The 51,814-nt window shown below is 42.4% G+C and overlaps 1 protein-coding gene and 1 non-coding gene across 3 annotated transcripts; both read left to right on the top strand.

Moving 5' to 3' along the window:
* The first annotated feature begins 7,998 nt into the window (after nucleotides 1-7,998).
* LOC113619320 (U6 spliceosomal RNA) lies at nucleotides 7,999-8,104 on the top strand. Its single transcript, XR_003432353.1, has one exon. It is a non-coding gene; the product is annotated as a U6 spliceosomal RNA (small nuclear RNA).
* A 6,478-nt stretch (nucleotides 8,105-14,582) lies between these two features.
* Nucleotides 14,583-32,269, top strand: ETNPPL (ethanolamine-phosphate phospho-lyase). Of its 2 annotated transcripts, none has more exons than XM_027102822.1 (13): nucleotides 14,583-14,754; nucleotides 17,444-17,562; nucleotides 17,829-17,988; nucleotides 19,197-19,271; nucleotides 23,078-23,168; nucleotides 24,098-24,214; nucleotides 25,763-25,845; nucleotides 26,668-26,893; nucleotides 27,799-27,953; nucleotides 28,635-28,724; nucleotides 28,934-29,064; nucleotides 30,324-30,391; nucleotides 31,716-32,269. In XM_027102822.1, the coding sequence occupies exons 1-13, from the start codon at nucleotides 14,699-14,701 to the stop codon at nucleotides 31,842-31,844; spliced, it is 1,500 nt and encodes a 499-aa protein (XP_026958623.1). In that variant the 5' UTR covers nucleotides 14,583-14,698; the 3' UTR covers nucleotides 31,845-32,269. The 2 variants fall into 2 exon arrangements, with proteins under 2 accessions (XP_026958623.1, XP_026958624.1); XM_027102823.1 differs by having other exon boundaries at nucleotides 14,699-14,754; nucleotides 17,847-17,988; nucleotides 31,716-32,262.
* Nucleotides 32,270-51,814: the final 19,545 nt, after the last annotated feature.

Raw genomic sequence — 51,814 nt, 5'->3', positions numbered from 1 at the left:
ACCCTGAGAAAACCATAATTCAAAAAGAGTCATGTACCACAATGTTCGTTGCAGCACTATTTACAATAGCCAGGACATGGAAGCAACCTAAGTGTCCATCAACAGAGGAATGGATAAAGAAGATGTGGCACATATATATAATGGAATATTACTCAGCCATAAAAAGAAACGAAATTGAGTTATTTGTAGTGTGGTGGTTGGACCTAGAGACTGTCATACAGAGTGAGTTCAGAAAGAGGAAAACAAATACTGTATACTAACACATATATATGGGATCTAAAGGAAAAAAATAAGGTTCTGAAGAACGTAGGGGCAGGACAGGAATGAAGACGCAGACATAGAGAATGGACTTGAGGACACAGGGAGGGGGAAGGGTAAGCTGGAACGAAGTGAGAGAGTGGCATGGACATATATACACTACCATATGTAAAATAGATAGCTAGTGGGAAGCAGCCACATAGCACAGGGAGGTCAGCTCGGTGCTTTGTGACCACCTAGAGGGGTGGAATAGGGAGGGTGGGAGGGAGGGAGACGCAAGAGGGAGGGGATATGGGGATATATGTATGCATATAGCTGATTCACTTTGCTATACAGCATAAACTAACACACCGTTGTAAAGCAATTATACACCAATAAAGATGTTAAAAAAAAAAACTACCTTGACTGATGTGATAGCAAGTTCTAAAAATTTAATTAATGTAAAATCATTCAATTTATGTTCAAAAAGTGAAAATTGTTTAATATTTTTCTCTTTCAATCTTTCTCAAGCTACCTTCCCCACCCCACACTTTATTCAAGTCAAAAACACTTTAGGGCTTCCCTGGTGGCGCAGTGGTTGGGGGTCCGCCTGCCGATACAGGGGACACGGGTTCGTGTCCTGGTCTGGGAGGATCCCACATGCCGCGGAGCGGCTGGGCCCGTGAGCCATGGCCACTGAGCCTGCGCGTCCGGAGCCTGTGCTCCGCAACGGGAGAGGCCACAACAGTGAGAGGCCCGCGTACCGCAAAAAAAATAAATAAATAAAAATAAAACACTTTAGCACACAACACAGACAAAGCCCCAGAATAAGACGAGCAAAAGAAGGCCCCTGCCCTCAAGGTATCTGCTATCTCTACAGACAAAATCAACCCCCTGGAAGGCCCCGGGGAAACATATAGTAAATTCGATAATGGTAGCACAAAGAAAGTGTTGTAAGGGAAACCAAGAGAAATATTAAATAGATCTTGAACTCATAGTTCTTAGAAGAAAAGTGCTTTTATATGTTGGTCATGGTTTTTAAGCCCTGATTCAGGTTTTTCTTAGCAAATGAGGACATTTTGACTGGAGTGGAACAGAGGTCCTGGTACACTTGCAAATGAGTTTGTGTCTGCGTATGGGCCTTTTATATAAAAATCTCTTCTGTATGTAAGGGTAGAAGCACTCCCATTACTGCTGGACACTGCACAGGCAGAGCAGAATCCTGTCCGGGAGGGCACCAGAGTCCTGGGGGCTGGGGTGGCTTTGGGCTGTGGTGACCCTCAAAGTCAGAGGAATTGGAAATGGGGTTTCTCAGCAAATAGAGCAGCTGGTAGTCCTGCCCAAACTTATAAACATTTCAGTAAAGAGCACAGTTAGACTAAGGTGGACAGTGTGTACTTTCTCCTTCAACCTCTACTAAAGACTAGGTGTGTTTACTAAGGGACAAATGAGAAAGTAGATTGAGGATTCCAAAAAGAACAGCCATTTGGAAATAAAGGAAAGTGCATTTCCATTCATTTCTGAGCTTGAAATCGACAATCTATAACATAATGCCTCAAAATAAGCCCCTTCTACACTCTCCAAAGTTATCCAAATTTAAAGCACATGAGGATGGTTTAACTCCACTCAGTAATCCCCCCAAAATCTCTGTCTTCCTCCTTCAAATCATATACTGTGGCTAATAATTAGCAAAATCTGACTAACATGCATTTCACAACCTTTCTCGGATATAGAACCTTGCTCAACACTACCACCACTGCAAAAGGAGATCCCCAGCATTATGACTAAAAGAAGAAAAAAACAAGCTTCAGAAAAGCCTGGGTATTTATTACAATAACCATTATTATCAACTTATTACAAAATAACATATTTTTCTAACATTTCCCAATTTAAAAATCATTTCACACTGATTTTATCATCTGAATCTTACAGAATCTATAAAAACCAGCTGGGGAAAGTGAAATGGCCTGGCTGGTAAGTCACCCAGAGAAGCTGAGGTGAGTGAATCCCACCCCAGGCAGGACAGGGTGCGCTGGTCTAAGAAGATCTCTCGAGTGGGGAGGCTGCCATAGGTAATGAGAAGGCAGGGTGCTACCTCAGGAGACTCAGAACCATTACATTCAAGATTACGATAGCGTGCAGGGCTGGGGAATACGACCAACCACCAACACCAAACCCTTCCTGGCATTTCAGCACTACTAGATTTCATTACTTGCTGAGCGGGGATGGGAAAGAGTCTGGTCTGGGGCCTGAAATAATTTACTAAAGTATCCTAACCATTAACAGTAAGAACCAGCACTTGTGGAGCATTAACCGTATCTCAGGACTATATAGATAATTTATTTCCTCTCCCTCCCTCCAGAGTCAGCTATCCTATTTTACCTGAGGAAACTAAAGAAGAGAAAACGTAAATGATTTGACCAAGATCACATACCTAAGCTCAGAGCCAGGCCCTGAACTCAGGCCCTCTATCCACCAAGCTATGCTTATCCCAGGAGGGACCATCACAACCAGAGCACTAAACAGTATTGTTCCACAGTGACAGGGCCTGGAAAGCTTCCCTTTCCAGAACTTGCTTTTGAAAATCCTTTATTTAGAACGGCTTTCACAACCTTGGCATGTAGATGCTGCAAATACAATGGAAAGTTGGTAACAATCAACCTAAAGCAATAACAGGAATTTAAATGTAAGAAAGTAGAAGAGCATCAAAGGCAGAGCAGACTCTCCACAGTGAGAGCATGAGGCCTGGTGATTCAAATTACAAGGAGATTGTTGAAGGGCAAAGAAAAACATAGGGTATATTTCTTAGAACTGACAGCATTTTTTTTTCCAAATAAAAATATTTCTGTATCAACAACATTTTAAACCCCTTAGCCAGAGGTCTTTATAAAGGATAAAGTGAGGAGAGAAATGACTAAAGCTTCTATGCACCTTCATAACTGATATATGTGATCGGTTGGTTCTCTTTTAGTTAATTCCTCTGGGAAAAAGAGCTGTCAGTAGCATGGGAGTTCTCAGATCTTGTATTCCTATAAAATTAAAGAGCAAAAGTCATTAATCAATGAACTATCAAGACCAGACATTTTACATATATAATAATGGTAACAACAACAATGATGGCTAACACTTATTAAACGCTAGCTGTAATGCCAGGCACTGTTCTAAGCGCTTTACTGTATTATCTCATTTGATCTTCCCAACAACCTAATTTTTGCCTTATTTTTCATAAAAGGAAGTTGAATAGCTTGCTGAGAAATTATACAGCCGGCCAACGGTGGACCCAGGATTTGAATTAAGCCGTCTGACTCCAAGACCTAAACTCTTAACCCATGTATGATATGTCATTTAATTTAAACCTCCTCGTAATCCTTTCCTGTGAGATGCTTTTTTTTTTTTTTTGAAATCAGTAAAAAATTTATTATGTTAGAAGGTGATAAGTTCTACAGAGAAAAGTAAAGCAGGGAAGAGGCATAGGGAGTGCCTGCGGGGATTTTTTGAGTTGCTTTTTATAGCTAACAAAATTGTCGTTCAACTGGGTTAAACAGTTGAAACAGAGCTCAGTTTCAAATTCAGGTCAGTCTGTCTCCAAAACTCCTGTTCCTTGTACCACGGTTTCCCTATAAAAGAAAAAGAGATGCCAAAGATGAAGTTGAGAGACAAGTATGGGAAGGGAACTCTCTACAGACGCAAACCAGATGTCAGCTGGGGTCTCCCTGCCCCTGGAAATCTAGGAAACAGTGTCTGCAAACTCCTTTGTACATTTTGGGTGAAGTCCCAGGAGGGGTCAAGGTGCTGTTTGTTCTCGTCCAGCTCTGCCTCCAGGTTCCGCCTCTGCTGCATCATGGTTCCCACTCTGCACTGTGGACCCCTTTATAGAATTCAACCCCGGTCCCTTGATTTCCACAGCAGGCCCCAAGGGTATGTACTGGACAACCCTGCTCTTTAAAACGTAGTTTCCTTGACCATTTCCTTCCACACACAAGCTCCAGCTTCCCCCTTATAACCCTCCTCTCTCTCTCCTTCCCCCTCCTCTCTTGAGCCCGCATCTCCGGAACAAGAATTTCTCCCACTTTCCCAGGCACAGCAGTTCAGGCTCATGACCGCTCTGCAACAAGACCCTCCCTGCTGCCTGCGATTTCCCATCCAGAAAGCTCCTCAAGGCATTTTACTTTCCATGGTAGGTCTCGCTCCCAGAGGAGGCATGACTCTGGCTTTTACAGGAGCAAATGGCCACCACAAAACCTACCACAGGTCTTTCTGTCAGGCAAACTGTGGGCTGGGGAGGAAATTCAAGGAACAAAAACTGAATGCCGGACTTCCCTGGTGTCGCAATGGTTAAGAATCTGCCTGGCGATGCAGGAGACACGGGTTGAGCTGTGGTCCGGGAAGATCCCACATGCTGTGGAGCAGCTAAGTCCGTGCACCACAACTACTGTGCCCGTGCGCCACAACTACTGACGCCTGTGCGCCTAGAGCCCGTGCTCCGCAACAAGAGAAGCCACCGCAACGAGAAGCCCGCGCACTGCAACAGAGTAGCCCCCGCTCACCACAACTAGAGAAAGCCCGCGCGCAGCAACGAAGACCCAATGCAGCCAAAAGTAAATAAATAAATAAATAAATTTTATTTAAAAAAAAAAAAACTGAACGCCATGAAAACCTCAGCATACATATTTTTAAAAAAACTTTACAGTATCAAACTAGACAACACTTTACTTCCATTTTAAAAAATAGAACATACATGTTATATAACCTTGGCTGCCCCGGGCCTGCCTCTCTTCATCCTTCAGCCTCAGTGGCAAGCAGGGGAGAAAGGAATCTTGTTGGCCAAGTCCCTTCGGCAGCCACGCGGCTCCTAAGACCTGCCAGTTCCCAGGAGGCTGCTTGCTGGCAGCCGGCCTGGGGGCCCTGGCACTCCCATGTCCCCTGTGTATTCTTGCAGTGTCATCTGTTAGTTCTGTACTTAGTCACCTAAAGAGACTTACATTTCGGAACTTTTTCACTTTAAAGAACACTAAGGCACCTGCCTAATGCTGCTGCATTGATAGCTTTTTTTTTTTTTTTCCATTTGACTGTAAGCCTCAAACAGACTTTCTCCTGGAAAAGCAGCTATCTGTTTCAGCCAAACCCGCAAGAAGCCGTCTCTGTTAGCAGAGACTAGCTTGGCAATGTCAAGAAGAGAATAAACAGGAAATTCCTAAGAGAGGAGTTTTAAGAAGGCAGGTAACGATAGTGTACCAGGAAGCACCTCAGCAGTCAGGCAGAATGGAAGGGGCATGGACTTTAGATATTGTCCTAGCTTGACCCCAGAGCAGCTCTGTGACCTGGAGGAAAGCATGCAGCCTTCTGAGTCTCAATTCCCTTCTCTGAAAATGGAGACAATAACAACCACATGCTGGTATGAGGACTGGAGAGATAGAAGTCAAAGCACCCAGCATATGCCAACCACGTGGGCGGAAGTAGCTATGACTGTTATTATACTGGTTACCAAATTTGATGTTTACTTTTAGAACATTTTTGAGTACCTACTACGTGCCGGGCCATGGACCAGACACTGGGGAAACAGTGGGAAAATGTCAGACCCAATTTCTGGCCCAGGGAACTTTAATTCTTGAGAGGAAAAACTAGGCTTTAAACACAGCTAAGTTATTGATTAATAACAGCGGTGCCAAGTGCTACCAGTGTGGGATGCTATGAAAATACTGAAAAAAGACAGGTTGGTTGGCGTTGGCTTCCTAAGTGGGGAGCGGGGAGGGTGATGGGGGTTGAAGCCACCAGGAGCAAGCATGGTGGATGCTGAGACCTGAGTCGAGTGGGGAGAGGTGTGTGTAGGGCGAGTGCCAGGAGGGCAGCTCCGAGGAGGGCCAGTGCACCTGGTCATGAGCCTAAAAGAGGGAGAGAGCAAGAGGCAAGGCTGGGGGACACAGGGCTAGCAGGCCTTGCTCGGGATTGGGGGCTGTATTCCGAAGTAGAGTGGGAAATCATGAAGAAATATTTGCAGGGATGTGGAATGATCCAGCTTTCGTGTTAAATGTGTCACTCTGGCTGCTCTGAGGACAAGGCACTGGAGGGGACCCACGATGAAACCTGGAGATGTAATAAGAGGATGTTGGTATAATCCAGGAAAGAGATAGTGAGATCTTAGACTGGGAATAACAGAGATGTGTCAAAATGGCTTCGTGGCTCTAGCCTCTCTCCTATTAAAATGTTTCTCAAACTTGCCTGATGATAAAAATCTATGACGTCTGGTAAAAATACAGGTTCCCAGAGTCCCATGCTGGGATGGGGCAGGGGTCTGGGAATCTGTTCTTTAAACAAAATTCCTGGGCTTCCCTGGTGGCTCAGTGGTTAAGAATCCGCCTGCCAGTGCAGGAGACACAGGTTCGAGCCCTGGTCCAGGAAGATCCCACATGCTGCGGAGCAACTAAGCCCGCAAGCCACAACTACCGAGCCTGTGCTCTAGAGCCCACGAGCCACAACTACTGAGCCTGCACTCTAGAGCCCGCAAGCCACAGTGCTGAAGCCCCTGCGCCCTGGAGCCCATGCTCCACAACAAGAGAAACCACCGCAATGAGAAGCCCACGTAACACAGCGAAGAGCAGCCCCCTGCTCACCGCAACTAGAGAAAGCCCGTGCACAGCAACAAAGACCCAACGCAACCAAAAATTAATTAATTTAAAAAAAAAAAAACTTCCTGAGGGATTCCTTTCACTAGGCAAGTTTGTCCCGTGTTAGCCCGCAGTGTACACTGAGAAACAGACCTTCCTTTCCCATGTAAAATAATTCAGTCTTTCTAGAGCTTATGCTTTTCATGACCCCAACCAGTGGAGGATCCAGGTGTAAACTCACAGGTCACAGAATGCTTTCCCTACTTAGAACTAAAAGCACTTCAGCTGTAACAGCTCCAACGTTTAGATTATCTACATCCATGTTTTTTAAGTGTGTTCCTTGATATATGAGGGGTTTTTGTTTGTTTTGTTTGTTTGCAGTATTAATAGATGTACAGCTGTCAAGAGAGGCCAGAAGGAGGTACTCCAGCAAGATCTGCTGGGAACAACAGGAGTGCAGAGCAATGTATGGAGCAAGAGTCTAGCTCGATCTACATTCTATAAACGTCCTGCGGAGCTCAGCGCACCTCCCCAGCCCATCAGTTGCTGACCCGGGGACTTTATTACTTGCCCCCAACCTCTGCCAGCTCCTGCAGAGGAAAACATCAAGACCTTATATGGATTACGTCCTTGGAAAATACATTTCAATAATTGGCCTAATTGTGTGTGATCCAGTTGGAGCAAGAAGGAAACTTTTTTGCCCTCTATCCAGTTATCTTCTTTATCAATTCATCCACACAGAGAGCATGCACAATAGGTAGGAGAACAAGTCTAGGTATCAGTTTACCAACGTTCAAATCCTGGCTCTTTCATTTATTAATTGGAGAAGTTACTTAATCTCTTTGCTCTTCAGTTTTCTCATCTGAAAAATACAACAATTATGGTGTACTAGTTTGCTAGGGCTGTCATAGCAAAGTACTACAGATCGAATTGAGACAGGAAGGAAGGGGGCATGGCACAACCTTTTCTTTTTTTTTTTTTTTTTGCCATACTGGGTGGCATGTGGAATCTCAGCTCCCCAACCAGGGATGAAACCCTCGCCCCCTGCATTGGCAGCTCAGAGTCTTAACCACTGGACCGCCAGGGAAGTCCCAAGGGCACAACCTTTAAAAGAATGACAGCCTTTGAGGAGATGACAAAAACTGGTTACCGCCATGTGCTTGCTTCCGCAGCACATATACGAAAATTGGAACGACAGGAGAAGATTAGCACGTTCCCTGTGCAAGGATGACACACAAATTTGTAAAGCGTTCCATAGTTTTGTTTAAAAAAAATTCTGGTTACAACCAATTAGGCCCAAGATGGAGGAAGATTCAGTTTCCAGTAGACTTTGAGCCTCCCTATACACTCATTGTAATATATTAGCATATGCTAAATGACTCACCCACAGGTGCCATGACAGTTCCCAGGCTGACCATAAAAGGCCAAAAAGTGGGTGATGGCCCAATTCCTGGAAATTCCTGCCCCTTCTTCAACATAGTTAGAATATTCTTCCCACTTGTTAGCATATGAAATTACCCAGCCAATAAAAACTAACCACCCCACAACCCAGGGCCACTCTCATGTTCTGAGACAGACTACATTCTGACTATAGGATGTGTATCTCTTTAAATAAACTTGCTTTCCCTTTACTATGGCTCACGCTTGAATGCTTCCCTGGGCAAAGTCAAGGACCCTCACTTGGTGGCCTGTCCCAAGGAGTTGGCTGAGACCTGAGATGTGACCATTTTCTTGTGCCCCATTCTCCTGCAATAGAATAGCTTAGACAACAGAAATTTATTGTCTCACAATTCTGGAGGCTAGGAGTCTGAGATCAAGCTGTCAGCAGGGTTGGTTTGTTCTGAGGCCTCTCTCCTTGGCTTGCAGATGGCCATCTTCTCCCTATGTCTTTACATGGTCTTCCCTCTGTGTATGCCTATGCCCTCATCTTGAAACAAAGCACGACTCTGTGAGGGCCTCCCAGGTACAAATCGTTTCTCTGCATTGCTCCCTCCTCCCCCAATTTCTTGTTTGTAAGAAACAGAGTTCATTCAGCCTCCTTAATTTTCCCTGAATTCCAAAGGGCAGATTCAAACAGTTGCTAATCAGGGAAGAGAGGGAATGTAGAAATAGGGGAGGAGCAGTCAAGAAATGAGGTGGGGCAGGGTCCTGCTTCCTCCCCAGGGAATATCCATAACAATGTATCTTTGAGTTCTTCCTCAGGAACTAAGGCCCCCCCACCCAGGTGGAAGATGGTAACTTCAGGCTGAGCCTAAGATTCCTGGACCACTCCCCTGTTACCTCACCACCAACCAATCATTAGAAAGTCACACACACTGCAGCCCCCACCCCAAATTTTGCCTATAAAAACTCTTCCCTGAAAACCATCAGGGATTTAGGGTTTTCTGAGCACCAACCACCCGTTATCCTTGCTTGGCCCTGCAATAAACATTTCCCTGCTCCAAACTCTGACATTTCAATTTTCTTTGCCTCACTGTGTGTTGGGCACATAAACTTGGGTTTGGCAACAGCTGGAAAACCTCTGTTGCTGGGGACATATGCTGCATTCGCCTTTGCATGTTTCTCACTGACTTAAAAATTAAAACCTGCCATTCAGACCCTTCTCACATCAGTCTATTGAGTGGAATTCTTTAAGTCCCAAACTCATGTGAGCTGTGCTTTCTCATTTCAGTCATGCACCAGTATGGTTTGTTTGACAAAGCCTAGATAGTTGAGAAATCTGTGACGTTCAGGTCAGAACCCACTCAACAGGGTGAGCCAATCAATAGGGTCAGGACCCAAACTGAGGAAACATCAACTTCGGGGAGGAAAGGCACTCCAGCACCCACTCCTACCAAATAGTCATAGGATGGAGAAGCACATGAGAAAATATATCAAGAATACCTTTGTTTTTTGACAACGTATTTCATAGGGTGATCTGTTGACTTTATCCATCTTTATTTTGGTGCTATTATGTGTCTGTCTTTTATTTAAAGACCATTCGTGGTACTTAGTTAATATTATATATTCCACATTGTGAAATAAGTTAAACAATGGGGAAATGATCTTTTATGTAACAGTTAACTTGCTTTCCCATAAAAGATAATGAGTCTAAATATCTCTCACCTAAAGAAATAGTTAAAAATGTAAGTTGGCAGTCAACACACAAGGGCTAAATGGCTGTAAGAACTTTCATCTTCAAAACAAGGTACTAAGTCTTTAAATGGATTTTCCCTTTCAGTCAGTCCGTCAACAAATATTTATCAGTCTACCATATGCCAAGGGCTGTGCTAGTGCTGGGGTACAATGATGAACAAGATAGATAAAGAGGAAATTAAGACAGAGGAACAGGGGAGAGATTAGTTTTTTTAATTCATTAAGAACTATTTGAGACAGAATAGTCAAGAATGACCTCTCTGAGGCTGACTGTTTAAACTGATGTTTAAACTGAAACTGAAGCAAATGCAGTCTTTGAAGTGATGAAGGACAAGGGAGACGGGTGTGTTGTGTGTGTTCGGTGGTGGAGGGTGTCCAAAATGAGCCTGGAGAAGAGCGCTAGAAGACATTGATGGGTTTTAAGGAGGGAAGGAACATGATCTCGCTGCATAGGGTGGGAAGGGGAAGCAAGGAAATGAGTTAACAGAGCATATTTGCATAGTCTTGCAAGATGCAGAAGGCTTACACAGGGTGGTAGTTGATAGGGTGATAGCACATAGATTTACGATGTATTTTGAAGTGGAGGCAACAGGACTTAAAAATAATTTGACATGGGGATGGAGTTGAGAAAAAGATTATCCAGGACTCCCAGGCTTCTGGCTGAGGATCATGTCCCTCAGTTTATTTCCTTCAAGTCACTTACCACAATTAAAGCAACTTAAGCCATTATCTTGTTATTTTATTTGTTTAGTTGTTTACTCTGTCCATCAGAATAATGCTGTCCAATTGAAAAGTAATGCATGATCCAGTAATCCCACTCCTGGGCATATATTCAAAGAAAACCATAATTCAAGAAGATACATGCACCCCAGTGTTTACAGCAACACTATTTACAATAGCCAAGACATGGAAGCAACCTAAATGTCCACTGACAGATGAAAGGATAAAGAAGATGTGGTACATATATACAATGGAATATTACTCAGCCTTAAAAAAAATGAAATAATGCCATTTGCAGCAAGAGGGATGGACATAGATATCATCATATTAAATGAAATAAGCGGGAAAGAAAAAGACAAATATCATATGATATCGCTTATATGTTAAAAAAAGATGCAAATGAAATTATACACAAAACAGAAATAAATAGACCCACAGACATAGAAAACAAACTTATGGTTACCAAAGGGGAAAGGGAGGGGAGGGATAAATTAGGAGTTTCAGATTAACATATACACACTACTATATATAAAAGAGATAACCAACAAGGACCAACTGTATAGCACAGGGAACTATACTCAATATTTTGTAATAACCTATAATGGAAAAGAATCTGAAAAAGAATATATAGATATATATATAAAGAATATATATATGTATAACTGAATCACTTTGCTGTACAACTGAAATTAACACAGAATTGTAAATCAACTCTACTTCCACTTAAAATTTTTTTTAAAAGTAATGCAAAACACATAGGTAATTTAAAATTTGCTAGTAGTCACATTAAAAAAGATGTGAAATTAGTTTTCATGATATATTTTACTTAAACCGATATATCCATAATATTATTTCAATAAGCAAATAAAATAAGAAATAATGGGAGGGGCTTCCCTGGTAGCACACTGGTTAAGAATCCGCCTGCCAATGCATGGGACATGGGTTCGAGTCCTGGTCCAGGAAGATCCCACATGCTGCAGAGCAAACTAAGTCCGTGTACCACAACTACTGAGCCTGCGCTTTAGAGCCCGTGCTCTAGAGCCCACGAGCCACAACTACTGAAGCCCATGAACCTACAGCCCATGCTCTGCAACAAGAGAAGCCATCGCAATGAGAAGCCCACACACTGCATTGAAGAGTAGCCCCCGCTCGCCGCAACTAGAGAAAGCCCGGGCGCAGCAACGAAGACACAGCGCAGCCAAAAATAAATAAGTAAAGTAAATTTGTAAAAAAAATAGTGAGAGATCTTACTGTTCTTTTTGTACTGAGTCTTCAAAATACAGTGTGTGTTTTACACTGACAGTGCACCTCAGTTCCGACTAGCCACATTTCAAGTCCTTAATAATCGCCTGTGGCTAGTGGCTATGTACTGGACAGTGCAGATCTGGAGCAAGAGCCACTGAAGGCAGGCACATTCAGTCTAGTTCACTGTTTCTCTCCAGCAACCGAAACGTTCAGTGGCACACTGAGAATTTGATATGTTTTGAATGAATGAATAAATGCCTGGCGATGGGGGGTTTATTGGAAGCTGTAGTTTTGGGAGTGGGTTCAAAGCTTCCATTTTGGACTCATTAGGTATGAGGTGTCTACAAAAACTCACAGTGGAGATGTCAAGAAAGGAAGTGGAGATGAGAATCTGGGACTGAGAAGAGAAATCTAGGTAGAGGTGTAATTTTGGCATCTTGATGGGTTCTGAATCCAAGAGCATTATTTCTGGGGTGCCTTGGGAAAGAGTACAAGAGAAAAGGAAAAGCCCAGGATCCTACTCGCAGAGATACCAAGTTAAATGTTGAGAATGTTGAGTGAGAGAAAAAGAAAATCAAGGAAGTGTGGTCATGGCAAGAAATCAAAAGGGGAAGCATTTCAAGGAGAAAGGAGTAGTCAACCCTACTGAAAGGTCTGGTTAAAAAATAATAAAAGAACAAAGAAGACAAGAGCAATGAGATCTTAATAATCCTGACACTCATTCCACAGTCGTGGTCTCTTTTTAGCCTTCCTTATAATGTTGTTAGTCAGAGAATGATTGGGGTTTCTTTTTAACACAAAATTTGAACATTTTAAAGAAGTTTGGCCTCCAAAAGATCAAGAAACCCAGCTAGTTTATGGAAGAACCAGCTCAAGAATCCAAGACCCTTAGTCCAGCATTATTTAAAGAATATACTTTAAAGCACTGGAAATAACAAGGGACCATGGAGTTTACGGAGGGAGCATGACTGTCTGTGACTTCACCAGGTCTAGGTGGTTTGAGAGCGGGTGTACACTTCTTTCAAGTATGGAACTAGACCAAGGTTACATGATTGGGATTTGTTGCAAGTTTCCTAAGTGCCTTCTGCCCTTCACTGATAACAGTTAGAATTCTTAACACACCGTTCGTCATAGAACTCCATTTCTCAACCTGTCTTAGGCAATGTTATTCTACTACTCCTGCAGGGCATTAATATTAATTAAAAACAACTTTATTCAAGAAAAAGGTCAGTTACAAACATTTAGCAAGTGTGTTCTTATGGGTAAATCAGGCTTTCTCTGCTGTCTTTCAAAACCCAAGGAATGAAATGATCTCATCTAAACTCTGTGGCTAAGTAGTTGCGTGACCCTGAGCGAGATTTTACCTTTCCTGTACCTAGCTGTTCTTATCTACAAAACAGAGGGGTTAAACCAGATGATCTCTACTTCGTCAAATAATTTATGATTTAACGTTATAGTTAATTAGGTTTCCTTCAGTCCACATGTTTAACTTCAAATTTGATCAGTGTGAAAAGATCATCCTAAAGGAGTCAAGAAACCTAGGAATGAATTCCAAGTTCACCATCAGGTAGATCCGCAATCACTGTCCCCGTGTGTTAAAGGGGATGGTGACTCTCAGGCTCATCTCCCACGCGGCTGTTTTGAGGACTGAACCAGATAAGTCAAGTGAATGTTTTGTAATCTGTATAGTTTCAGAGAAATTAGAAGTGCAATTATTGTTAAAGCAGGTGTCTGAAACACGGTATATATTATCCCTCCCAACAAATAACAGGCTGAGTCCCTGTTATTTATCCTTAGGGCATAAGGCTTGTTACTTTTGTTGAGTAGATTATGGTATTGGAATATGCTCAAAACGAGAATGGAGATGAACCTCCTGATGTCTCCAGAGAGCGCCTCCCTTTGAATGTTTACAAGAAAATAATGGGAGAAAGAAAGAGGGAAGGAAGAAAGGGAGGGAGGGAGGGAGGAAGGAAAGAAGAAAGAAAGAAAGAAGAAAGGGAGAGAGAAAGGAAGGAAGGAAGGAAGGAAGGAAGAGAGAGAGAAAGAAAGGAAAGGAAGGAAGGAAGAAAGAAAGAAGAAAGAAAGGGAGAGAAAGAAAGAAAGGAAGGAAGGAAGGAAGGAAGGAAGGAAGGAAGAGAGAGAGAAAGAAAGAAAGGAAAGGAAGGAAGGAAGGAAGAAAGAAAGAAAGAAAGAAAGGGAGAGAAAGAAAGAAAGGAAGGAAGGAATGAAGGAAGGGAGAGAAAGAAAGGAAGGAAGGAAGGAAGGAAGAAAGAAAGAGAAAGAAAGAAAAAAAAAGAAAGGGAGAGAGAAAGTGGGAAGGAGGGAATTCACAGGCAGAGGAGGAAGAAAGGCCATGGCAAGGCAAATTTAAGGAAATAAAAGGCGAGTTAGGAGAAGTAGCAGGGGTGGGGAGGCGAAGTGGGCAGCAGGGCAGGAACAGGAGCCAGTTAGCCCGGGGGCGGGGGGCTGGGGTGGGTGGCGACTCAGTGGCTAGTCCAGCCACTTGCCAGGCAGGCACCAGGCGGAGGAGGAGGGTGAGGGTGGGGCTTGGCGAAGGGCAAAGGCTGGGCAAGACTTAAAAGGGAGATGACCCTGGCTAGTTGGTGCCGCCTTTGACCTCCGACGCCCGGGGCAAGGGGACCCAACGGGGGAAAACGAGAGAAAAGGGCCACCGCTGAGACAGTCCCGCGGGCTCGCGAGGGAGGCGAACGGACCGGAGAGGGGAGACCCCTGGGAGCGCCCGGCACCCCGCCAGCATGTGCGAGCTATACAGCAAGCAAGACACCCTGGCGCTGAGGAGGAAGCACATCGCGTGAGCGCTCCCCAGCCCCGAGGAAAGGCGCAGAGAGGGGGAATCACCGGCGCGGGGGTGCGGAGAGCCGCAGCCGGGCAGGGAGCGGGCCAGCGGGCTGCTGCCGGCGGGGTGCGGGACCGCCACCCGCCCGCCGCACCTGCGCACGCGCGCCGCCGCCCGCCCGGAGCGCCCCGCCTCGCCTCCGCCCGAGGGGGCTGCCGACCAGCCGGCTCCAGAGCGGTCCCCGCGCTCTGCAGCCCGCCGAGGGGGTGAGGGCTGCTGGCCGGCCGGCTGGGGGAATTGACCGTGAAGGTTGAGAGCCGTTGAAGTAGAACACCGTTCCAGCGATGGGCTCTGGGAGGGAGACGGGTAGCTCTCCGCCGCTCCCACCACCTCGAAAGTTTTAGAAAACTGAACTCCGAAATATTTTTGACGATGGCAATGAAAACTCATTATGACAACTTTTGTTTAAAGTGAACTTTTTCTTCTTGCACGCTTGGTTAAGAAGTAAAAGGTTAATCCAGCCAGTAAAAAAACTTTGAAACCACTTTCTTAAGAGTAAGATACCACTTACTCACCTTGGTCTCCCCAGCTGTGCCCTCATTACAATTTAAAGATGCAGTGTTTTCTCCCGTCTACTTTTGTTTTACTCGTGTTATAGACGACTTGGTGAGCGTACAGGACCGAACTTTAGGTCAGACCTGGACTCTGGTCCTAGTAGTGTCAAGTTACCTTGTGATCTGATTTGAGATTTGATCTGATCTCAACCCAGGAGGTTTCTAGGTGGTTTAGGAGACTAGTTAAATCTCTCTCAACCCCCGCAGTAGGGTCAAAATAGTCAGATACCTCATTACCGGATCACCTCCTTCCCTTTTTCTAATCAGCACTCCTTTCTGTTAGTTTTCAATCCTATATAGTTAGATTCCAATGAAAACCTAATGATTTCTGACGTGAGCAGAACAAAGTCTGTGAAAGGAGGAATGGTAGCCATGGAATGGCTGAGAAAGAATTTCACCTGAAGTCTGAGTGAGAAGATGGGAAGTACATTAACAAGGAGGCAAGGTGAAGTCCGAAGTTTTCAGCCCACATTCATAACGAAGGGTTTTTCTGAATTTTAACTTGTAGGTATAAACTAACAGCTGAATTTGAACCAAGAAGAAATTCTCATTAAATATTAGTTTCATCTTAGCTGATGATGCTTAATCTTAGGCAATTTTAAAATTTAATTACCTATTCACAATAATCACAATACTTTCTAAACAGTTGCATATCCATTTAATATGTATCTAATTACCCTCTAAACTACCTCCAATGCACGTGGTATTTTTTTTGTGCATGCAAAATCACCAAAATAAAAATAATATTTTGTTTTAGTTTCTAAATGTCCATAGAACCAAGTTCAGAAATCTTTGTGATGTTCCTATGTTGCTAAAATCTGTACTCCAGCCAGCCATCCAAATAACCAAAAATATGGGTGACTCTTTATTATGCTGAAAAGAGTGGATTAAAGGGTTAGAATAATAATTGGATTTTATTATTTAAGAAAGGGAAATCCATTTGATGCAGGACAAATACCAATCAAAAGACATGAAAATGATCTGTAAAATCTCCTGCCTAGTATTTCACACTAAGTTATTTGTATTTAGCTTTTAGTGCTATTCATTTCTCTACAAATTAGATTAGAGGGAGAGATTAGATTAGCAAGCAAGCCCTGTTTTGGGCTATGGCATAAGGCAGTCCACCTTTTGTTTTTTCTTCCAATTTTATTGATATATAATTGACATACAGCACTGTATAAGTTTGAGTTGCACAGCATAATGATTTGACTTACATTATGAAGTCATTATCCCAATAAGTTTAGTGAATATCCATTTCATATTGATACAAAATTAAAGAAATCGAAAAAAAAATTTTTTACCTTGTGATGAGAACTCTTAGGATTTGCTTTCTTAACAACTTTCGTGTATAACATACAGCAGTGTTAATTATCTTTATCATGTTGTACATATAAATTATATCCCTAGTATGAGTTTTTCTATGAGTTTATTTTTGAAGTATAATTGACCTACAACACTATGTTAGTAACTATCACACAACATAGTGATTCAATATTTCTGTACATTTCAAAATGTTCACCATGATAAATCTAGTTACGATCAAGACAGTCTACTTTCAAATTCTGGTTTTCTCACTGGCTGTGTAACCTTGAACCAAGCTTCTTAATTTTTCGGTGTCTGTTTCCTCAACTATAAAAATGAGAATGATAATAACTCATATTATTGTTGGGAGGATTAAATGAGATAATATTTGTAATAGCTGTCAGTTCCTGACCCATAGGAAGCCTCAAAAAAAAAAAGTTTGTTTTTTTTTCCTGGTTGAACAAAGTTTCTCAAAGGAAAATTAGTTACTGGTTTGTGTAATTAGAGCTGTCAGAGCTGATCCTTGTGCTTCTAAATAGAGTTGTCAGATCATGGCAAATTTAATATAACAAGCATAAGAAATGTGAGCAGTATCACGGATGGGGGATTAAGGTAAAAGGTCCCAGGCTAAAATGAAATGAAAAAAAAAAAAAAAAAGTATGTCACCCAGGTTGTGTTTTCCCTTTCTTTTACGTAATTGTAATTTTCCACTGATCGTGACCTTCATTGAGAAGGAAAAACACTGAGCAGTCCTACCAGACCAAAGTGTTTCCTTTCATTATTTCTAGGCCCTCCTGCAAAGTTTTCTTTGCTGCGGATCCCATCAAAATAGTGCGAGCCCAGGGGCAGTACATGTTTGACGAGAAAGGTGAACAGTACTTGGATTGCATCAACAACGTAGCCCACGGTAACGTGCTGTCTTTGTCGTGCCTTGAAGGATGCGTTTCTGGAGTAAGGCAGACTTGGCACCGTTGATATTTGTCCCAGGAATTGCAGTGGCTGCAGTTCCTCGGCTGAACAGGGCCAGTAGTCCTAGGCGGGGAAGAGCTAGAGCAAAATGTGGGAGAGGAACAGAATCAACCTTTATTTTTTTGCTTGTTTCAGAATGCCCCTCACTTCCCAGGCATTTAGATTTGTAACTCATTTTGGGGACTTTTGTCTTCTAAATTTTAGTGGGACACTGCCACCCAGAAGTGGTCAAAGCTGCCCAGAAACAGATGGAACTACTAAATACAAATTCTCGATTCCTCCACGACAACATTGTTGAGTATGCCAAGCGCCTGTCAGCAACCCTGCCGGACAGACTCTCTGTGTGCTATTTTACAAATTCAGGGTATGTTCTGAGGTTTTCCACCCATCCCCATTCCCACCAATCTCTTTGTTTCCTCTCTTTTCTGTTTGATTGCTGGTGGAGCACAAATATCTAAAAAGGTTTCCCAAGATTCTTGCCGTTTACTAATGACCCCACATGGGGGACCTGACCATTCTGGTTCTTTTGCTTTGACCCACCAGCCCTTTGTAGATAAGATACCTGACAGCATGTTCCAGGACTCCTGACACAGCCTGTAACAACAGTCCCATGATTAACAAGTGCATGCCACTCAGCTTTTTATTACCACAGCTTCCTTGGTGAAAGATGGGGAAAGCATACCCTTAAGTATCCCTAAAGGATGGATTACTTGCGTTGTAACAAAATATTGGCAAAAATATCCAAGTCTGGTGTTCGTGTGAGAAAACCTAACTAGTCAAACGGCACCCACTTCTTTGGGCAATAGAGTAAGTAGCTAAAGAAGCTAGATGAACCTAGATAGTTCTTTCAAAGCATGAATAAGGAATTTTGGCAAAAAAAGAACTACTAAACAAGTTATATAAGTATTATAAGATTTTTGATTGATTTGTTTCCTTAGGCAGTAAGCATTTCCCCAACACAAACACAAAGAAGGAATGAGTCAATTCAAGTGAATAGATATGTCCATTCTATGGAATATTATACAGACATTAAAAAGTATGTTTTTGAAAATACATGTTTAATGACAGGAGAAAAGCTCACCTGTACAATGTTATAGTGGGAGGAAATCTGTCTATACAGCATACATTTAAAATGATATGTATGAGTTAAAACTATTAGAAATCCTGTGAATGTTCTATTATGATTCTGTGATCCATTTTCTCTTTTCAGTGAGATACCTTAAAATCCAATAACCAGAAGATTGGTTTATAACCAGAAGATTTTTCTTTTTTCTTTGTAAAGAATTAGGACATTTTCGGATCTAATTTGTTGTTCTAAGGCATTCTTGCCTTCAATAAATTAAATATAATATTTGACTTTCACTTATGAAGAATCCTATACTGTCAAAGAGTGATTAGCCTTAGAGAGAGAGCAGTGTCACCAAAGACTGGAGGTGACAGGACCTGGAGTAGTACAAAGAATAATCTCGAAGTTAAACAGACTTTGGAATCCTCAACTTTGTAAATAATGGTTTGAAAGATTTTTAAAAGGGCTTATGTCACATTGTCCCTTTCTCTCTGCTCTCTTAATAGATCTGAAGCCAATGACTTAGCCTTACGCCTGGCTCGGCAGTTCAGAGGCCACCAAGACGTGATCACTCTTGACCAGTAAGTCTTGAACACAAGACTTCTAAGCAGGAAATGCCTTCAGAGACAAAATTATATTGATCCTCTCCATACTAATACCATAAGCATGTATGGAGGAGGCTGGATATATGGCACAAGGATTTTCTTTTTTGTTACGTATAGGTGTCAAGGCCAGCTCAGGCCTAAGGACACTTAATTCCTTCCAAGTACTTAGAGGCTCTTTTGGGTGCTGTGGTCATGGTCTCATGGGCTTTGCATGAATCAGGGTTTACTTTTCACACATTTAACTGTTAATTGAGCCACTGCAATGTGTGTGTAACTCCATCTTTTTCAGAATAAAAATATAATTTCTTAAAAATCCAAGCATTCATGTCACAATTGTGATTATTCACCTAATTAATTTAAAAGATAACAATTTAGAGCATATTTTTTTTCTTTTTTTGGCCACACCATGCAGCTTGTGGGATCTTGGTTCCTCGACCAGGGATTGAACCCGGGCCCTTGGCAGTGAGAGTGTGGAGTCCTAACCACTGGACCTCCAGGGAACTCCCTAGAGCAAATTTTAAAGACAACAGATAGCCAAGTGAAAATAGTTCTTTCTCATTAATTTGTGATTTTTAATAGTCACTATTTAGTTTTACTTCTCAAAAATGAATTCATTATATTTTAAACAAGAAATTTGATAACTTCCATCTTCAGTGAGATTTAAAATTTTTTTCTACCTCTCCACCCCACTGATCTCAGACACAAAGGGTTGAATTGAACAGGCACCTCATTTCTTACCCTTCTATAGGCTTCTCTTGTTTTATGTGTTGGTTGGTGTATTCATTTTCTATTTTTGCTATAGCACATTATCATAAACATAGTGGCTTAAGCAACATAAATATATTCTCTTATAGTTCTAGAGGTCAGATGTCCAAAATGGGTCTCACTGGGCTAAAATCAAGGTTCAACAGGGCTGCACTCCTTCTGAAGACACTAGGGAAGAATCTGTTTCCTTGCCTCCACCTTCTAGAGGCTGCCTGCATTCCTTGGCTTGTGGTCCCCTCCTTCATCTTCAGAGCCAGACATTACATCACTCCAGCCTCTGCTTCCATCCTCACATCACCTCGTCTATCTCTGACCACCATCCTCCTGCTGCCTTCTTTCACTTATAAAGGTTCTTGTGATAACATTTGACCCTCCAGGATTATCGCGCCATTTCATGATCCTTAATTTAATCACATCTGCAAGGTCCCCTTTACCATGTAACATTCTTAGGTTCTGAGGCTTAGGACATGGGCATCTTTAGGGAGGGGAGGCGTGATTCTGCCTGCCTGCCACAGAATAGATACTGTGACTGCCCTTTACTCCCAGCTACCACAAGCAACACTGCAACGAGTGCCCTTGTACATGTGCCTTTATGAACCTTTCTGAGAATTTCTTGGGGATAAAGCACCCAGAAAAAAGATTGCTAGGCCATAGGGGTACAGGGTACGGTAAACATTGTTGATTTGACCAGATCCTGCCAGATCAGTCTCCAAGGCGGTTGCATGCTCTTCCCAGTGCGTGAAATGTCCAATTTTCACGTATCCTCACCAAAAACTAAGAATATCCTACCTTGTTTTTTTTTTTCTTAATTTTTGCCGTCTAATAGGTATAAAATGATATCAGGGTTGTTGGGTTTTTTTTTTAATTTTCAGGATTTTTTTTCCCTTTTCATAAATTTACTTATTTGTTTGTTTGTTTATTCTTGGCTGCGCTGGGTCCTCAGTGCTGCGCCCAGGCCCTCTCCAGTTGCCGCAAGCGGGGGCGACTCCCCACTGCAGTGCGAGGGCTTCTCATTGCGGTGGCTTCTCTTTGTTGCAGAGCACGGGCTTTAGGCATGCAGGCTTCAGTAGTTGTGGCTTGGGCTCTGGAGCACAGGCTCAGTAGTTGTGGCACACGGGCCTAGTTGCTCTGCGGCATGTGGGATCCTCCCAGACCAGGGATTGATCCCGTGTTCCCCTCACTGGCAGGCAGACCCTCAACCCCTGTGCCACCAGGGAAGTCCCTATCAGTGTTGTTTTTATTTGCAATTTCTAATTATGAGTTTGAGTATCTATTCATATGCTTATTATGCATTTGTGACTTCCTTTCTGAGAATTACCTGTTTATATTCTTTGCCCATTTTTCTGTTGGGATTTCCATCCTTGCTTTTGCATGCATAGTTTAGATGAGAGGATCTCAGCCTTGACTGTGTTTTAGAATTACCTGGGGAAATTTTCTTTTCTTAATGCCAGTGCCCAGGTCCCACTCCAGACCAATTAAAGTGAATCTCTAGGGACTTCTCTGGCAGTCCAGTGGTTAAGACTTGAGTTCTCAACACAGGGGTTGCTGGTTTGATTCCTGGTCGGGGAACTAAGATCCTGCATGCAGCACGGCTCAGCCAAAAAAATTTAAAAATTAAAAAAAGAGAGAGGGCTTCCCTGGTGGCGCAGTGGTTGAGAGTCCGCCTGCCGACGCAGGGGACGCGGGTTCGTGCCCCGGTCCGGGAGGATCCCACATGCCGCGGAGCGGCTGGGCCCGTCAGCCATGGCCGCTGAGCCTGCGCGTCCGGAGCCTGTGCTCCGCAACGGAAGAGGCCACAGCAGTGAGAGGCCCGCGTACCGCAAAAAAAAAAGAAGAAAAAAAAAAAAAGAGAGTGAGAGAAAATCTCTAGAGGTGGATTCCAGGAAACGGTATAGATTTTAAAGTTTCCCAAGTGATGCTAATATGCAGATAGACTTAAGAACCACCATTTGAACATTAATCTCTTTTAGTTTGAGACATTTCAAATGTTTTTTCCCAATCTATCATCTGTCTTTTAACTTTGTCCATGGTATCGTCCAACCTCCAAAAATTTGATTAAATCAAATAGTTGACATTTTCATCCTATGGTTTGGTTTTCTAAGTTTTGTTAATATCTCTCCCCACACACACACCCATCCCCACCCCTCAGATCACAAAGATGTTCTTCTTTATTTTCTTCTACTGCCTCTATAACTGCTCTTCATATTGACTCCACCAAGAGGCCGCTGTGTTACCATTTATGTACGGCTGTGTCTCTGAGCTCACTTCTGTCCCAGTCGTGACTTTGTTCTTATTCCAATACCATACTAATTTCATTACTATGGCTTTGTAGCATGTTTTAATCTACGGTAGGGGAAGTCCTCCCTCTTTGCTTTATCTATTCGTGGGCCTTTTATAATTTCTTTTCCAGGCCTCCCAATTATATAGCTCTGGGCAAGAAACATAAAAGGGAATATCATAGCCATCTGTATTTTAAGTGAAAGAAAGGAATTTCATAGCCACTTGATTACCTCTTAATCTTAGTTCTCTTAGAAAAGACCTCCTGTTCCTTACCAACTTTCATTTGAGCAATTGGATATCCCTTTGAAACCATCCCAGACAGAAACACAGCCCATTCTGTGATATAAAGTTGTTTTTAAAATTTACTAGAATGTAACTATCAAATACATTTAAAGAATACATACATCTGAAATTTCTCATGAAGCTATAGAAATTAATGTTTTACATTTAGATAATCTAATTTAGCAGAGCTAATGCAATCCAAAGAAATTAAGTTTTTTCCTGCTAAAAATAACTGTCTATGAGGTTACATACTTGGCTTTCTATGTGTTTTATTACCTGGATCAGGAGAGTGGGACAAATTAATGGCCAGTCCTACCGTGAAAAATTAGATTCCATATAGTTAAATCTGGCACCAATGTTGAGATTCTCCCTGGATGATGTGCAGTACTATTTTTCATATACTAGAGAAGCATCCTTCTTTGAGTGATTTTGGTTACCGTCCTTTTTCTTTTCAGTGCTTACCATGGTCACCTATCATCTTTAATTGAGATCAGTCCATATAAATTTCAAAAGGGCAAAGATGTCAAGAAAGAATTTGTGCATGTGGTAAGTATCTTGGAATCCAAGAATCAGAATGTTACTACTGGAAGAGTGCCCAGTGATAACCCAGTCCAATCCTTGCATTGAGATGAAACCATGAAAAAGGAAACTAAGATCTAGAGCAGTTACAGATCTTTAGCAAAGATCTGTTTGCTAAAGTCAAAGAGCTAGTTAATGACAAGATGTGGTTTAAAATCCATTGATGAGTACCATACAAATTAGTATAGAGGTAGTGATAGCTCTTATTCACAGCTCTCATTTTATTTTTCTTGCCCCTTGATGCTTAAATTACTTTTTCTATCGCTGAAGCCTATTTGAAACTCAGAGTTGCATCAAGTGTGTATGACTGTCTTAAAATTACTCTATGCTAAATTATTATGTAAATTTATTAAGTAAAATAAATATCATGTAACAAAGAAAATAAAGAAACCAAGCTGTTGAAACAGTAAAACTCATTTGGCTTAATTAAGGATCAGTAGACTTTTTTAAGAGAATCATTAATACATTCTTTCAAAATTTTAAGATCTGAAATTAGTGCTAAGGCACTCTAGCTTTCTGAATGATTACAGTTTGCTATATAGTTGGTAAGGGTTGGTTTATTTTCAATATAGAATTGTTAATACAGTTTCCATGCATTGAAATTTTCAAATAACATAATCACACTTGTTGTTTGAATTTGTCCCTTATGTGACTAGAGATGCAATCTTGACTTCTAAGGGCCTAGGAGCAAATCCAAGTTCCTGTTCACAATGCTAGATTTCAAGTCTCACAGAATTCAGAAATGTTAAGGAAAAAGAGCAAAAGAACCTAGAGTCACTTAAGTCCACGAGTCACCTTTCTACAATATTATGCTCCTGGAGGGAAAGACCCTTTCTTAAAAGCTCATTTGTCCAGGAGACAAATCATGAGAAACTGTTATCTTTTGATGTTTTCAGGCACCAGCTCCAGATACTTACAGAGGAAAATACAGAGAAGACCATACAGACCCGGCCAGTGCTTATGCCGACGAAGTGAAGAAAATTATTGACGAAACTCATAACAGTGGAAGGAAGGTTTGTATTTATAGCTTTGGAAACACTTGAATATCTTTTATAAAATAGATTGAAATCATTGTGATACATTGGAGAGGTGGGAAAGGATTAGATCTCAAATCGCTTTCTGTTCTTCTCTAGTTACGTTTTTACTTAGTTCATATTTCAAAAAGTACATTATTATAGTCATGCCTCTAAGACTATTTTTATTTATCCTGGAAATGTAATTACTATACCTGTTTCAGAACTGGTGGGCTAATTCTGACTTTCCCACTGGGATGCAGACTCTGGTCCAAAGTGATAGGAGGAGAAAATTAAGAAAGGTGATAGCTCACGGACAGAACATTCCAACTGAGAGTAGCACGAGGGGCTAATATAAGGTGAAGGGAGGGAAGAGGCAGGGTGGCCCTGGGGCCTTGGGGCCACTGCAGACTCCTGGACCCGGGGAGCCTTGGCTCTTCCCTAGAACTGGGTCAACTTTCCTGAAACCGAAGAGCCTGCGTAAGACAAGGCAGGAACATGTTCTTCCAATTTGGGTCTGAACTTCTAAAACAAACCAGAATCCTCCCAACTAGGAAAAAAAGAGTTTCCATTTTCTCAGTCTTCACCCTACTGTCTTTAGCTTAACGGTAATTCTCAGCCCCTTCAGGGGTTACTTACATGGAGTTACTTACGTGATTTGACACATGCTTTGCCTTTCAATTGGCTTATGGCATCAACATGGCAATAAAAAAAGCTTTTTAATTGAGATAAAAATGAAGCCTGTGTGTTTTCCAGTTCAAGTATTTTTATCTTAATGACTGGAAAGTCATTTGCCTTTCTTAACTATTTCTTCTTTTCTTCCCTTTCGTTTTTCATATCTTAAAAGACGTAGTCTGGACTAGAACGTTAGTTCCCCCCCTTTTTTTTCTTAATTGAAGTATAGCTGATTGCTTGACTTCTTATCTCATACTATTTCTATGCTTTCTCTTAATTTAGTGTTACCTGTTTTTATGTCTCCTTTCTTAGCCTCTAGAACACATCCTCTTTAGTTCCTTTGTGAACTGCCTGATTTTGTTAAGTTGTAAGCCTGGTTCAGGGCAAGAACCAGAAATATAGCACAATAACTAAGGTTCGTGGCCACCAGTCACCCTTTCATCTCCTTAGTGCAAATTCCAGGTTCGGGCAGTCCTAATTTACCAAGCTGAGCAAACAGGCACCCCAGTGATGTGTTTGGAACCTGGGTAAATTTTTAGAGGTTCATATTAAAGACTAATCAAAACATCAGTCTTATTCAGTTGTTCCTAATGAAAACACTGCATTTAAATTAATAATGGAGAACTGGAAGGCACCCTCTCCACCATTTTCTCGTGATGGTTTCACTGGTACCCTAAAATTTCAGAAACTAATGCTTCAGAATTCTTGCATTTCCAGCGTGGACATCTTTTTAATCAAATGGCCAATTTGTCTCTTGCCATGGATCCATTCCCAACCATTTTTTAAGTCACCTTCTCCGTAAGAAGTCCTCTTTTTTTAGGGGGTAACGGGAGGAGGACCTAATGGACTTTGACCCCATCTTTTCTTGTATAGATTGCTGCCTTTATTGCTGAATCCATGCAGAGTTGTGGCGGACAAATAATTCCTCCAGCAGGCTACTTCCAGAAAGTGGCAGAGTATGTACTTGGGCATCCTTGGTCAAACTGAAGGCACTGTGACAATTCTGTAGGGCCATCCTGGTTGTTAAGATATTGAAATACTTCCAGACTAGCTGGTAAATAGCCACTTGGGAGTGCCTGCCACCCAGGACTCCTGGAACTCCTCCACCTTCCCAAGATCCAGCAAATAAAGGGTTTACACAAGGTCCAGCAGGGCAGCCTCCAGAGCTGTGCTCCCACTACCCACCTGGCCTCTTCTCTGATTAGTTGGTGTCCAAGCTTTACTAATCAGTAAAAATTTGACGATTAAACCTGCTGAACACTACTTCTTGTTCACTTCTTTTTCTTCCCTATTAAAATACTGCAGTAGGGCTTCCTTGGTGGCGCAGTGGTTGAGAGTCCACCTGCCGATGCAGGGGACGCGGGTTCGTGCCCCGGTCCGGGAAGATCCCACATGCCGCGGAGCGGCTGGGCCCGTGAGCCATGGCCGCTGAGCCTGCGCGTCCGGAGCCTGTGCTCCGCAACGGGAGAGGCCACAACAGTGAGAGGCCCGCGTACCGCAAAAAAAAAAAAAAAAAAAAAACTTTAGTAGAGCTTACTTTAAGTAGCACAAACCCAAACAATATAGAATATATCTAATCTGGAAATTATGTGATTATGTTTCAAAGTCAATGATATCACATAGATGTCATTGGGGATTTGAACACTGAAATGTTTTTAACAAAGATTATAGACTTCAGGTTAACAACATTTTTAAAGTTTTCAATAGTCTGTATCTTATGGGAGGGTTTGGGGACTCTCAGTGACCTGAAGGCATCAGGCTGCCCTTTTGCTTTTCAGATATGTACACGGAGCAGGAGGTGTGTTTATAGCTGATGAAGTTCAAGTAGGCTTTGGCCGAGTTGGGACACATTTCTGGAGCTTCCAAATGTTTGGTGAAGATTTCGTTCCAGACATCGTCACAATGGGAAAACCAATGGGCAATGGCCACCCAGTGGCATGCGTGGTAACAACCAAAGAAATCGCAGAAGCCTTCAGCAGCTCTGGGATGGAATATTTCAATACGGTAAAATTTGACCTCCCCACTTTAATGCTAAGACGGAAAAATAATGCATGTTCTTATGTTTCTTTCCAATGTAATAAAGAATAAATCTCACTGTTGCCAGCTAACCACGCCAGGACCCTAGCCAAATTTTGATCTAACCATATTTCATTCTATCTGACACAATCCTCCTTGTATTTTTTTCTTGTGTATCTTTCCCCTTCCTAAAATGTTTCTATTAATTGTTCCAATGACAGATGGCTGCCCTGCTAAACTCTAGAGGTTATGATATTTCATTAACAGATAATATGATCTTTTTTGTTTTGTGTCACATTTAAATTCCCAAAACACTTCACTTAGATGATTCACTACTATAAATGTTACAGGGCTGTCATAGGAGATACTAACTAAAATTCTATCTTTGGGAAATTTTATTTCCTTGATTTTACCCCTAAAAGTTATAAGCTTTAAGTTTGGAAAGGTTATTCTAGTTTGTGCAGTATGTATAATAGGACTTGTTACAGCTAAAAGTTAGAGTCAAATCTAAGAACATAAATTATTTGGAGAAAATGTCATTGCTTAGGTTTTTTCACACAGATATTCAAGCACTGAAACCCACATCCCCCTAACTAAACCACACTCTAAAATCCTTAATTCCCAACACAATGTCTGTTTTTCATTTGGACGAACTTATAAATTCCCCAATAATCCTTCATACCAGTTTTGCAGCTATATATAATTTAGAATTTTATTCTCAATCTTAAATGAATAGAATCATGTTATATTCTAAATCTAAGAAACTGATATCACAGGGGAAATTTTTATTGAAATTATATCTTTACTTGCTCATGTATGAGCCAAATTTCTCATAGATGAAGCAATACCACAAATTCAACTATTCTATTTTCTCATTTATCGTTTTTCCACAGTATGGAGGAAATCCAGTATCCTCTGCTGTTGGTTTGGCCATCCTGGATGTAATTGAAAATGAAGACCTTCAGGGAAATGCCACAAGAGTAGGGAATTATCTTACCAAGTTACTGAACAAGCAGAAGGCTAAACATACTTTGATAGGAGATATCAGGTATATTTATCGTAAAGTTGTCGTGCAGTTATTCATTTGTCCAAATGAAAATTTGTTATATTTTATCTTATAAATCTAAAACAAGTTAACACAAAAGCAGATCTAGAAACACTGAAAAAACAAAACTCATTTTTCCATCCAGAACCCAGATATCATCACTGTTAACTTTTGGGTATATATCTTTCCTGATTTTTATACTTTTTTGGAAAAAATTAAGCCAGGATCATTTCAGCAGGCAAAAGACGAGAAGAAGGAACTTAAGGTAACTCTAAATGATCTATTAAAAATATTAAAAATGACATCCAAGAAAACTCACTATTTTTCATATATATATGAAAACATTTTCATATATATATGTAAAGATTAAAGATTTGTCATAGTTGATGTCTTGAGAAGTTAAATAGCATGACAAGGTTGTTTTTAAGCCTTATCATTTTTTTTTTTTTACAATTAAGAGAAGAAAGAAAAACTGGTTGACAAAAACTAACTTGATTCAAAAACTAGGAAGTCCTGTGGACACTAGATTGGTATCTTGGATTAATTAGAACTAATAACAACTACCCTTTAAAGAGAATCACATTCAGCTTCAAATCAAACTGAAGTTTGAGGACAGTGTTAATTTTTTGTGACCATGCAGTGCTTAATAAAGTGTGTCAAGTTCCCTTTCTTTACCCCCCTCAGGGGCGTTGGCCTTTTTATTGGAATTGACTTAGTGAAGGACCATCAGGAAAGGACCCCCGCCACAGCTGAAGCTCAGCACATCATCTACAAGTAAACACACCCCTCACCGTTTGGTATCTTGGCTTGAATGCTTTTTTTTACTTCCTCTCATCTCCCCAAATGAGACAAGCTTAAGACTCGTGCAATTACAAATGTGGGCTTCTTGCATGCGAATATGAAAGTGCTCTCTGTTCACATCCTTCTGAAATAATCTTAGTTATCACTTATATGCACTCGCATGTATTTCCTGCACTCATTAGGATGAAAGAAAAGCGAGTGCTTCTCAGTGCCGATGGACCTCACAGGAATGTGCTTAAAATAAAACCACCTATGTGCTTCACTGAAGAAGATGCCAAGTTTATGGTGGACCAGCTGGATGAGATTCTAACAGGTCTGTCCACAGATCTTTAAATAAGATGCCCTCACCCACACTCTGGTCAGACATGACAGTGCAACTTGCACTGGCAGAAGTGAAGGAGGGTGGAAATGATTGTATACACTTATATTATCATTTATTTTCACTTTTTAAAAATAATTGCATGTCTTCATTGTACCATGCACCACAGACGCTGCAGTGTAAGAGTCTTTGAGCTTTGTACTATGAAAATATGGGAAATGCTGTTAATAAAAATTGTAAGCTAGGGACCTCCCTGGCAGTCTAGTGGTTAAGACTTCGCCTTCCAATGCAGGTGGTACAGGTTCGATCCCTGGTCAGGGAGCTAAGATTCCATATGGCTCAGGGCCAAAAAAACAAAACATAAAACAGAAGGAATATTGTAACAAATTCAATAAAGACTTTAAAAATGGTCCATATCAAAAAATCTTAAAAAAGAAATATATATATAAAGGTTATAGGTTAATATAGTTATATAGTTATCATTTGACTTTGTATTTCACTTATTACAATTTAATTTTTGAAGACTTATGTTTGTCATTCAGAATTATAGCCTGTCATAGGAATTCATCTTTTGTTTACCTCTGTTAAATAATTAGGTTCATTTATTTTTCTGTTATGAGCATAAATTGAGATTAACAAGTAAGGTAACAATGTAAAACCATATTGAAACACATAAAGCACTGTCAAATGTTAGAGCTTTTAGTCATATTTTTAAGATTCTACTTCTCTGCTCCCTCTCAGCCTCTTGGGGTTGGGATAAGGCTAAGCTAGGAATCAGTACAGCATACAAAATAGATCATTATTATTTGGAAAGTTGAGAGTCAGCCCCAAGTTATTCGTAATACGGTCACTGTCTTTGGACCAAAAGACACCCAAACTTGGCCAGCAGTCCTGATGCCTCTGGTGCCTTGAAGGGACAGGTGGAAGAGACTATAGGTTGGGGCAAATCCATCACTATTACTTAAAATTCAGCTCAGAGCTTGAGCATTTTTAGTGGTGTGGCTAAAGAATTCTTTTTTAACAAAGTGAGCAAGGCAGAGCTAACATAGGCTCAGCGCCGCTTGTAACGATGAAATGCTACAATAAAAGTTTAAAAGCAGCTATTGTAACAGTGACACTTTTTAAAAGCATGTACCTCTCTAGTTTTCTTTCAGGGTGTCCCTCTAGTTACCAAAATAGGGTAGGGTGGTTTTTTTTTTTTTTAAGGACTTTTATGTTCTTCTGTCTTGTCCGTTGTATCTTCCTTGACATAGGTTTAGAAGAAGCTGTCGGAGCCAAAACTGAGAGTGTGATCTCTGAGAATACTCCGCGCAGAACCAAGGTGAGAGGCAGTTACTTCATATTTAGGGCAAAAGTTTAAAATGGGGGGAATTTAAGAAAAAGGAGTGCAAATTTAAAAAAATTGTAAAATGACCTCTAGAATAAAACCCACCTTTGCTAGAGGTGGCTTACTGTTACAATTCTGAGTGCACAGTTAAGGCAAGCGCCTCACCACTTGACATGAATAAAGCCAAAGAACCATTCTTCCAGGATCATTCCTACACTCCGCCCCCCCGCCAGAAAAAGTCCAAAAACCCCCTCGGGCTTGCAAAGAGGGCCTTCAAAATATAGAGAGAGATAACAGATGTCCTAAGCTCCTTCCTGTTTGTCTGAGGGATGTCTGACACTGACTCAAAGTCCCACACACCGCTCTTTAGTCAGCAAAAGCATCAGCAGTGTGACTCCAAAGTGTCAGAGTCTGGTCCTCAAGTGAACTAAAGAAGAAACTTCGACTGGCGGCGGGGCCTGGGAACCATTTGGCATGGAGCGGCCTAGTTTCTGCATTTGATGTGCTTCTAGCAGAGGGCTTCCCCATTCTCTCCCTGAGCTGCCCAGGGTGTGAGAAAGCGCTCCCTTGGTCGGGAAACAGAAAGGCAAAACCTTGAGAGCCTTTGTTGCATAATTAATTATTTGTTTATGACTTCGATGCATAAAGGAACACTCAAGCCCGCCTGCACATCCAGGGTAGTCAGCAAAGTCCTTTTCCTGAGTGAAAAACATGAGGCCCTTTCAATGAGAGAGCAAGAGATTTGCTAACAGCATGCTTCTGTCTCTTGGTGCAAACACAAACCAATGCTAGAAATCACTGCCTCTCTGCTGCCTGAGAGTGGCTTATTGAGTCTGGGACAGAATCACAACTGTCAGGACCAAGCAAGCATTGAAAAGGAGCTTACAGGGACTTGGTCAGGGAACTAGATCCCACATGCCGCAGCTAAGAGTTCGCATGCTGCAACAAAGATCCCACATGCCGGCACAGCCAGATAAATAAATATATAAAAAAAAAAAAGAAGAAGAAGAAAGAAAGAAAAGGAGCTTACAAAAAAGGAGTTCCCACCAGAAATCCCACTTTGAAGTTAGCACGCGTTTCTGAAATTTTGGCTTGCAGTCCCAGATTTTAGGTTGACATCACATTTCAGATGTCTGTGGAAAGTAGTAGTAATCAGAGTTAGGGAGGAACAAGGGGCATTGCTGTGTTGTGTTGTGTTGTGTTGTATTCTCCCACGTGCCGTGTTGCCTGTTGGCCTGTGGAGTCAGCCCTGCAGAGCCTGGAGGCTGGGCGGGTTAGAGGCAGGCTGCCTGCTGGAGTTTCCATGTCTGTCTTGCAGATGCCTGAGGAAGCCCACTCGGAATCGCTCAGTGACGGCAGCCCGGACCCCAAAGAAAATCCCAGCCTAAAAAGAAATGGATTGTGCACAGATAAACATTCACTGCTCAGTAAGAGGCTCAAGACATGAGAGACGAGCATTTTACAGCAAGGTAAATGTCCGGAGTTACACAGAATGAATGGAAGTGTCCCTTCTGTTAAAGCTCTATTATACCCGCCAAAGGAAGACTCTGCATTCCATTCAGAGGTATAAATAAAGTAAATGAGTAATAAGAAAAATCCAAGTGATAATCAAACCCTGTCAAGATTTAGCCTCTAGCCTGTTAATTCCTTACTTGAGATTTCTGAAAGTACTTCATTTATTCTACTCAATTTCAGCTTCAAATGGAATATTTATTAAGTTGGAAGTTTTACGTCTCATGTTTTAATATTTGACACGACAGAGCAAAGTACAGTAGTAGGTTCCTGAACTTTGGAGACTATGAATTCTTTAATGATTTAATTTGTATATATTTATGGACTATAATAAAATAAAAGGTGATGTAAACCAAAAAAGTTTGACCAGAAAAATGTTTACCGTTCCTTTGCGGAGAACACTGGCGCAGTAAAATCAACGCCACTTGGAAAAAAATCACATACAGCAAATGTGAAGAAGTGAATGAATAATTTGGACTTTTGTTGGGGAACTAGGTTAATCGTGGTCCTGTGGGGACGAGGGTGGAGGTGAAGAGGCCAAACAAGGAGTACATCTAGAAACAGTCCTAAACATGCTGTTGGGAGACCTCAGCTCTGACTACTCAGACTGTCACCTTGGCAAGTCACTTACCTGTTAGGTGAGAAATTAACTTTCCACCAATCATCTTCCTCTTCTCATCCAGCTTATCACCTTTGCACAACCCCTGACACATAGAGGTACACACATTTCTAACCAGAGATAGGCAAAGGGAAGTGAGGAAACCCAGAACCTCAAGAATCTCTTCCTTAAAAGTCCTGGTGCCGGGCTTCCCTGGTGGCGCAGTGGTTGGGGGTCCACTTGCCGATGCAGGGGACGAGGGATTCGTGCCCTGGTCCGGGAGGATCCCGCGTGCCGCGGAGTGGCTGGGCCCGTGAGCCATGGCCGCTGAGCCTGCGCGTCCGGAGCCTGTGCTCCGCAACGGGAGAGGCCACAACAGTGAGAGGCCTGCGTACCACAAAAAAAAATAATAAAAATATATTAATATGAATTCTATCTTCTCTGTCTTTTCTTGCCTGCCTTCAGAGTGTGAACTACCTAAATGAAACAGTTTTTACTCCACAGGCCAGGGACCCATTCTAGGGATGACTCCAACTGCCAAGTATGTCCATCCCAATCATACTTTTGGGGACTGAAGAAACAACCATAGGTGGCTTTTTTTAAGAAATATATTTATTTATTTATTTTGAACTTATTATTATTTTTTTGGCTGCATCGGGTCTTAGTTGTGGCACGCAGCATCTTCCATTGCGGCGCACAGGCTTAGTTGTCCCACAGCATGTGGGATCTTAGTTCCCTGACCAGGGATTGAACCGGCATCCCCTTCATTGGAAGGCAGATTCTTAACCGCTGGACCACCAGGGAAGTCCAGGTGGCCTTTTCTAGTGAAGCCTTGAAGAGCAGTGAGTTTCTTGCCGACATCCTTCTGAGAAGGGTTGGCACTCACCTGACTGAATGGGAAGACCTCCTTTGGGGCAGTACAGGTGAGCAGGTACAGAGGCTTTACCCTGGACTGACTGTGAATAGAGGGTGGAGGGGTGCTCCTCAGGGAGAGCAAGGGGAAAGCTCTATTTCCAAGACAGAACAACAAGCTAAAGTAGAAAAGAAAATTCAAGACTTTCTCCTCATTGTTCTGAAATAAGGCATCTATGCCTTGTTGAATTCCAAGCCTACATCTTGTTAGGTTTATTCAGAGGCATTTGATGTATTTTGGTGCCGCTGTAAATAGCATCTTTTTAAATTTTTGTTTTCCAACTGTTCTCCGTGTTTGGAAGTTCAGTTGATTTTTGCATAATTGACTGATTTCAGTAAACTAGCTAAACCCACTTGCAAATTCCAAAAATTGTCCATTCTTTTGGATTTGTACATATGTAATTACATCGTCTGAGAATAATGACAGTTTTATTTATTCTTTTGTCATCCCTATATCTTTTGTTTTTTCTTTTGCTTTACCCCACTGGCTAGGACATCTAATACGATCATCACCAAAATTGGTGATGGTAGACACCCTTGTCTGGTTGCATCTCAAAGAGAAAGTGTTCAACATTTTACCTCTAAGCCTGGTGTTTCTCCCCCTTGGCGCTCCGTACGGTGGAAGCGTAGGATCTTAACCACTGGACCACCAGGGAAGGTCCCACCCAGCGTTTTAAAACATCGTTCCCTTGTGCTGTCAGAAAAAAAGAAAAAAGAAAAAAAAGTCTTTAAAAAAATTATAAAAAGAAAGTAATCATGGAATGGCAACCACAAGAAACCTGTCTACATAAGACACACATCTACTCTTAGGCAGGAAACGATGAAGTGCGCTCCGAGGTGTCAACTTGAAAACACCCACACATCCCACCCAGATGCTGAACAACTGTGGGTTCCTTCCCCTCAGAGACTGCGGTTGAAGAAACTATGGTGAGAAAATGGAGGAAACAGACCTCCCTGGATGGGAGTGTTTTGAATTTGGTGTCAGACTGTGGGGCTAGGGTGGTCCAGGAAGGAGGCCGTCCAGCTCAGTGTGGAAAGGAGAAAATAGGAGGGGATATGGTTGGGCTCTGCCCTGGCTCCACCCTCGCCAGTGCCTTGGGACACCCAGTGCCTTCGGACCTCAGCTCCAGGTGTCCCCAACAGTAATAGCACAGTTTAAAAGGTCAGGATGAGAAAGGTAGGTGGGGGTTAACTGACCTCAGGCAGTTACTTTCCCACCACTCCTCCATTTCCAAGCTCTTGGGGCAAGGAATGACATCCAATCTCCCTCTTAAAGCTGCTTCTCCCTCGGGGGGTAAAGCCTGGAGGAGTTATCCTGTGGAGGGCGAGTGCCTGACTGGGTTTCTGAAGGCTGCTGCTCTCCACCTCAGAGCTCTTCCACCCCCAGCCCAGCCCAGCCCCATTCCCTGAGCTTGAGGGTTCTGAACAAATACATTGCCCCACTGCTTTGGCTGTCCTTTTCTACATCTCTATTGCACATTGCACTAATTTCTGTGGAGTGTGTGCTTAGGACTGAATCGCTGAGTGCTTAGGGTATGTGCGTGTTCAACTTTAGTAGGCAATGCCAAACTATTAGCAGAGTCGTTACCCCAATTTATATTCTTACCAGGAATTTATAAGCGATCCTGCAGATCCCTGTCTTCTCCGGTATTTCATGTTGTCAGCAGGGCCGTTCATAACAGTAAAAACCTGGTAACACAAATGCCCCTCAGTGGTGAAGTAGATTAACAAACTATGGAAGATGGACAACACACCACTGAAAAGTTATGAACTGCAATGCCACACAGCAATATGGATAAATTTTATCAATATAATCATAGGTGAAAGATAAGTCCAAAAGGTTACATACAGCAGGATACCCCCTATTATAAAGTTGAAAACTGTACATGTTACCTGAAAAACTGGGTTCACCTCTTGGTAGGTGTTGAGCCAAAAGGTACAACCAAGCCAAAGACTGGGAGAAGGGAGAGGACCATATTTTCACTAACACTGGCTTAAAGGTTTGAAACAAGAGGGGTGCTCATGTAGCTAAGGAAGTTGCCATTGAGGGGTCAGTGATGGAGCGATTAAGAGCCAATTTTACTGTGGACAGATTAAACCTTATAAATTATAAGTCAATTAGGGAAAGGAATTTCTTCCTTTTTATATGTTTGGTACGTATTATTTCTGAGAATTTATGTTGGTCCTTGGGAGATGCATATAGGTGTGTGTGTGTGTGTGTGTGTGCATGCATGTGTGTGTGTGTGTTTATCTTCCAACAGGTACCTCATGGACACTTAAAAGAATAACAAGTGTATCTGCATAAATCATCCTGGCAAGAAGTCCTTAAAAAAGATTGGACTCCAGTGGACCGATAACCACCCTATGTGCATCTTCTGGAATTGGCATGACAAAGCCCACTGCACACTATCCTGACGCCAACTAGACTACTCATGGTTGAATCTAAGTTTTTCCCTTTTTACAAAATATAATGGTGCAGAGTGACCCTTAAGGTGGAGGGGAAAACTGGCATTAAGATTTCCAACATTATGAAAGTACTCCCAAATTTATCTTCTCTAAATTAAATAAACCCATTTATTTCAGACTTTCCTCATAGAAACCTGTTTCCCAAGCACTGATTTATTTTTTTAATAAATCAAGTTTAATTAAATTCAAGTTTAATTACATATGAATTTACAAGTTAAATTACAAGTTTAATTACATATGAATTTAATTAAATTCAAGTTTAATTACATATGAAGTATAATTTATACATAGTAAAATTGACTATTTTAGGGTATGTAGATGGATAACAGTATATTCATATTTGACAAACATATAAGAAGAGTGCAGAAGCAGACTAAACCCCTTCTTTCTGATCTATGGTCAATGTGTTTGATTCCAGGAGCCATGGTTGCACCCATAGAGTGGCTCAGCTTCAGACCTAAAATGGATTTGAGAAGGTAGGGGTAGAGAATCTCCTGTTTCTACAGAAACACTCAGAGACACTCTTCACTTATAATCAAGTCTTTTTTTATTATGATTCAATTATTTATTTATTTATGGCTGTGTTGTGTCTTCCTTGCTGTGTGCGGGCTTTTCTCTAGTTGCGGCAAGCGGGGGCTACTCCTTGTTGCGGTGCGTAGACTTCTCACTGCGGTGGCTTCTCTTGCCGAGGAGCACGGGCTCTAGATGCACGGGCTCAGTAGCTGTGGCTCACGGGCTTAGTTGCTCCACGGCATGTGGGATCTTACTGGACCAGGGATCAAACCCGTGTCCCCTGCATTAGCAGGCGGATTCTTAACCACTGCGCCACCAGGGAAGTTCCTATATCAAGTCTTGATAAGGAAATGTGAGGGTCAATTGTTTCTGTGGACAACACATGAGCTGGGTGTTTTCTTAATACCATTCAGGTTCAAGAGTGCCAGGTTGAGACTCCACACTACACTTGAGTCAAGAACCAAAGTTCAATTCTTCGGAAAATCTGGGCCTTCCTAGCTCTTGGAGTCCACAGTCAGATGCATGACAACTCAGGGTTAATTTAATCTTCTTTATTCTAACCATTGAGGTCCTGATGCACCTGCTTTAAAAGGAGCAAGGTGATGAATTTTCTCTGATATTCAAAGTTATAAAAACAAGGACTTCCCTGATGGTCCAGTGGCTAAGACTCCATGCTCCCAATGCAGGGGGCCCAGCTTTGATCCCTGGTCAGGGAACTAGATCCCACATGCCGCAACTAAGGGTCTGCATGCCGCAACTAAAGATCCCACACTTGGCAATGAGGATCCCGCATGCTGCAACGAAGACCCGGCACAGCCAAATAAATAAATGTATATTTTTTAAGTTATAAAAATAAAAATCTGAAAAGTCAAGATGGCTCTGATGCATTTGAATAAAAAATGAAACCTCTACATTTGGTCCTTTACATGGAGTTGGCCTTTCCATGAAAACGTGAAAAGTTATCATTGTTACCAAGAACTGCTTTGGGATCCTCAGACAATAGAATCGATGGGAAAAATCTTCAGTGAATAATTCAAAATTATAACTGAACCCTCACACTGAGTCACTTTATTTCTACATCATCATCATCATCATCATCAATTATTAAATAAGAAATCTATAGCTCTGAGAATAAAACTAAGAGTTTCTCTAAAATCCTGTAATGTGATGGGATCCAAATATAAAGGTATTTTGAATAAATAAGCTTTGTTCCAAAAATACATGAAATCTTTTCATTGTGATTGTTTCCATGTGTCTGTTTGAAAGCTTCACAGGTCAAGTCCAAGAGTGATAGAAAACAGTCTTTATTTTTTTAATGGCATGTTTGCATTAGATAGTCCTACATTAGTGTTATATCTGATCTGGCTTGATTCTGGGTGTTATAACTTGGGAGTGCAGGCTGACATGGCCCCTCAAGAGGGAGTTGTTGCCAGTCGGGGGAAAGAGAAGCAGAGTATCCTCAAAGTTACCAGATGATTAGAATAGGTGAGACTTTAAAATGAAAGGGCAGGAAAATTTTCTTAGCTCCATCCCCATAAATTAAATCATAAAGTCTTGGCTTTCACCAATGTGTAACCATGTGGCTTTAAACAATGCCTTACCTTGCGTTTTCCTAAAAATAGACGCTGAGACAAGAACCAGGGGGCAGATGGTTTGTTTGGGGGTGATCCCAGGAAGCAGACATGAGGAAGTGGGGAACGTGAGCCTGGGATGCGTGAGAAACAGTAATCACCACCTTCGTGTGGTTGGGTTTTTTTTCAAAGTGCTTTGAAATCATTAGTTAAAGGTTAAAGGTTGATTTTAACTTCCCATGATTTGGAATTCTTATCTATCTTTTCTTCTAAAAATATTCCCATGCTGGGCCTGCTCTTCCTGTGTTTGTGTCCATATGTATGAGGGTTGCGCTCAAACTAAAAACATCCATTGACCCGGCCTCCCACCCCAGCCTCTCCTGGAGTATTTCTCTGGCTTGAAAGCCTATGATTCAAGGGCTATGGAAGGCTATGAAGATGTAGGTCCGTTTGGTAAATGTCAAGGAACCATTGAAAAACCCATCTGCATTATGCTCAAGGAGGAAAAGAGATATGGCGCTGCTCACTGGAGACCCAGAGGCAAGATGGGTGACACAGGCACGATCATTGATGCCTTTGGCAAGGATTTATCAGGCTCTTCTGGTGTTCCTGCCTAGGATCGGCGCCTGCCAGGAGAAGCAGGTGTAAACAGCCCAGTGACAACACAGGGTGGTATGTGCTATGTATCACCAAGGTGCATAGAAAGTGTGATGGGAACGTTGAGAGGAGAGCAATCAACTCTGTTTAGGGCAGTCCTAATGTCTTCGTAGTCTAGGAGATGTTGAAAGAAACAAATTTACCGGACTGAGACAGGTAGACACCCTCTTCCAGAAGGAGGAACAGCATTGCAAAAGCCCAGGGTCTAGAGTGAGAACCAGTGAAAGGAAAGAGAAAGGGTAGCCAAGAGGAGGGAGAGAAGGTAAGGGCAGTGAAGGGAGATGAAGGCAACTTGCAAAGGAATTTGGACGTAATCTTCTAAACAATGAGGAGCCAGTGAAAAACTTTAAGCAAACAGGTTTGCATTATATAAGGTCACTCGAAGGTGGCTGCAGGGTAGAGAGCAAAGGGGTGAGTTTGGAAGCAGGGGAAGAGGTACTATGTTAGTTTCCTTTGCTGATGTAACAAATTATCACAAACTTAGTGGCTTAAAACACAAATTCATTCTCTTAGAGTTCTGGAGGTCAGAAATCCAAAATGAATCCTAAGGGGTTAAAAAGCAAGGTATTGGCAGGGCTGGTTCCTTCTGCAGGCTCCAGGGGAGAGTCTGTTTCCTTGTCTTCTCCAGCTTTTAGAGACCACCTGCCTTGCTTGGCTCCTGGCCCACTTCCTCCACCTTCAAAGTGCATCACTCCAGCTTCTATATCTGTCATCCCATCTCCTCCTTCTTTGACCTTCTTGCTTCCCTTTTATTAGGACCCTTGTGATTACATCAGACCCAGTTGGATCATCCAGGATAATCTCTCCGTCTCAAAATCCTTAATTTAGTCACATCTGCAAAGTCCCTTTGGATATAAGGTAACGTTCACAGTTCCAGGGATTTGGACAGAACATCTCTTGGGGGCCATTATTCAGTCTACTACAGTGATAGTTTCCAAATGAGAGTCAAGTCACATGAACCCCTAAAATACATGGGAATATCCTAAAATAAGGGAGGTCTAGGAAGGAAGAATATAATGTTTCATTTTTTCTCCAATGCAGAATGAGAAACTTGTTACAAACAGAACAAATACACTTAAACAAAAGAAATTATTATCTAGATGTTCTAGCTTTTTTCTCTTGCTTTCCAATGCCTTCTTTATATATATATATATATATATATATAGTGTGTGTGTGTTTTCATTATGTAAGTGCTGTGGCCTGCCCATAAGTCATGCAAAACGTAACATTGTTCTCTCTCTTGGGACTTTGATAACAGCATCAAAGTTAGGTAATACTGTAGTGAAAACACATTGATGTGTAGTTATTCAGGGAATATATCTTACCTCAACTATTTCCCTTTGAGATCTTGGAGAGCACTAGTTGCTTTGATTCATAGTTTTATCTCCCATGGAGTGGAACACACTTTCTACACTAGATGTTTGCTGTCTGCTGTCCCAGCATGGCTTCTTCCTTCCCTCATCTTTACAGTGCTAGATTTTCAAATCAATGTCCAACACACACACACACACACACACACACACACACACACACACACGCTTGTTGGTGTAGTCACCATTTTCCATTCCTTGGAGCACAGTCCATGGACCATTGGCCTAAGCTGTTCCCAGTGGAGTGAATGCTGGAATGGAAGAGCTCTCCTATTTGAGGATGTGAATCTAAAACTTCTATAGACACTTAGCCATCCTGAGGATAAAAGTAATACCTCTTTGGAGAGAAGCACACTGTTGAACCACTGAAAAAAATCAACCCTAAAGCCTGCTCTTCCTCTGGACATTCCAGTTAAATGAGCCAGTAAATCCTTTTGCTCATTAAGCTAATTTGAATTGGTTTTCTACTTTTGCAAGCTAACATTTCCTAACAGGAAGATATTTATTCCTTGGTGATTGAATGTGAATAAATAAATGAATAACAAGAAAAATACTTTCATTACAACATTCTTCTTAATGCTGCTCAGAACATTTTTAGTGTTGATCTCATCAAAATATCTGCTTTTCTTCCCTGGGCATTGGCATAATTAGGAAAATATGGTCACATAATTTTAGAATTATATATATCAAATAGAGATACAGAGATGTGGTTTTCTAGGTACAGGGTTTAAGGGGCAGCAATTCTAATGAGATTGCTGAGAATTAGGATCCTGGTCTTGGAGAAGTTTTTGCAAGGTAAGCACTTTGTTTGCCTTAGCTTATTGGAGTTTGGGGTTGTCTTTGGGGGACTCATGGAGATTATGAAGCTGACAAAGCCACTCCTGTTGCCTTTACTGGCTTAAAGATTGCTGCACAGGGCTTCCCTGCTGACGCAGTGGTTAAGAATCTGCCTTTCAATGTAGGGGACACGGGTTCCAGCCCTGGTCTGGGAAGATCCCACATACCGCGGAACAACTAAGCCAGTGCACCACAACTACTGAGCCTGCGCTCTAGAGCCCGTGAGTCACAACTACTGAAGCCCGTGAGCCACAGCTACTGAAGCCCGCGTGCCTAGAGCCCATGCTGAGCAACAAGAGAAGCCAGGGCAATGAGAAGCCCGTGCACCGCAAGGAAGAGTAGCCCCAGCTCGCCGCAACTAGAAAAAGCCCGTGTGCAGCAATGAAGACCCAACGCAGCCAAAAATAATAAATAAATAAATAAAGTAAATAAATTTATTTTTTAAAAAAAGATTGCTCCTCACTCCTTTCCCAAAAATCATTTAGTGTAATTAAATATTAAATAAAGAAATGGTAAAATCAATTGTAGAACTGAAAAGCAATCCAGTCCCCGGGCTAATTATAATTATAATGTTTATAGGCAACTAAGGAAAAATATCTTAAATGAAGGAAAATGTAAGGGATAGAGTGTTTCACCCTCTTACATCACCAATTCAATTGAATTCTCTCCATTTCTATGAACACTCGTCTGGGGCAGAGAACTGAGGAGTTCTCTGCCTGGGAAGTCTTGAGGATCTCCCACCCCCTCTGTAGCCCCAACCCAGCTGCCACCTCTAGCTACCTGCGAGTCCTCGGGCAGGGGGTCTTCACACAGGAAAGCTCTCCTTCATTTGACAGGAAGAGTTTGAGAAAATTAGAAGACAAGGGGGGGTACTTCCCTGGTGGCGCAGTGGTTAAGAATCCGCCTGCCAATGCAGGGGACACGGGTTTGAGCCCTGGCCCAGGAAGATCCCACATGCCGTGTAGCAACTAAGCCCATGCGCCACAACTACTGAGCCCACGTGCCACAACTACTGCAGGCCATGTGCCTAGAGCCTGTGCTCCGCAACAAAGAGTAGCCCCCGCTTGCCGCAACTAGAGAAAGCCCACGCACAGCAATGAAGACCCAATGCAACCAAAAAATAAATAAATAAATTTATTTAAAAAAAAAAAAGAAGACGAGGGGGTGGAAAGAGGAAGTACGTATGGCATTGTTATTATTATTATTAACAACAGTTGCAACGACATGGGGCTTGGAAATTGGATCTATGTTCACCCATTCACGCCAGGGTGGGTTCTCTGACAGTCCCAGAGCCCAGGAATCCTGGGGAAAATACTGGAATGCAGCAATGGGTAGCTTTCTGATGTAGAAAGCCAGCAGTGGCTGCACTTGCCTATATTCCCTGAGGAGAAAGAAGCTGATGTTAGAGGTGGGAGGAGCCTGGGGTGGCACACGGATCCGGGGTGGGTGGAGCCATTAGAGGAAGTGGGAGGGGTTCCAGTGCCCCACCCACTTCTCCAAGCATGACAGAGGGAGCTATTGTCTTGGAGCTGCACCAGGGTGCGAGCAGCCCCACGTGTGATGTGACTTGGACGTGACCAGCGTTCGAGAACAATCTGACGTACATTAGGGCGTATAAGTAGATAACTGACGCGTCTGGGAGCAGAGAGAGAGGTCAACTGAGGAAAAGGTTATTTATTCACTTTCTACCTGCTGCTATTATCTAGGGTCAAGTTCAGAGTTAAAGCAGGTGAGCCATCTGGCAGGAAGAGATACGTTGCAGGGAAGGGACGAAGCTAACCAGTAAGTACCGTGCATCCAGTTCTAATCATCCGCCTGCCTTCTACACGATGTCTGCCGTCTCTCTTCCTTCCAGGGCTTGAAAGAGACAGAAGGGCTCCATCCGGGTTGCCTGGCCTGCCCTGCCCCTGAGCCACCTTCGTAGTTCCCCTAGTCTGCTCCCAATTTCCAGAAGGAAAATAATGCAGACCAGTTGGAAAGGAAAGGGAATTTTGGCTAAAAGGTGGCAGCTCTTCTGTAAAATGTCCCCCTCATAGTTAAAGAAAATGGTTGTTGGGCTCTAGAAAATGTCACAGAATGTGAAAAGGAGAGGCTCTGAGTTTATAGGTGTTCAAATTGAAGCTGGAGTTGACCACAAAAAGTGTTTAGTCCCAACTCTTTTTATTTTTTTTCTGGCCTCGCCCTGCAGCATGCAGGATCTTAGTTCCCAGATCAGGAATCGATCCCGTGTCCCCTGCAAATGGAAGCGCAGAGTCTTAACCACTGGACCACCAGGGAAGCCCGGCAGCCCTTCTTTTTATTTGGGAAGAAACAGAGAGCTAGGAAGGTTAAGGGTTGTGCCCATGGTCATCTAGTCCCCCTCTCAGGTAGACATCTGTAAGTGGATCTGTCAAGCGCATAAGCTAATGACCTCCCTCCACCTTCTCTGGGAATTTTACTTAATACAAGTAAATCCCTAATAGCCACGTGGGTGCTCTGAGAACTTAGCCCACCTGCTGTAACTGATCAGATCAGGGGTGTATACCCAGCTGTGTCCGTCATTCATCTTTCAATATTTGAAACCACAAAAAAAGAAATAAGAAAAAAAATTGAAACCATTAGTGGTTCAAAACTCTTTCTGTGGCTGGAAATATAGCTTGTAGATTCAGGAAATATAACACATATATGTTAATGACCCATACTCCCCTGTCGTGTACCTGTGCACAAAGGAGCAAAGAAACAGGTCAGCAGAGTGAAGCAATTGCGCAGAAAATGGCAGAAAAATGTGAACAGAGTGTGAACCCTAGGGCCTTCTAGTTCCTTTTCCCAGTCACTCACTGAGCTTAGCTGCATTCCTGCTCTTGGGTTCCATGACACGTCCCTGCCAACCCCACCCCTTTTCTCCTTGTGTTAGTTCAACTTACTTGCTTCTATTACTTGCAACCAAAGAACACTAATATCCCCTCACAGTAAGTGTGAGTAGGCGTGGGAGCCAGCAGGACTCTCTCTGCTTGCACTCCGGGCCATCAAGCAGGGAGCCTACCTTATCCTTCCTTTTCCCACTGGACGCTGAGGAAACACTGGCAATAGGACCACTGGGAACTGCTTTTCCGAACCCAGAAGGATGTAGCATGGAAGGGATGCTGCTAAGAGCATGAAGATGCCCACATGATAGGGACGCATATAAAAAGGGAAGAGGTCACAGCTGAGCTGTCTGACCATCTGAATTACTGCCCCGAATCCTCCTTGGGACAGCCCAGCTGTGGCTTTCTCCTTTTCTCTGTCTGAGATCCAGTCATGACTACTTGCTGTCACAGTCTCTGTATGTTGTTGGATCAGTCCTTATGGCCATTTCTGCAAGCCTAGCTGAGTCTGGATCTCCTCCTTGGGAGCAAATATTCTCTAACTGCAGTTCCTCTGCTGTCCTCTCACAGCCAGGATTACAGACCTCTAGTCCCTGGTTCTACATTTCTTGGGACAGTCATCTGCGTTCTTTTGCCTGGGCCCAATCCCCAGGGTATCCCCACCCTCCCCTATCTTAGGTTGGGTTCCTCAGGAATAGAACCTGGGAAAAGCATTTGTGCAAGTAGTTTATCTCAAGGAGTGCCGGCAGGGAAATGGGAGGTGACAGAGGGAAGGGAAGGCAGCTGATCAAGTGTGTATTAGAGGGCAGGTTACCACTCTGGGCAACTGGGGTGCAATCCTGTCTTGGGGACTTGGGGAGACAGTGAGAAAATGTCTCAGAGTTTCCCACCCTAAGGCACAAGGAAGCTAAAGTCTATTTATCTTCCAATTCCCAAGCAACATTGATGCCGAAATCTCAGCTTCTCTGTACACGGGTGCCGAATTGAATCTCTGAGACAGAGTTTTGGGTGAAGTAGAAAAGAATAGCTTTATTGCTTTGCCAGGCAAGGGGGGGCCACAGCGGCTAATGCCCTCAAAACCGTGTCTCCCAACTTGGAGAAGTTAGTGAGGAGTTTTATAGTAATGGTTCAAAGAGGGCGTGATCAGCTCGTGGACATTCTTCAGATGGGTTCGTGGTGAGGTAAGTAGGAGTCAGCGTCATCAACCTTCAGGTTCCAACGGGTCTGGGGTCTACATGCTTGTGGGCAGAATACCATTGTTAATCATTAACTTCTCCCACCTGGAGGGGGTTTCAGTATCTGCAAAACAGCTCAAAGATATTGATGGGGAACGAGGACCTTGTCCCAAGGCTGCACTATTGTTTCTCTTGACTGTTTCTCCCTGGTCTCGCATCCCCTCCCTTCCCTAATTAACAACTGCTTGAATCTGCCCGTTGGAACTCAGGGAAGTCATGGAGGCTGAAAGAAGCCTATTTCCTGTAATCAAAGTATTTGTGCCCAGGAGCCCCACAGGGCTGCCCGGTATCAACATTAACTGATGGCCTTTCCTGGAAGATAAACTTGCCAATACCGCCACCTGATCCCACGCTGGGACCGAGAACAAGCCAGCAGGCAGAGATGTAGGTCCTTGCAGTAGGACACCTTCCACACATGTCCCCTGGTGAGGTACCAGGGGACGTGGGCAGAGCACAGTAGTGTCCACTACAGTCCACTTGTCCCGACTGCACCTAGGCTTTGGTACATGGTTACACAAGCATGGCATTGTCCAACATGAACTAAAGTCTAAGACAAATCATTCAGATATGAGGACCCTAGAGCCCTGCGTCCAGCAGAGACAAGCTCTAGAACTTTAACCTCATGCCAATGACCATCCCCACTCAGCTTTAACCGCCAGGGAGCAGAATTAAATCCTTTGAACACTGGAAATGTTATTTTGTGCAGTTAGTCACATATGTATGAAGTCGATGGTGTTTGGTTTTAAGGAAAAGCCTTATTCTCAAGGCTGTTCCAGGTTTTTATCAAGTCTTTCTTTCCCTCTTTTCTTCCATGAATGTAAATGCAGGATCAAGGAATGCCATGGGACAGAGATTTTGTTCCCTTGCTAAGTCATATCACAGTCGAAAGAGCATGGACTTTGGAACCTATCAAGCTAGTTCTATTTCTACTTTTGTGTCTTAAAAAAATCCTTCCCAACCCTGAAGTCAGGACGATATACTTCAATATATTTTCTAAAGGCTTTGTAGCCTTTCACATTTAAATATTTAATCCAATTAGAATTGATTTTCACATATGGATTTGCTTTTTTTGTCCATATAGATAACCCAATTGTCCAAGAAATGTTAAGGGAACCACTGGCCGAAACTGCCCCCCCTTGGCCAGACAAGATGGTAGCCACTTGCATGAGTTATCTTACAACAGGAGGTCCTGGTAAGGAACGAGGAACTAACAAGCTACCACCAACCGGAAGAATTCGGGAAAGGTCAAAAGGAGAGAGGGGACGCCAGCCCATATGTCCGACCAATCTCCCAGAATCCTTCTCGCTGGAATCCATCTTGGCTGAGTGATGCACGTGCCACTAGGATGGACCCTGAGTCAGAGTGATTGGCCAGGGACAACCCGGAAGCTAACCCAATTACCATAAAACCCCAGACCGCGAGCCACATGGCAGAGCAGTTCTCCTGGGTTCCCTTACCCTGCTGCTCTCCGCCCGGGGGGCCCCTTCCCGATAGTCTCTTGCTTTGTTAGCACGTGTGTCTCCTCGGACAATTCATTTCTGATTGTTAAACAAGAGCCCACTCTCAGGCCCTGGAAGGGATTCCCCTTCTTGCAACAGAAACATTTATTGAAAAGACCATCATTTCTCCACTGGATCACAGTATCACCTTTTCATATATCAAGTGCCCATATGAGTGTAAGTTTGTTCCAGGCTCTATTCTGTTCCATGTGTCTATTTGTCCATCCCTGGAGCAACACCACACTGTCTTAATCAGTATGGCTTACAAGTTTTCTATTTATTTATTTATTTATTTATATTTTAGGCCGCACCATGAGGCATGCGGGACCTTAGTTCCCTGACCAGGGATAGAAGCCACACCCACTGCGATGGAAGCGTGGGGTCTTAACCACTGGACTGCCGGGGAAGTCCTGGCTTACAAGTTTTTATATCTGGTAGAATAGGTTCTCCTACCTTATTTTTCTTGTAGACTGCCTCACCAATTCTTGGCCCTTTTGTATTTCAGTATAAACTATAGAATCAGCTTGTCAAAGTAATTGATGGAATTTTGATTGGGATTGCTGAATCTATAAATCAATTTGGGGAGAATTAACATACATATAGTATGCTTCCTTCCATCTATATAAAGTTAAAAGCTTGGAAAAACTAATCTAAGGTGTTTAGAGATTGATAACTTTAAAATATAACAAGGAATCAATAACACAAAAGTCAGTGGAGTGGTTACCTCCAAGAGGAGAGTAAAGGGCCATGATTTCAAAGGGATACACAAGGAGCCTTTGTTTTATTTCTTGACCTGATGGTAGTTATATGGGTGTCTGCCTTATAATTATTTATGAAAATGTGTATTTATGATTTGTTTTATTTTTGTCATATAGTTCATAATAAAATATTTTCAAAATTCTAACTCTGCCTTCTTACTAGTTATTACATTAATTTTTGTTACAATAGTCTCTCTCTGAGCCCCAGTTTTCCCATTTGTAAACTGGAGCTCATACCTACATCACAGATTTATCTCTTCTTACAACATTGCAAACAGCACATAGTACTGTGCTTAGCACATGCTAGATCATCAGAAAAATGCTGATTTCCTTTCCCCTCCCAGGCAATCTCTAGTCAAATCAGTCAGAGATGAAAGGACAACCTCTAGGACGATTATGTATTCGGGAGTCCCCTGCATGCGGCCTTGGACTTGCACTCTGTCCTGTACTAAAGGAGTGTTGACTGGACAGTGAGTTTATCTCCTGCTCTTTCTGGAAATCATGACATCTGTCAGTTTCATCACTTTAGGTGTAGCACAAAGTGAAGTTCGTTCAATAATGCTTATCTCTAAACCAGCCTTCTGCGGAGTCACCAATTGGCAATGGGCTTTCTCTCCACCCCTTTCACTCTGTCCTTGGCTCTAGAGAAAGTGAACCTGTAGCCTTTGACCCCTACTGGTAAGCACTGTCAGATTGCAAATGGTGGTGGAGTTTTTAAAATAATTCATGCTTAATTGAAATCCCTTTAAAATAATGCCATGGGTGGTGGGGAGAGCACTGTGTGATTGATATCTATATCTACATCTATATCTATATATAGATGTACATATATATATCCTTTGCAGCTGTTACAAGCTAGGTACCAAATTTAGTCCCTTATTAATAAAAATTAAAACAATAATGGTTAAGATATTTTGAACAATTGCAAAATATGCCAATCACTTTGTTTGCACTTCAGGTGTATTATTTTATTTAATCTTCTCATGATAATAAGTATAATTTTTATCCCTCACTTTACAGATTAGTAAACTGGGTCTTAGAGAAGTTATGACTTGCCCAGGTGTCTCACAACTAGTAAATTGTGGAGACCTTAGCTGTGTATCTAAATTTGTGGAACAGCAAGTTAAGAACTGAAGTGGTGGATATACACACATTCTCAGGCACACAAACTGGCTCATATGCCATGTCTTCTATATATTTCTTCAATGAATGACTATCACAAAAATGGTGTGTTCTCCAACCTGTGACATTTCTCCATGACTGGTGGACACGTATCAGAGCACGAACAAATAACCACGACGAGTCTCCTGCTCAGACTGTCTCAGTGAGCATTAGTTTATCATGATAAAAATGAGATGATGGAGGAATAAAAGCACACGCCTTATAACCCCACTTATCACAAGTGCATTTTATAGCCAAAATGTTCCACATCTGAAGGAAATAAAATTTTCATCTGCACACAAAATCGGCTGCTGGTTGGGCCTCAGAGAAAGTAATTGTCTGTGGTCGAAAGAAATACCTGATCCAAGACACATGGGACCCACTGCTGCAAAATTTGGAATTGGAACAAAGAGTGTCTTAAGTCTCTTTGTTTAGCCAGAAATATAACACATAAACTCAGGGGCTGTGAGGGAGCAATATTCCCTGTGCCCAAAGAAGCAGAGAAATCAGTCCACCAGAGAAAGAGCAGTGAAACATGGTACAGAAAGAAACAGAAAAACAAGGTTAAGAGAAAGAGCTCTGAGGGCTTGGTGTGTCCGCATTCCAGGCCCCTGGAGCTCCCTGCACACCTGTCCTGGAAGTCCCTGAAATGTCCTGTATTCTTTTCATTCATGTCCATATGGGTTGGTTGGTTTGTTTTTGTCTTAAAGTAGTTTGAGTGTGAAAGAAGGGTGTAAAAGGAAATGTTCCCCCCTTTCCCTACAGTGAAGCTTCGAGAATTTTCATGTGCCAATCCTTCTAGCAGAGCTTCCTAGCTTCCCTCAGTGTCTGTCCCTATTACAGCGGCTCTTCATGCTCTACCCAAGGCTTCCGTTTCCAGTTCCACCCTTGCGCTTTGGAGGTTGCTTAATAACAGGTCTCCCAGCACTGCCGTGTGCCCCTAATCAAGGACTTACCATATGGTGCCCATTTTTACAATAAACAGGATAGACATCAGAACCTGCCCCTTTTAAAAACAACCAAAAAAGTACAGTCCTCTCAGTCACTAGAGGTGGCATGATGTGGCCACAAGCTATCATCCAAAAGAGAACTAGAGGGCTCAAGAGTGCCCCTGGACGTAAAGAAAGGGTGGAGAATGAAGGGAATGTAGACCAGATACACACTGGAATCGCCTGGGGAATTTTAAAAAATCATGACACCATGATCCCACCTCCAGGAGATTTTAATGAAATTGGTTTGGGGCCCTAGCATCAGGACTTAAAAAACTCCCCATCATCCCAAGGGGTTCTAATGAGAGCCAAGGCTGATAACCACTGATGTAGATGAGAAACATAATTGATACGAAGTTGGGCAGATTTTAGGAAAAGACAAAGGTGAAGAGAACTACGTTGACTCAACTTTTTATCCCAGGGATCCCCAACTCCCCGGCCATCGACCTGTACTGCTCTGGCCTGTTAGGAAGCGGGCCGCACAGCAGGAGGTGAGCGGCAGGCGAGTGAGCAAAGCTTCTTCTGTATTTACAGCCGCTCCCCATCGCTCACATTAGCGCCTGAGCTCCGCCTCCTGTCAGCATTATGGTGAGTTGTATAATTATTTTATTATATATTACAATGTAATAATAATAGAAATAAAGCGCACAATACATCTAATGCGATTGAATCATCCCAAAACGATCCCCCCCACCCCCAAATCCGTGGGAAAATTGTCTTCCACGAAACCGGTCCCTGGTGCCAAAATGGTTGGGGATCGCCGTTTTATCCTCCAAGGCACCTCGTTTTAAGTAATGACCATCTATTCAGCACCCACTGTGTGCCAGGAACTGTATCTTACATTCATTATCTGCATTCCTCATAGTGACCCTGGAGCTTTTTAGCTGAGGAAGCTGAAAGTCAGGTGAAGAAACTCCACTAAGGACAAACAACTCCTAAGTTGCAGAGTTTTTGTCTTTCCTTTACACCAGTTGTTCTGACTCTAGTGTGCGTCAAGGCCACTAGGGCGCTTGCTAGCCACACCCTGTCACACAGGTATGAAATGAAATAGGATTAGATGGGCTCGTGTCTTTCTCCCAAACTCCCCAGGTTAGTCTGATACACATGGTTCACAGACAAATTTTGAGAAAGAGTTTCCCAACTATACTGTTTCCTCTAGCACAGGGCTCCCAACATAGTAGATTCTCAAGAAAAATTTAACAGAGGAAGGGAAGAAGGAAGGAAAGAAGGAGGGAGGGAGGAAGGATAGACTTGGGGTATAATAATAATTGAGTAATAATCATTAATTGAGTAACTGAGTAATAACTATGATGACTTTGAGACAATAGCCAAAAGACATATTAAGGGATATGTCTATGGGGCTTGTTTGTTAGCCTTTCCTCCTTTTTTGATGTCAAAGAGCTACAGTGAGAAACCCTGAAGATGGGGGTTTAGAGGCAGAGTAAGGCCAAGCCAGCAGTGGGAAGGAGACGGGATGGGTATGTTCTTCCGCAGAGCCACCAACTGGCCCAGAGAACAACAGAGGCATACAGCTCCAAAGACGGGGCTCTTGAGTACAAAGGTGCTTTCTTGTTCACACACCTATTCTATTTAACTTGGTTTTGACATCCATGAAGGAAAACATCCATTCACACACGTAAAATTGCAGAGGGTCAAGCCTGCAATTCCAGCTGGCATTTCAACTCTGCTTAACAGATAGTACTGTCCAGCAAGAAGGATTCCATACTTAAAGAAAAGGTCGTAGGCAAAGTGGCAAGGACAAAATAGATTGGGGATTAAGTGACTCTTCCTGCACAAGCAGGAGAAAATCACTCTTAAGTTATATACCATTGCCCCAAAAATCTCTGTATAGAAAAAGTAATAATTACCAGGCCCCAGCAGCACATAATATTTTATCTAACCACATTTGTGGCCAATAAAGGAATCCAGACAGTCCTTCAGAGTCTTTTCACTGCCAAGGGCAGAACTATGTTGTAATATTGACAGAAGGCCAAGCCACATCTCTTCCTGCCTCACCCTCCTCCCCAATTCTCTACCACCACCATCAATTGCCCGTCAAATCCAGTGACAACAGCGGTACAGCGACCCAAACATAGAACTTCAGTGAACATTTCCTCTTTCAACTAAACGTATTTGTGGGTTTCTGATAGACTTTAAGTATGTTTGTTGAATGAATAAACAAGTGAAATAATTAATTAACCTAAAGACAGCCTGGGAATCAATGTAAACAAGGTTACATAGGACTTCCCTGGTGGCCCAGTGGTTAAGACTCCTCGCTTCCACTGCAGGGGGCACGGGTTCAATCCCTGGCCGGCGACATTCCATATGCTGCGTGGTGTGGCCAAAAAGAGAAACAAAAACAAACAAAAAACAAAGTCACATAGCAGGAAAAAGACAAATGCTTGACACAATTCAGAAATGCTGTAGTAGTTGCTCAATAAATGAGTGTTACATGGCAGGGGGAAAAATTACTCTTTGAGACACTGACCCAGGTGA

The sequence above is a fragment of the Aethalodelphis obliquidens genome, unplaced genomic scaffold, assembly GCF_003676395.1.
Source record: "Aethalodelphis obliquidens isolate GAN/ISIS:26980383/991018 unplaced genomic scaffold, ASM367639v1 scaffold6, whole genome shotgun sequence".
NCBI lineage: Eukaryota > Metazoa > Chordata > Mammalia > Artiodactyla > Delphinidae > Aethalodelphis > Aethalodelphis obliquidens.
Note: the sequence above shows the minus strand (reverse complement) of the source record. Positions and strands in the feature narration are given on the sequence as shown.

Coding starts and splice junctions, on each gene's coding strand:
- ETNPPL (XM_027102822.1), top strand. CDS start 14,699: ATGTGCGAGCTATACAGCAAGCAAGACACCCTGGCGCTGAGGAGGAAG. Junction 28,725..28,933: donor GCTCAGCACATCATCTACAA/GTAAACACACCC, acceptor TGCACTCATTAG/GATGAAAGAAAAGCGAGTGC. Junction 30,392..31,715: donor ATACTCCGCGCAGAACCAAG/GTGAGAGGCAGT, acceptor TCTGTCTTGCAG/ATGCCTGAGGAAGCCCACTC.